This window comes from Notamacropus eugenii, chromosome 3 (assembly GCF_028372415.1).
Source record: "Notamacropus eugenii isolate mMacEug1 chromosome 3, mMacEug1.pri_v2, whole genome shotgun sequence".
In the NCBI taxonomy this organism is placed as follows: domain Eukaryota; kingdom Metazoa; phylum Chordata; class Mammalia; order Diprotodontia; family Macropodidae; genus Notamacropus; species Notamacropus eugenii.
This window is the reverse complement of record NC_092874.1, coordinates 265,286,695-265,358,783: the sequence shown is the minus strand read 5'-3', so window position 1 is coordinate 265,358,783 and position 72,089 is coordinate 265,286,695. Positions and strand designations below refer to the sequence as shown.

The window sequence follows — 72,089 nt, the reverse complement described above, 5'->3', positions numbered from 1 at the left end:
ACAACTACTTTGAGTTTTATCTGACCAGTGATTCCATTGGTAGAATAGATAACTTCCAGTGGTAGAAAGCCCCTCTATACACTCAAGTTGATAACTTCTCTACCACTTATTTTCCTAGATCATTACTGAGGCATTGAGAAGTTACTTCCTGTCAGACTCATGCAAGAAGTACCAATGACAGATATTATTCTTTTTGTCCCAATTCCATTGAATAAATCATATGTGATTAAGCTGTTCAGCTATTTGAGGGCACCAAGGACATTGGTAATAAGAATTTTCTTTTCTAGGTACTGAGTAGCTGGGTCTGAAGTATCTAGTGAGGGGGTTACTGAGTCTCACCTACTTAGGAGGACATTTACTTTGGGTCTGAGATGGGACTAAAGGTAATCAGTCATAACACAGGCATTTATTAAGTACTTCCTATGTACTAGGCACTCTGTTAATTGCTGGGGATATAAGAAATGTCAAAAATATTCTCTTCTCACAACGAGTTTGGGTTTTGAGGAAGTGACAGCATGTAAATAACTATGTAAATGCAGGCTACATGCAGAGTTAAAGGAAGATAAATGTGAGCTCAGAATATAGGGGGAGATTGTGCTGGGAAAGGCACTTTTAGATTTAAAACTTACAAAGACTTGTAGGAAAACCTATATAAATAAAATAAATAAAAATAGACAATTAAATTCAAGGTAGTTTGTGAGTAGTCAATATAAGTTGTATTACATGTGCTTGTGTGCCTCATAATTCCTGTCCCCCCCCAACCTATATTCCCTCATGTGGCTAAGAGAAAATCAAAGGAGACTAATGATGAATGTTGGAAGTGTCCTCCACACAATGGTACAATGGTTACATATTTATATGGATATGTGTTTCTGTGATAGGATAACATGGTCCATTGGAAATATCAATGAATTTAGATTCAAAATTTAGATTCCAGTCTTGCCCCAGTGTACCTATACCTTAATTTATACATTCTTGGGGTCTCAAACAAAATGTATGACTTAGAACATAACATGTGATCACTACTATGGAAAATTTAATTATTTTGATGTGAATCATTTGGAAATTTAAGAAAGTAAATAACTGAAGGCAGTGTCAACTTCTAAGAAGCTGTGTGTGTTCTGTCCAACCTAATAAACATGTATTCTATTTTCCCAAATTTTTATATTCTACCAATAATAATTTTCCCTTTCCCTTCCATAAAAATAAATGTGTTAACATAACATAGAGCAGATATTTGATTCCTTCTCATTTTATTTTATATTTACATATGAGAAAATACTTAAACAATTTATAAATTTTTTTCTTTTGCCTTAACAGAAGATGTACAGTACATTTCCACACAGTAACATGAACACGTAATGTCAATTTGGTTTAAATGAGGAAGTAGGGGGAAAACACCAACCACTTTTGCCTAGGTATGAAATAAAACTATAGCTGTGATGAATAGTAAAATTCATTTTAAGTGATAATCTTGGAAGCTTCCATAATCAACAGCATTCAGCACTTGTATGAATAATTTGTTGTTTCTTGTTCATGGCCGTGAATGTGTAATTAACAAAACAAGAGATTAACAGTCCTCAAATATCAAAGTTTCCATGGAATAAGTCTTTAATTTTGTAGCATGCATAGTATTATTTTTTACCATCCTAATTCATCTATAATGTTCTATAATATGAAATTTAGTAAAAATACTATATATCTTGATTCATCCATCCATCTATCTATACATCTGTCCATTTGTCTGTCTGTCTGTCTGTCCTATAGCTACCATATTTTTTTTTTTCAAGCATTATGGATCAGTTCCATGAATACTTTATTTTATAGGGGAAACAACAATGGAGTCCATTAGTTCCCACACTGGAATGCTTGGTAAACTATCTAAATTGTTTAAGTTCTCAATGGTTTTTAACAACCAAAATGAAGAGTCAAGATTCAAATTGGGCAGCATAGCTAAAGATGATGTTTTTTCATAGATTAAGTGAAGTGCATTTAGGAGAAAGAAACAGGAAAAATTAAAAATTTAGGGAGAGTGTTCATTAACACATCAATAACACTGACACTCTAGGTAAGCTATGCAGTATAGATTTGGAAGCTGAAAAACTGCACTAATTGTATTAACAGTTAATGAATTTTCACCTTACTTTTGCTAAAACATCATACAGTCAACTTGAATCTAGGCTATGTGTTTGCTTGTTTTTTTTTTTTTTGAAAATATTTTCACTTTAAAGGTTTATTATTTCATAAATGTGAGTAATCCCTCCAGCAGTAAAGATTACAACTTTTCTACACCTTCTAATATGTTCATCTGTGGTCTACAGCAATACACAAATTTTTTCTAGAGAGTCCACCTAATGTTCTGAGGACCTCCTTCTAAATCTCTTGCCATTACATGGATATCTATACCGCATGGACCTTCTATTGTTTTTTTTCTCACTTGTGCTATGTGACTGGACCACCCACTTTTTCAGTTTTTCTCAGTGTCTCTAATAACATCATTTATGCTGATTCTCTCACACAAATTTTTAGTGGTAATATGTCGCAGCCTACTTACTTTCAGCATGTGCATCTCCATTGAGCTTTGGGTGACCTGAAACTTTAATTCTTTGCAGACTGTGGGATTCCATGGCTCTCAGCCATTAGCAATAAAGGAACAATATTTATGTTAAAAATGGCCTTTGATTCAGGACAGAGCTTGGAATCATGAGCAACACTCTGTGAATTCCCAAAGATAATATAGCCAGCTATACCCATCCTGTGCAATTGTGAACCAAACCCATTGTCCAATTCTACCCAAAATAAATCACATTGATATATTAACTCTCTGAATTATCTGTCCAGTGGCATACCATAATCTAAACCAGAGGTTGAAAAGCTACAGTCAATGACCAGGTCCTTCCCAAATCTGTTTTGTATCACTGTGCCAGCACTAAGAATTACTTTCTGTATTTAAAATATAAAATATAAATAAATTCTTAACTCAAGAGGAGTACTAAAATAGACTATGGAGAGGCTTTGGTCATTGGGCTACACTTGGTACACCCTTGGTCTACAAAATAAGCATTCTGTATCCAAAAGATTTTCTCTTTTGTCTATTTATTTTTTTTTTATAGAGTTAGGCTTAGGATAGCTTTAGATTTAGGACAGGTTTAAGACAGCTAAGTGGCTCAGTATATCAGTGCTAGGCCTGGTGTCAGGAAGACATGAGTTTGAATCTGATTCTTACTAGCAGTGTGACTCTTGAAGACATTCAGACATTTACTAGCTGTGTGACTCTTGTCAAGTCACTTAACTGTATTTGCCTCAGTTTCCTTATCTATAAAATGAGCTAGAAAAAGAAATGACAAACTGCTTCAGTGGCTTTGCCAAGAAAGCCCCAAAAGGGTCATGAAGAGTCAGGCATGGTTGAAAACTATTAAATAACACCTAGAGTTACACTTAATTTCTCTGAGTGATCATGAGTCTCATTTGTGAGGAAGTGTAACATTTTATGGAAAAAAAGAGATAAATTTGTAATAATATTCAATAGAATCACTTCAATGTCATCTGAAAACAACATCATCTGGATTATCAATGAAGAATTGTCACATTATGAATCAATCAGTCAATCAAGGAACGTTTATTCTGTACCTATTTATATTTCAGATCTTGCAAAGGGCACTGAGAATACAATGGCAAAAGTACAACATTCCCAGCCCTCAAGGACCTCACATATCACTGAGGGAGAAGTTATATCCATATAGCTATACCTAGAATAAAGACAAAGTTGTTTTGGGAGGGAGGACACTAACAGACTGGATAAAGAAAAATTCATACAGAAAGCAAATCATGAACTAAGTTTTAAAGGAAGTAAAGGATTCTAGGCAGCAGAGGAAAAAGTAGAGGAGAATATGCTAAAGCCATAGGGGAGAACTGGTTCAAAGGCATGGAAATGGAAGATGAAACATCCAGTGCAGTAGAAAAAAGTCCAGTTTCATTGGATTATGGAGGGCAAAAAGAATAGTAATATATGATGATGTTGGAAAGATATGTTTGAGCCAATGTATGAAGCATTTTATAAGCCAGATAATTGTCCATTTTATCCTAGAGATAACAGGAGGCTACAAAATTTATGGAGTTCAAAAATGAAATGTGGATATGAGAGTAGAAACATTTGCGGCAGAGAAACCAATTAGGAGGCTACAGGAATTTATTTGATTTGTACTGTGCAGTGGATAACCTCTATGAGAGAGGCAAATGTTTCTTGAAAGTCATGTCGATAGAATTAACTTTATTCAATAACTATGATCATCAGTTTTGATCAAGGATATAACTAAAGGAATTTCTAAACCTACAATAAAATTCATTTCAGAGGTAAAGTAGCAGGTTCACGTATTGCTTAGGTGGATTGTATTACATTTTAATTCTCTCATTTGTCACCCTAGAAAGAGATAAGATATTTTAATTCTTGAGTTTAAAAACAAAAGTAGAATTATAGAAATCTTCTCGATAGTTACAAGCTTTGTGACCTTGGATGTCAATTAATCCACATAGATTACAGTTGTCCTCATCTGTAAAATGAGAAAGTTGGGCTAAATGACCTCTGAGAGACCTTTAAGTTCTAGATCGATACCGTGATTCTAGAAACATGGTACACTAAATTATATATATATATGTATATATGTAATTATATATATATACACATATATATACACACACACGCATACACACATATATACATATATACTTATTGCTACTAGTACAAAAGTCTGGAGAGTGATCCTGAATAAGTGCATCAGCTTTTAAAAACAATGTTGTCTGTTTGTCTGTGTTCGTCTTTCAATTTTGAAGTAGACCATGATATCAGAGAAATGATGACATGTATTGCATTTGACTTTGTTTTGAGTGAGGGAGGGCTGTGCAAGGTTACCAGCCTCACTTTCCCCTCCTGAGTCTGAAATTTTATTAAATAGAATGCAATGAGAAATTGCCCTGATTTTTAAGACAAACCAGATTAGCAGCTCTAGCTAGACTAGTAAATTGTCAGTTTACTAAAAAAAAAATAAGCAGACCATGTGTGAATATAGTCATAGTTTCAACAAGGTAAAATAGGCTAAAAAAATATACAATATATAGGCTTAAAAAATACAATCTGAAGTATGGTAAGTACTCTTTTCCGGGATAATGAGAATCAGCTGATATGTATGTTGTCTGGTATCATAAGAATAGAGAAAAAAAAAAAAACAACTATCCATTGTTTCTGTAAAGTAAAGGTTGCATTCTTGTGAACATGTCTGGGGATGGGTCAATGGAAAATTTCCCAAGGGTCTAAGCAAGAGTTTCCTAGAGATCTTCCAGGGTCTACAGCAGTATGTAACTGAAAGGTTTTGTACTTTGAGATGATGGATCAATCCCTTTAAGGGCTGCTGAGAAGTTAGAGCCTCTGACTCAGTGGATGAGTTCCCTGCCTTCTCTATTTCTTCCTGTACATATGTCTTATGAGGGGATATTTTAACTTCTCTTTCAGAAAATGGGTTAGAAGGTTGTTTGTTTCCCTAAAATATGAATGTCAGATTCCTAAGATCATAGAAACAGTGCTTTGTTCCATGCTTCTCTACCTCACGTTACGTGTGAGTATAGAAAGAAGATTGACTATTTATTTGAAGGAATTGGAGATATTAGAGCACACCTGATGTTTTCCATTCATATAAAATCACATTCAAAATTTGTGAATTCACATTGAGACCCAAATTGATAAGCTTCTCCCCCAGCAGATGAGAATTCCTGATGGATTAATGTTTACCATCATTTCCATCCACACCCCCTTTTTCTTTGGAGATTGTGGATGATGTTTTCCCTTAAACTCAAGAAAGCAGAGGGACTCATTTGGTTCAAACATATTGGGCAATTGAAAACACATTTTCATAAAAGAAACATTTTGCTTCCTATATGAAAGATATAAAAACATTTTGCTTTATTTACACCATTCATGATGCAAGTTTATATTTTGTCAAAGGGCAAATGGCATATGATTTTGCTTTTGGAATCAAAACTGCAACACATTCTTGGCTCCACCATGTGGTTTGGAAGCAACTCATTTGTGAAACATAAAATGCTTTATTAAAAATCCACTGATCTTTAGCAAGGTTAATGTCTATAAAAGCTTCCACTTGTCTCAAAGATTTTTATTCAGACATGTCTGAACTAATTCTGAGCTAGGGAAAATGATTCCATTATTATGAAGAATGTCAATTTGTTTACTTTGACACATCGACCTCTCCATCATTTTCTATTTTTTATTTAAACTATGGTACTAGAGTCCCTGCTGTGACTAACCTTGAGTTCCAGATGATTTTTGAGACCCATTCGAGATTTAAACAAAGATCGATGGTAAGAAAGTCTGTTGAAGAGCAGAGAGCAGATTAGAACCAGTGGATGTCTTGCCTATTGAAAATCATCTCCTTTTATGAAATTTATTAATTTTAACAGTTTTCACATTTTCCTTTGCTAGGACTTAAAAACAAAATCATATAACCTTATAATATTCCAAAGAAAAATATTTTTCTTTCTCTTGAAAAAGGAACTTTAAAAAATAAATATAAAAATCTATAAGGTTATATCAGCTTATTCTTATGACTAAAAGACATATTATTAAGATATGCTATCTCAATGGACAACAGGTGGCCCAGTGGACAATGTACCAGACTGGAGTCAGGAAGACCTTAGCTTATATATGACCTCAGACGTTTACTAGCTCTGTGACTCCAGGCAAGTCACTTAGCCCTGTTTGCCTCTGTTTTCTTTTTTGTAAAATAAGCTGGAGAAAAAAAAAAGGCAAGTCTCTCTAGTATCTCCGCTAAAAAATTCCATATGGGGTCCATGTGAAGAGTTAGGCATGACTGAAATGACTGAACAATAAAATTATGTTAAACTTCCAGAAGATTCAAACTTACCAGCACTTTTCTTGAATTAAAAATGGAACTGGTCTGAGTGGTATTATTGGCCTTCTCTATTGTGGGCCTGTATTCTAATTTACTTTTATGTTCTTCACTCATGAGCCTGTTTTCCCACTGCTGCTCACTTTCTTCTCCTTATCCTTTTAAATGCAGATGTTGAACAAAAATCATCCTGTGGAACAGTGAAAACAAAACCCAATTATTAGTGAAAACATCAAAATATCAAGGAAATTCCTCATCATGAATGTCCCAGAAAAATGTGGTACAGTTAAAAATTACACTCCCTGGAGTCAGAAAAGTTGTGCCTTGAATGTTATGATGTTCAACAAGTCACAATGCCACAGGTCCTCAGTTTCCTCTTTTGAAAAATTGATGGTGTTGGCCCAGATTGCCTCTGTCATCCTTTCTTGCTTTAAATCTATTATCTTGTGATTATCATTGTTATGCTGCATGTTATACTCCATCCAGTCATCTTTGGGCTTGGCAGAAAATCTTCTCATTGACCCATGTGAAATATTTGGCAATGAACTAGAGCTTCATTTCACTCTTGTCAAGCCAAAGAGATTAATGAATGGCCATTCATTGCAGGTCAGACCCTTTCAAACTCTCTTAAGGACTGCACCTTCCACAGGGAGAGTTCTTATGTCAAGCAATTTTTACCTCCCAATCCTGAGGAATATCCAATCCTGTAGTCATGAAAAAAAATAATATCTGAACATTTTCAGCCATGTGGTGCCTTGGAAAGATGGTTCTGGCATCAAAGGCCTGGGATAAAATCTCATCTATGATGATTACTGCCTGTGTGGCTTTGGATAAATCACTACTCAGGCCTCAGTTTCCTTTAATTGTAAATAAGATATGTTTGGACTAGGTTGCCACAAAATTCTTTTCCTAGTTCCAAATTTATCTAGAAAGTCAGAGGTATAAAGGACTAGGCAACTGTATACTATTATCATAGTGAGGGCAAAACATCCAGTAAAAAGAGGATATCCTGGACTCAGTCAAATTTATTGAGAAAAATGAGAATGGAATTAAAGGATAGAAAGTACAAAATAGTAAGAAAGTGAATTTTTCCAAGATTTTCTAATATAGGCCAACATAGAGAGGTGACTCCTCCCCTAAATGTCAGGAGACATTTATCTCCGATTGGCACATTCAAAGCTTCCAGAGTCACATTTCATCAAAGTCTTAAGCAAAAAACAAGAACTTTCCAGATTGAGAGCTAGTCTGGAGACAAGAGATTACCCATTGGACCAGCTGAAATGTGTACAAGTAGAGAGATCATAGGTTAAAAAAAAGATATATGGAGATAAAAAGCAAAATGCAACAAAAAACCACAAAAAATAATAAAAATAGTTTAGATTGTGATATAAAAGCACATTTTTTGTTAGAGAAGAAAATCCAGAATATTCATTTTTCATGATTGTTTTAGTTGTAGATAGCCTGAAATTTATTGAAATGATTTAGTGAAAATTTGTTGCAGGTTTAGAACTTTTACGAAACAAAAAACCAAAACCATATAAACAGCAAAACTTTCAATAAGCAGATTTTTTTCAGAAGTCATGTTTATGACATCAAAACTTAATAAGTTCATTTATCTTAAAAAAGCCTCATTGTGCAGAGCTGTGTTAAGTAGTAGAACTAAAATCTTTCTATTTCACATTCAAAAAGTATGAAGCAATAGATTTAATTAAACATGTTCATTTGATAAACGATGTACAATATATTCCTACATATGGTATATTATTGAAACTATTACTGAAAATGTACTACTTTAAAAGGCTATTAATAGGAATACAATACTAATATTGACAGAATATTTTTAAACAAAGAAAACTATATCTGAGAAGATTTTATTATACTCTGCTGTGACAAGGTTAAAATGATACCAGAATGAAATAAACATTTATGCAGACTAGTTAAGTATGTAACTCCTAGTAAAATTTGGACATATTCCTTATTTCACAGATAATAACTCATATTGAAAAATATTAATGTGGAACTACACATAGCTTTTTTCCTCATGTTACTAAAAGTATATTCATCTTTCAAAAAACCAACAATCTTTTAAAAGGAAATATCTTAACAAAACTGTGTGATGACTTGTTGGCAGAATTCGGGATACTTCTACATTACTAAATACACTAGGCACACTGGCTTTCTCATGTCAAAATGCTACAAAGGGTGTTTTAGCTAACAGAAGGAATCACAGTTTTCTAAGTATTAATTACAAAGATACATGTAATTCATTTTATGACATATGTTTCCTCCTCAGTCTTGCATATTGGATTTTGTTGAAAAAAAACTGAATATTTAGAAGAAATCAATTAAAAGTTCTCTAGTTTGCATTTTGTTCTCAAAAATGGAGTGATTAAATCATAAAAAGTTCATTTATTTAAATAAAATTTATAAAATTATTTTTATTTCTTTGCATTTTTATGAAAATGTGAATGTGTAACTTTCTTAAGCTAAAAATAGGATATCACTACCATTTTGAAAACCCAAGTTGATTAGGGAAATGTAACGATTGACTCCTTTGATAGCTATAGTGGGAGAGGGGAAGACCTTGCTGGGACAACTTTAGATTTAAAATGTAACAGTAAATTGCTTGCTGAAGAAATCTTTCCAGGAAAAAAAAAATGTTTACATGGAAAAGTTCCTGAGGTTTCTTGTCTGGTGAAACCTTCTAGGTTGGGAGGTTAAGGGAAATAGCACCATTACACTGTCCCTCTGGAGAATTCTCCTATTCAGGCCTAAACACAGGTGGCCCATTTAGCTCAGTTGGAACATCTCATTTTCCATGTGAACCCAAAAAGGAACTCCATTAGTTTTCTTAGGAAAAAAACAGCTTAAAAATCCATAAATGTATTGCAAGAGAATATTTTGGGAAAAATGATTTGGGGGCAGCTAAGATAAATGTGAGTTATTTATTTTAGGATGAATTGGGAAAGAATTGGATTAAGTAGAAAATATTTTTAAATCACATTTGTGCACATTGAGAATACTTTGGACTCCACACTAAAGAAACAATATCTATATTGCAGCATTTAAAATTATTGCAACACTACTGTCACTAATAACTAAAAAAATGATTTTGTACAAATTAATAATTTTCTTTCCAGTTTTCCCCCAATATAATATGCTTTAGTTGGACTATATGTATACACACACACACACACACGCACACACACATACATACATACATACATACACATAATGATGGTGAAAGGTTGATAGGAAATGTCAGTAAGCAGAAGTTGAGATTTAAAATTCAATAAGCTGCTGAGTTTTTCTATAACAACTGGAGTTAAATATTAAGTGTGAAGGACTCTGGATCCCACAGGAAATGGACCATTTTCATTATTGTATAATGAAAACAAGCAAGGGTGAGAGAAAAAAAGAAACAAATCAGAGTTTCATTTAAATTTATTCCTCTAGGAAAGCATGCTTCAAAAAATTACAAAAGATATATTTTTAAAGCTTAGAGGGGAAAAAAAAGAATTCCTCAGTCATGAACCCTTTTACTCATTCACTTCCCCCATGGGACCAAATGGTTAACTTTTAAAAACTGCATCATTTTGAGAATGGCTATAAGAAATTGGTAAAATAGGATCTTATGGTGCTGTTTCATGATGTGTACTTCCATTAGTTTAACTTAGAGATGAGTGATCAAAGTTACTTATCATTCTATTGACAATCATTAGGACAGACTAGGGAACAATAAATAAGATTAGTCATGAAGGAAAAAAAAAATGATGTTAAACCAAAGTTAGAAAGTTTTTAGAAGGGATATCTACACTTTTTTGAAGGGTGTAAACTTCAAATAAATTTAATACCTTTTTGTTTTGCTTTATTTTGTTTTGAAGATCCTACTAAATAGTCAAGTTATTCACAGTGCCATCTGGTTTTCCTCTTTTATTTTTAGGATGCCAAAACCTAAAACATATTGAGAAGTTTGAGGTAAAAAAAATAGGAGGGCAGATGAATTTACCATGAGTATGTATAGAACACAGCTGTGTTTGCTTTGCTGTGTATCTTAAAGCATCGGTTTGGTATTTTTTTTCTGTTACATGAAGGATACCAGAGTCTGCCAACAAAACATTTTGAGCACAGTTTCTTTAGAATAGTAGGAAAGTGTGCCCACACTGGCAAACTCTTTTCATTTCCCCTCATCCCAGTCCTTCTATTTGTGATCAAGTGCATATATTAAAAAACATATTCGCAACAAAATGGACTTTATGTCTTCATGTACGCATGGCAGCTATCTTTTTCTCTGATAATCTGAATCAGACATCTCATTGTTTCATAAATATTGTTTAAAACCTTAGGTAGAATCATGAGAGAACTGTATTTTTAATTATGTAGTGATAGATAAATTTTAATTCAGCATAATAAATATATCTAGGTTCAAAGCAATATGGCAGAGCAAATATGGAGGACTAACTTTGGACCCAAGAAGAACTGGGTTCAAGCACTGCCTGACAGAGCTACTTGTGTGGCCCTGGGGAAGTCACTTAATCTCTCAATATCTCAGATGACTAAATAAAAATATAGATTCCTGACCAGTTGTGAATTTTATGAGTTTACAAAGCCAGAACTGCCTATTTCAGTGCAACTTCAATTCTACAGGAACATGAAGTCATAAAATTAGAATCAAAAAGGACCTAAGAAGCCATAGCCCCTAAATTTTACAGAACTGAGGTACAGAGAGGTTAAGTACTTCGCGTGGCTTTGAGGAAGTTCTGGTTGACGTGAATTTGAAACAAGTTCCCCTTCCCTCTGAACAATTTTTAAAAATGTGAACTGGGATAACGAAAAAGAAATGAAATGTTGAAAGTAACAAAGAGATGTCTCAGGACTCTTTCTTTGCTTGAGTAGATATGATACAGGGCCACTGTACTAGAAAAAAAAGCAAAGAGATCTCTTGATATAAATTACTGTAGTTTATAAGCAACAGTGATCCAGATTGGAATTGAATGCATTGTGAATGATTCAATCCAGGTTGGGATTGAAAAAAAATGAAATTCCACCACATTAAAATAAAACAAAACACAACTTCAAGATAGTGAAATCTAAACATTTTAAAAATTTTGTTTCTGGTGTTAATTATTTTAAGTGTGTGTGTGTGTGTGTGTGTGTGTGTGTGTGTGTGTGTGTGTACAGAGAGAGAGAGAGAGATGTTTATCTCTCCTGTGTGTATATGAGAGACAGAGAGAGAGAGATAGAGACAGAGAGAGAGAGGGGTGAGAGAGAGACTTGCCATAATTGGTAGCTAAATATGGTATCAGAGTGATCTGGATTCAAGCCCTGCCTCTAATACACACTTGGTGTTATCATTTGGTAAATCATTTTATGCCTCTGTGCCTCAGAAAACTCTCTAAGAATATAAATTTGAGATCTACATTGATTGTAGGGACTGGGAGAACAATCCTGGATATAGTCCAAACTCTTTTCAATAGAGGAAGGGAGGGAATGAGCATTTATATAATGCTTACTATGGGTTAGGCAGGCACTGTGCAGAGTGCTCTACAAATATTCATTCACAACTCTGCAAGGTAGATGTTGTTATTATTCTTATTTTACAGTTAGAGAAAGTGAGGTCACTAGAGGTTAAGTAACTTGACTAAGATCACACAACTTGTGTGTGAGGTCACATTTGAACTTAGGCTTTACTGATTCCAGATCCAGTGCTCCTAGCTGCCTGACTCCCTAGGGGCCTCAGGCATTAGGAATTTTTCTTCTGTGTCCAGAAGTGTGACAAGTTAAAAAATGTTCTAATGATAATGTATGGTACTGTATATTTTGAATTGGGCTATTTGAATCATTTTTTTGGATAATTTTTAACATGTAGCAATGAGAATTTTTTTTCCTATTTGTTCAGATGAAGTGATTAAAGAAATTGAGAATTGAATTGTATTCAAGAATATTTTGAAAAATTCTGACATTTTCCCTGGAATTAAAAACCCATTTTTAAGCCAGCTACTTATCCAGTGATGTTATACTTCATGGATGAGAGGCAAGAAACATCACAGTCTCCAATGGATCGAAACTTTGGAGACTACCTCATATCAACAATGAGTGAGACCCATCATACACAAAAGAATGCAAATAACAAATGGGAAACCCAAGGGCTGCATTTGTATCCACATTCAATTCAATAAGCATGGGAAAAGCCCCACTGTGCAAGGAAAAGGAGGGAAAAAGACAATGGAAATTGATCCATTTTGTCAATATACTTACATTCTACTGGGAAAATATGGCATATAAACATAAACATACATATGAAAATTTCATTGAGTTTGGTAATGCTGAAAAACTGAGGAAGGCCTTTAATATGACATATAGATGTTGCATGACTGATTTAGAAAGAGATATGAATAAGCATCACACAGGATGATAAGGCTTGGAAGGGTTGTCATCTTTATGGATAGAGAAAGCACCCGTATAGTTGAGATCATAAAACCATTGCAGAATTGAGATATAACAATCTGACACTTGCATCTAAGTAGTTAAATAGATAAAGCATGGACCATGAAGTAAAACCAACCTAAATTTAAATTTTGATTCAAATTTACTGTGTAACTCTGGAAAAGTCATTTAACTTCTATCTGCCTAGGTTTTCTTATTTGTAAAATGGAGATAATCACAGTATCTACCTCCCAAGATTGCTGTAGGAATAAAAAGAGAAAGTAATTGTAAAAATGGAGGAAGGAAATGGGACTATATTTGCAAAAGTTCTTTATAAATCTTAAAACTATTATTCTTTTTCTTATTATATTACATTATTATTTTCACTTGAGTTGAAATGTTTAAACAATACAAGATGAATTCCTCAAGAGAATAAAAATTCCTTAAGATCAATGACATTTGTTCCATCTTCATTTCCCTAGACAGTGCCTAGCAGGTATTTTTAAAATGCTTATTAATTATGATTTATTAAGACACTGTAAAAAAGTTTTATCTTGAGAACAATTGTCTTAATAAATAACATCATTATTTTCCCCATAGATCCATACAACACTATGGATCTTTGGGACAATAACTGTTTATAGGCATATGAATACAAATGGAAAAATGGAGAAAGAAAAATAAGTGAAGCATGACAAGTCAGAAAAAATAGATGTCTTCATCGAAGCATGTTTACTTGAAGAATTTTAAAACGTTCTAAGAATAGAGGTCATAGAAACATAACACTTGAACACACAGACAAGCAAATAAAAGGACGAAAAAGAGAAGTTCAGACAACTGGAAATAAGGCATCAGAAATACTAAGGGATAAAACGAACCAGGGAGATAAATCTCTATTACATGTAAAGAAATGGAAAAAAAAAAAAAAAAGATCAAGGACCAATGATGGGGAAAATTGTAACTTGATTGTAATTGTTGAAGAAATGAGGACAGTGTTGGGAGAAGAATGTAATGAGCATTCATGTGAAACATGAAAGAGAAAACAAGAGAAACTGACATGCATGAGAAATACTGACAGTGGTCCATTTTCATAGGTTAAATTCTGACCTCAAATACACATGGTCAATTTCACTGGAGAACAAATTGGATTCATCCATCCCAGTCCTGAATTTCTCTTGGAGTCTTTCGTCATTTCTGTCTAATGAGCACCTGGAAACGCTTGCTGATAAATTGATAGAAATCAGAGTCAGTGGGAAATAAGAAAACTTGATCGATGTATTCAAATTGGATGGAAACGCAAAGCTCAGAAGAGAAATTGCAGACTAATTAGACTTCACTTCAAATTTCACATAGCCATTGAATATTTATAGAAATAAAACTCCAGGGTTTCGTAAGCTTATGAGTTATTAGTGTGAGTCTTTTCTTTGCAGATCTGTCATAAAACAATGACAGTTTTACCAACGGAAATGTGATAAAGATAAAAAAAAAATTCAAAGTGCAGAATCATGTTTCCTTTCAAAACCAATAGAGTTAAGTTAATTAAAATTGCTAATGTCTTCACTTCTCAAACAGAAACACCTGATTGTACAAAATTAGTTAATGGGCACACTCTCTTTTTATCTTCTGATTTTGACTTCAAGAGGAATGGGATATATACACTGAAGCACAGGGTATTTGGTTTCTTGAAGACACATTGCAAAAAACACATGTATCGAACTTAAAAGTATGCAAAACAATTACATATTATTTAACGATTCTTAGAATAGTGCTCTGATCCATGTTCTGTAGACACTTTGATCTCCTTTTTACAGACAAAGAAACTGAGGCTCAGAGTGGTTAAATGATTTGCCCATGATTACAAAGTTATTAGACTTTAGAGGTGGGATCTGAAGACAGGTCTTCCTGAATCAAAGACAATTAATTGCTTTATTCCCTGTCCGTGAGTGTGATGAAGCCACCTCTCAACAGCTAGTCAAGCCAATTGCTAAATTTTGAGAGTATTTACACATAGGAAGTTGGCAAACACTACAAATCAAGGCTTGATTTATTATTTTTAATCTCTTGAATAAAAAAATATTATGGAGAAAAGAACAAACATTTGTCATGTTTCTTTGAGAGAGAGCTGATTGTTAAACGTTTGCGAAGATAACACTACTTATATCTCACAGTTGTTCCCTGCAGGGTGATATACTTGGAAATGTCACACAAGAGGCAAGGAGATACATAGAACAATAAATTTAAGAAGAAACAGCATTTAAGAATCATCATGTGAGAGAAGAAACATTTTATATTTCTCTCAAAGTTTTAATGAGCTATGAATAAGGAACTAAAATTGTCAGGTTCATGTGAGCCAAAATGTAGAAGATTTAGGGTTTGCCCATCAATACTTTTCCTGCTGAAAACCCTTCCCAAATTAGTGTTCACAGAGGACAACACAAGACAGTTGAAGGTATCTACTTTTATTCCCTTTATTTGTTCTTATTATTCAACAATGATAGGTCAAGGTGGGATCTCTCTCTCTCTCTCTCTCTCTCTCTCTCTCTCTCTCTCTCTTTTTTTTTTTTTTAGAAAGTGAAGATAGTCTCCTGAGTCAAGCTTTCTATGGTGAATTTCATCACCTAATTATTATATTCATCCAAAATTTGAATAATCCCCTTCCAGAAAAACAAGGGAAGTTCACAATGTTCTACTGATATTTAGATCAATTCCCTATTTTGTGTCAAATGTTTACACTTTTCCTACTTAACTACAGCTGCCTTTTTCCCATGGCCTTTTAATGACAAAATACAATTGTAGGAATGTCCTGTCTGACCTTTTCAGTTTCTTTGGAGGGCATAGAAAGCTTCTGGTGAGGAAATCTCCCTCAACAATACACATCAATACCTGTTGTGTAGTTTAGATTTTGAGAATTGTCTAAGGTTCCAAGAGGTTAAGAAACTTGTCCAAGGTCAGACAGAAAGTGTGTGTCAGAGTCAAGACTTGAACCCAAATTTTCCTCACTTCAATTGCAACACTATGTGCACTACACCTCTTATCCTGAGTATTAATATGTTTATACAAAGATAAACATAGGTTAGAATATTAAAATAAACATTATTTCTTGACAAACTTAAACTACAAAGATATTACCAGAAATTCTAACACCCATTGAAAATGGAAGCCAAGAAAACATTTATTTGGGTGAAAGTTTGTAAGAGACTGAGAGGATGAAAAATTCAAGAACATGTCAGATTTAGAAAAAAAAAACGCTCTCTGATCAATGGAACTTGAAACAGAGACTGTGACTTCTATTAGGTAAACACTGATGGGGAAGCTACTGTTATGGTAGAAGGTGGAGTCAGAAATGAATGAGAATTGTGGTGTGGTATAGTGAAATTCCTTCAGGATTTGAGATCATAAAAATCTGCATTTGTATTCCAGCTCTTTGATGCACTGTATATGTGGCAAATCATTTCACCTCTACGGGCCTCAGTTTTGTCATATGTAAAATGAGAAGCCTGGATCCACTGACCTCTTTAGGTTCTTTCCAGCTCTAAATCTATAATTCAATGTTCTCTTGTACTATGAGGAAGCAAGAAAATTGATAGCTTCTTGTTTTATTTAATTATTACTACTAAGTACTAAACTCTGTCGTTTCTACCTGTGGATGGAGTACAAGTGATGTCAGAACCTTCTAAATTTGACCATCAAGGAGCAATACCCTAGTTGCTACACTCTAATTATACACTCTGCTAAGAGAGAAATGTGTGCTTAATGAAGCACAGAAAAGCTTTCACAAGGAAGACCTTTGAAAGGACTGTAATATTTGGGGGAGTTTTCTTTCCTATTTAAGCATTATTTGACATTTGTCAACATAAATGGGAATGAAAGGAGATTCTGCAAGAGGTTAAAAAAATTTTAATGAATAGAAAATGCATTATTAAGTCTCCAGTGAGAATCTTACCTATATACTCCTATAATGGACACATGTCAATTAAGCAGGTGTTGTCTTTTGGCATCACAGAATCTGAGAAAGGTAATGCACAGCAGATGAAAACCATAGCTCCTTTCAAGTTTTTAACAATTTTTACTTTTTTGCACTTGGAGTGAGATTTTTTTTTAGCTGAACAATACATTTGAAAAAAAAGCTTTTGCAGGCCCTTTGTTAAAATGGTAAACAAATACAGTAAACTTAAAATCACATTAAAAAACACCCTCAATCAATTTGAACTAAATTCATTAAATATAATGTGTCCAAAAATGTTTGGAATTAATTATTGGACAATCTAGTCATTCCTTTAAAGAGCCAATTATGTCCTGTTTAGTTGCATTAAAAAAGAAAAAAAAAGTGGAAATATGGTTTCCTTGGATTTTAAATACCTTAGACAGTTTTCCATGTTTAGTAAGCCAGGAAAGTAACAAGCAGGATCTCACGTTATCTGTGACCTTCTCATCATTACACATGGGTAATAAACTATCTTCCATTCTCAACTGCAAATGATTTATATAGCTGCCATGGTGGGAAATGGGGCTATCAGTTTCAAAGGACAGTTAGCTCCATCAGCGACAGACAGTATGGTACTAATGAGACCAGGTTAAATTGTGGAATTGTGAATTTTCCATTAAGAAAATCAGTTCTTTGACATCCTTAGTTTCAACCAACATTCTTGACCTTGTTCAAAATACAACTAAAATTGATGGTGGGTCAGTAATGTTGTCTTTGTTTACAAAATTCATCATTAATTTTAGGCTACTCAGTTATTGTCATGGGGAAAGAAAGAGGGATGGATGATATTGATTATATAAAGAGAGAGGGAAATAGCTCCCATTTTCAAGAACATATTTTAATAAATTTTTCTTCTCAGGTCAGATCTCTTTAAATTAGGTATCTAAAGAGAAATAAAAGGCATCTTTACATAGTGGAAGGATTCCTGGACTTGGAGTAAGGAAAAACTGGGTTTAATTATAAATAATTAGTAGTTGTATGATCAGTTCTAGGCAAATCACTTGACATATGTGCCTCAGGGAATTAGTGTCTCTCCACCAAATTAGTTCGTATATACTTTGTATTGACTCATTTCTATATCTGTGCCCATTTCTGAACTCTACTCTCTCCCTTTCCTCTTAACCATGAAAATAAGCTTCTTCATTGCAGGCAATCTATCCCTTTTGTTCCTATCCTCAGTCCACATAGTAGGAGCTAAATTTTTTTTAAACAAATGCATATGTGATGAATTCTGTTCTTTCCCCATACTTCCCATGGCATGTATCTTCAAAGCACAGTTTACTAAAGATAAACCATCTTAAATTAATTGATTTTAAATAAATAAGTAATAAAAATCAATCTTCTAGGTACAATTAGAGAGGTGAAATTTAATATCATCTTACGAAAGGCTTTCTAGGAATTTCCATGAAAACGTGGAATGGACCATCTTGAGAAATCATGGGTTCTTTCTTTCTCAAAGTCTAAGAAAAAAGCTGGATGATCAGCCATCATTTGTGCTGTAGAGGGGAGAAACCTAATATACAATAACCTTTAAAGAATAGAAAATGTATATCACAGAAAATGCAACGGAGAGGCACAGGGAAAATGTCAACAGGTTGTAATATGTAACTATTAAGAATAAGGGATATCTTTAGGGAAATGTTTGATAGCAAGAGAAGATGGGCTGTATGGAAAGAGCAAGAGATGATGTCAGGAAAAGGTCTTGAAGGCCTTGGAGACATTTAATAGACCCCCAGAGGTGAATTTATGGGATGACCTATGTGGCTGCACATGGAATGGTTGCTATCTGCATTTTTTTTGGAATGTCTAAATCATTGTTATTCTAAATTCATTGCCATATTGAGAAAGTCTTAAAGTGCTATAGAACTATGACTTCTTGTTATTCTGCTATGAAAGACTTCTTGTTCTAAGTCATAAACTGGTTACAATATTTTGAGCTTTGGAGATAGTTTCCATAACAAGACCAGAAGATCACATCTCCTTCATTTATTCACAAAACAAATACTTGTTTTATTTCATAAGTTAAAAAATAATTAAAACCTTCCAAATGCACCAGGTACGAGACTATTAAATTCTGTTCTCACTTAAAATGACATGAATATTTTTTCTTTATAATAGAATAATGAATGTTCAATCAATAAAAGAAAGCTTAAAGATCTTTAAATGTAAACTTCTCATTCAACAGATGAGGACATTCAGTCCAATGTGAGTTGATTACTTGTTTTATATCACTCTCAGGTCTTCTGAGTAAAAATTTAAATGTCTTTAAAAAATTTCAATCTCCCAAGTTAGATAACATGTGACTTACTTCCTGAGATAAGGACTAGTATACAAGAAATCACATCATTTTTTGAAATTTAAAATGAAAATACTTGGTATAGAATAGAATATTTGAAATGAAATTATTTAGATTTACCTCCTTAATAAGAGATGTTGGGAGGGAGTAACTTAGTAACTTTTAAACAACGAAGTCTCAAGGTGAGAGCCAGAGATAAAAATCCACTAAAGACTAATCAGGGATACCACTAAGAAAAATAATACCCTTAGAGACTCAAAAATGCTAAGAATCCATTACAAGAAAGGTTGGATCGACCAGTGACTACGTAATAAAATATAAGTTTCTCTATTTACATGCCATCAATTCAAGAACAAAGGAGTCATGACTCAACCATCTTGCTCAAGGAATAGAATAGCGCAAAATGTAATGGATGTTAGAACATAGTTTTGTTCATAGATGAAATTAATCCAGTTCAATTACCACTTGACCCCATGACTAGTAATCTTAATGGAGAAAATAGTTGACACCTGGGGTTATTATATGCTTTTAGAAATTGTTTTGATTCAGAATATAATGCATTTGGCATAAATCTAGATGTTGAGATAGAAGAGGTAAAAGAGCTTAAATGATGCAATATTATGTTCTCTAAGTCCCTGGATTGAAAAATGCTTTACAGTACAAAAATTACCTTCTTAGAAGTAAAGAATCTGCCAGAATGGAGGTCAAAGCATAATACCCTGAGCTAAAAGAAAAAGGATGTTTATTTCAGTGAAGAGACTTTTTAATTTTAAAAATTCTTCCACTTCCTTCCAGAGACAATATTTAAAAGCACCATGTCTACATATTCAGTCCCCAAATATTAACTAATCATATCTTTAAATCCATATCAAATATACTAATTTGGAAAGAGGGAATAAGTAATATAGAAACCTGAAATTCCTATTTGGATAAATTCTATATGAAATGCAATAGTTGATGAATGCTGCTGTGTTATAAAGATGTTCTTTTTTCTCATACTGTTTATGAAAGGCAAGTATTTCTACTTGTTTTATACATAGAGGAATTGGGTTATTTACAAGTGCTTTGTGCAATACTCTAGTCAAACCCTGCTTTTCCTGGCAGCAGGGCTGTAAATATTTATATGACTTTTATATACCCTTTGGGTCCACACCATTTGTATTAAGGTTTACAATGATCTTTTTGTAACATAAACCTACAAAGAAAGCCATACACATACAAATACAGTATTTATAAGCTCTTCTTAAATATTGCATATGACATTTCCTTGCTTATAGAAAGGTAAAGAAATGACTCAAAACTTCAAAGAATATGTTGCTTTCACATGTGAGAAATATACAAATATAGTGATTATTCCACCGATTCAATTTTTTATACAGCATTAATCTTTGAAATATCATCAGCCAGATTATACTCAGAGGTTGTCAACAGTTTCACTTTGGCTTTTGTTTTCTATTATAATGCTGGGGACAAATAGCAGACACTTATTAAGCACTTTTTGATCGATTTCTGCTATTTTCCAGATAATCAATAGTGGCTTTTATATTTGTTTTTGTAGACTGATTACTATTTGTATACAAATATTCATTTATGGGTATGGTCTACTCACATGTATATGTATTTAAGGTTAAGTACAAAATGAAATGAATGGCATATAGTGTTTTTCTGCATAATTCCATTATAAATTAACTTTACAGAAAGCTAGGAGTGACCTTGAATGATGCCATGTTTTGGAGGTTTTAACTTCTGAACACTGGATGGTTCACTTCACTAGAAATCCTTAAAAGGAGGCTAGATGGTCATTTTAAAGGAATTTTGTAAGGGTTAAATTAGGGGAACTCAAGTTCCCTTCTAGTTCTACTCTAACTTATGTCCTTGAGTTTAATTCATCTTTCTTCTCTGGCCACTTATCTTTCATTTTTATTCCAATGTTTGAGAGTCTAACAAATCATCATTAAGTCAGAAAGCATTTATTAAATGTTCTTCACCATAAGGACATCACGTATATCAAGGCAGACAACATATACATAAATAAACATGTATGGAATAAAAACAACTTTGTTCCCTCCTCCCCTCACTGCACTCCAAGGCAATAGTAGCTAGGGAAATTAGGAAAGGTTTTATGTACCAGGTGTCTCTTCAGCAAGAAAAGTTGAGAGGTAGAGGTAAGGTATGAGACCATTCTAGGCATGTTGACATCCTACTGTGAGGTTTAGAGATGAAAGTTGTGATCTATATAAAAGAAGTTGATCATGTAGTGTCTCCAATCTACCAATCATCTTGAGTTTATAGGGAATTGGAACTTTTGATTAAGAACCTTTGAAAGTCTCTACCTGTGTCATTTGAATACTAACTTGACCATTGACATTGTGAAGGGGGAAAAAGGATAAATTCAGTGGTTGCTGCATTCCTAGGATGAAATAATTGTTATCACAGTCTGGGGCCTCGAAACCACGTATGGTCCTCTAGGTATTCAAGTGTAGCCCTTTGACTTAATTCACACATCACAGGACAAATCATTTCATTAAGGGGCATGATCAGTTTCAGTGTCTTGCACTACATGCAAAGTGATTTGGTTCATTCTCACTCTTGGGAGTATCTATTGCCTTGCAGGGAATGTAAAAGTAATCTGACAGGTTTGATCAGCCCCTTAAAGTTCTTTCATTTTAGAGACATACAATGAGCAGCCGTTATCTATGGAGCAAGTTTTTTAAGTGGGATGAAGAGGAGAAGTCTGCTTAGTTACAAACTCTCCCCCTCACAAATCAGTGATGGCCTCTTTGGGAGGAGACACATATAGGTGCTACAGGTGCTCATCTATAGAGTCTGAAAGGGCAGTTAATGGACAAAGCTATTCCTCAACCTCTGCTCCCAAATTAAGGAAGGGAAAATTCCAAGTAAGTATGGTCATGTAATACAATCTTTAGCAAGAGAAGAGAGATTTCTTATGCACTGCAGCCCTTGGAGATTGCTTCAAGAGCCAAGATATGGGATTTTAGAGGAAAATGGGAGCTCCTCAGTACTCTGACTCTTGGGAAAATGAGGATTATTTGCATCACCTCCAATTATGTAGGTGTAGTAAGGAACTAAAATTATGTCATGGGTGAAATAGATGATGTTCACAATTCTCCCTTCTATTGCAGTGAATTATTTGAACAGTATAGGTCATAGGTAATAGAGATGACTTATATAACATTTCTACAATATACTTGCATTTCTAGAAAAGGCCTGACTTTAGTATGGGACCACATATCTCAAATATATAGCACCCTGTGAAAGAGAAAGATTCATCAGGAAGGCCAAGGTGTTGCTTTACTAGCTACAAACAGTAATTTTAGATATTTTTATACCATTGGATGTCACTCAAACAAAAGGATGATTCTTTCTCCCTTGGGGAAAGGCAGAACCCCTCTGAGATGGAGGAAGATTGTGCTTTTGATGATCTATGTAGGTTTTTTATGGGTTTTCTACATTTTAATGGACTCCTCTGGCTCCCTTGAATCTTTTGCATTTTCTTTGGAGTGAAATAAAAGTTTTCCTTTTACTCGTATCAATTTTTAATCTTGGATTCTCTTACAGGAACTCAGGACTAACTGTTTCATTTGTAGAAACTAAACGTAAGTAACACATATGTTATACTCAGAGATTCCCCAGAGTAAATTCTACATGAGGGCATGAAGAAGAAAAGAGACTGCCTTTGTGAGTCAATCTCTGATATAAGACTCAGTCTTTATGATCTTAGAATCAGAAGGGGTCCTTAAAACAAAATTTATGTGGGAAATAACAAGTAGACTAATTTGGCTAGAATTCCAATCTTATTGTAAGATAAGGCATTTTACATTCATGTACTGATTATATGATTCCTTGAATTTGAGAAGATCTTAATTAATTTCTATGGAAATGAATTGAACTGAATGACCATGAAACTAATTAAGGAGTAGGTAAATGATCTAACTTTTGAAAAGAAATGATTTTCAGGATTACAGAAGCTTAATATTAGCTTAGTGGCATGGTAGATAGAATGCTATAGATAGATAGATATAAGTCAAGATGACCTGAGTTCCAATCCTACCTGATACACTTTCTCTTGACTTAAGGAAAGCAATTTTACCTCTGTTTGTTGTGTTTCTACCTATTTTATATAGAGAAATAATAGCAGCTACCTCTTAGGGTTGTTGTGAGGGGAAAAAAGACAATAAAGAGCTTTACAAACCTTAAAGTATTGTAAAAATGCTACCTATTAAGAGTGAACTTTGATTTCAACTAGTATAATCAGTATACATATATGTAAAATTATCATCAACCCAAGTTCTCAAGGTGAAGAAACTGACTCAACGAGATGAAATAGGCATTCTAGAATTCTGACTGAAGTTCCCACTCATCAGATGCATAAATTGGATTAGAATTCAGATGTCCTAATTCTTGTTCCAGTCTCCTTTCTATTATGCCATATTGGTGGTATGGAATGAAGAATAATTAAAAGCAATGGAGAGTCAGAGGGGAAAAAGAAAGCTAAATATAAAACTGGGACAACTAGATGGCACAGTTGATAGAGAGCCAGACAGAGTCAGGAAGACCCAAGTTCAAATCTGGCTTCAGACACTTATTAACTGTGTGACACTGGGCAAGTCACTTAGACCTTTTTGCTTCAGTTTTCTTATCTGTAAGGAGAAGGAAATGGTAACCACTCTAGTATCTTTGCCAGTAAAATCCCAAATGGGATCTTGAAAAGTCAGACACAACTGAAAGGACTAAACAAAAACAACAAATATAAAACTAAACGAGTAGTTTTCTCCAGTTCACATATTACACACTAGGAATAGCTAATGAAACAAGCATCTAGGAATAGACTTCAGTTTTACAAAAAGGAAGCCCAGCCAAAAGAATGAATGTTTGAGCCAAGAGCTTGGATGATTTTGCCAGAATTTCTGTTCTTTTCCCTAAACATCCCCCACCTTGATAGAGACTATTCACAGTGAGTTTAATTTCCACCTCAGGGATATCGAATTTCTTAATCAATATAAGAAAATACCAGGGTCTCCAGCAAGGAAGAAAAAGTCAAGTTGTGAACTACCTTCTGAAAGATCCTTGGAGCATATGAACAAATTTAGAAACTTAGGATTCCCTTTTGATGTGAATTTACCAATTCTGATGTTACCAGGAACTACAATCACATACAGTTCTCTCCACCCTATCTCCTTTTGTATTTAATAGTTAGCATTTATGTGCAGAAAGAAAAGCATGGCCCAAATTTACAAATCTATGCCTTCTAAAGAGATTCATCATTCTTATTCAAACAAAGCTGAGGAGAGCTTATTTCCAGAAATGTTTCTCTATTTCAGTATGAAGGGACAGGAGATATTTCTTTTCATTTTATTGCTTCTGCCTCCATAAAGCCTTGACTAGTAAGAAACTAATTAACTCATTTGAAAGGCCCTTTGAAAATTACATAAACCCTTCTAAATTTAAGGCCTTTAAACCTAACTTTATCTCTAACTATTTTTCTACACCACATTTCCACTTCAGCCAGACCTCTATTCATTGTTGCTCAAAGAAACATTGTCTTTTTTCTGCTCCATCCTTGATTATATGAATGTCAAAGCAGAATAATAGGCATTCTAGAGTTCCTCTTTTTAAACAAAGACCTTATCATGTCTCCCATGCCTGGCATGTATTCCTTACTCAACTATCCCTCTTAGAATACCTTATTTCCTTCTTAGTTAATTTCAAAAACCAGCACTCATGGTAATGCCCTCACCACCTCCCAGATGCAAATGCCCCTCTTGAAGTTGTTTTTTTAATTTATTTTGCAATATTTTGGAATTAAACTTTATTGATTTTTTTTTATTCACCAATATTTCCTCAGTAACTTTTTTCATTCCATTCCAGGAGAGCCGTAACATATAACAAATACTATTTTTAAAGAAAAATAATTACCAAAACAAAAATCAGGAAAATTAATTAATGCCTTTTTGTATGTAGCTTACATATTTGCTCACCCAAAGTAAGTTCCTTTGGTGCTTGGAATGTTTCCCTTCCACCTCTATGTGCCCAGTATCTGACATTGCTCCAGGCTTATGGTAGGCATTTAATAAATACTTGCTGATTGATTGATCTTAATCATCTGGGCTCAAAATCTTAGAGTCATCCTTGAATCCTCATTCACCCTGCCCTTCATAAATTCAATCTTGGTTAAAAATAATTCTCTACTCCATTAACTTTCCATTATCACTGACACCAATTTAGTCTAGACCCTCATGAAGTCACACTTACATTATGTCCTTAGGATCCTAATTTACCACTTTATTTCTTGCCTTTCCATTTTACTGGAAATATGCCAGACTTAAAATCAGATGATCTGATTTTGAATTTGAGCTCTACTACTTCCTGAATGAGATCTTAGGGAAGTCAAGTAACTTATTTGGGCTTCAATTCCTTATCTCAGAAATGAAAGTTTAAATTAAAAGGCCTCTAATTTCCTTCACTGCCTTATATCTATGATCTTGTGATTTTCTCTGGACTTCAACAATAAAATGAAAGGGTTGTTTTAATTGTCCAATGATGCTCTTACAACTCTAAATTCATGCTGACCTATGATATCGCAATGCATTTTGAGAGTTTTGCAAGCAAGGTTAATCTGAAAATATTGCTTTAATTTTGTCGATCAACTCTAAAATTCACACCTGCTCAGCAAGACTTGCTCCTGGGACCTTTCTCTCCCTTTGATTGGAGAGGCTTGAGGCTGGATATTGGAAGGCTTGTACCAGATCCTCCACCATTTAAGGAGGACTCCCTGGGAATTCCCTTTATCATTTCCCAGCTGGCTGAGCTCTTGGATTTTGTGATTCCATTCATAATTGTGCAAGATGAAATCAACCCTATAACTCACACCTCCCTCAGATCATGTCACACCTTGGCTGCAAGCCTTCATCATGCCCTGTGATAGACACCTTTACACCAAATGTCAGTTTCTTTTTATGTGAGTTCCTTGAGTCAAGGGATTCTCTGTTTCCCCAGTGCTTAGTGTAGTGCCTGACAACATAGTAGGTACTTAATAAATATGTATCGACCCCTCTTTAACATATGTAACAAAATAATACAAACAAACAAACAAAAACTTCATTGGCTTCTCGAGATTAATTTTTAATTTAATCCTACTCCTTGACTAGGGATGTAAATATGTTCACAATATGGGTCTCGTACGTCTTAAAGTTCGACAGCAGAAATCCCTTGCAATCAGATAGGCATACTTACTGTTCTTTGAGCACATTGCACATTTCTCATAGGGATAAGGACTGACTCTCTTATTTTATTGATATGGAGCACTTCCCAATGGGAAAAAAATAACAAAACTTCCTCTATCAATTCAGTCAGGCAGGAACTTTGTAATTTAATTTTAGCAAGTTGCCTAGCTAAAACACTGAGAGACTGAGTTTCATATAGGACATAAAGACTAGACACCATGACTTTAAGATAGACTTTCTTGTCGTGCCTATTCTCCTAAGCATTTTTAAATTATTTTTTGTTGCATTTTTAAATTTCAAACTGTTTCCCTTCCCTTCCTTCTTTACCCTGAGCAACAGGTCACAATTTAAAATATACACACATGCACACACACCTTCCTTCCTTCCTTCCTTCCTTCCTTTCTCTTTCTGTTCTTGTAGTCATTGTGTGTATTGTGTTATTAATTTTGTTTAGTTTTCTCTGTAGCAATTTATATGCCTCCCCATGTATCTCTGAATTCTTCATATTCATCATTTCATCTGGCATCATAATATCCATTACATTAATATTCAGTTTTTGATCTTTTCCCCAAAAAGTGGTCATGTTTTTTTTTTCCATCAGTTCTTTTTTTTATTCAGAAAAGTACTATTATGAATATTTTGGTATATATGGAAACTCCTCTGTTTTTTCTAATTTGGTGATGATTACAGTGTGCCACCACATCACCTTATTTGGCTGACATCTCAGCACACATCTTCTCTCTAAATTCTACTTTCTCATTTTGTACATCCTTTGCTTTTTTTTTTTTTAAAGAGAAAAAGTCTTATTGGTGGTTCCTGCCCCCAGATATTGTTTCCTCAAATAACCTCTCTAGCCTGCCAACATAGACAGGTGGCTTTTTCCAGAAGAGTCTGTCCTTCCAGATTCCCAGCTAACCTGAACATCTTGTGGCCTGCTGATATCTGAGAACCATTCACTACCAAAAATCAGGGAGTAGCTCTAAATCAGCATTTTTTTAGAGTATCCCTACTCATCGGAAAAAAAGCAAGGCTCATATTTTGTCCGTTTAAGAAATTCTAAATAAAGATGACCAGGGAATTATTCAGTTGGACATGTTTTTCCTCATCCCTGCCTTTTTTTTTTTTTACATGACTCTCAGACCCAGTTGGTGTGTTATTTGGTTTTGCTGAATTGCTTTGGGGAATTTAATGAGAGAAGTATATGTAAATGAAATGGTGCTCACTGATGCCCATGGAGTATAATATAGAGAGGAGGGGATAAAAGGAGAGTAACATATAAAGGCACAATGAAGTCAGGAGGGATCTAGAGAAGAGATAGGAAAAGAGGCACTCCAGAGGCTCATGAGTCAGAATTGTGAAAGGATGTGACTCTTTCAAATTAGTTTGATTGAAGAAATGGAAAAGTGGTTGGCCCTCTTGCAATTTAGTCAGTTGTCAAAAATGTCTTCACAAGAGAAAAGAATTAGTACCTTAGTGATTACCTCCACACTTTAGCAACTGAGATGAATAGTAGCATTCTTGGGAATGGTCTCTCCTTTTAAACTGAAAGGCTATTAAAAATGGGGAAGGGGGCTTAAAGGAAGTGGTTATGAATTGAAAACACTATATGCTTGAAATTCTTACTTCAGTACTTTTAAAGCTATTTTCTCATTGTGATTCCTTGCTCATCATTTATATAGCACAATAATATTCCATCACAATCATATATGCCAATTTGTTCCACCATTTCTCAATTGATAGGCATCATCTCAATTTCCAATCCTTTGTTGTTTGACATATTTTTAAAAGAAATTTTTACAGGTGATATGTTCTTCATGTTTGAGATGAGGAGGCTGGAATAACTGACCATTGAAGTCCCTCCTAGTCCTATATTTAATTAAACTATGTGGCTGTGATTTCCTCATTGTAGGGAACTCCCTTTGTATTAATTTTCTCCACTCATTTGAGGGAAAATTGTTTTTGATTTAATTGATAAGTATACCTGAAATTTTGTTGTTCATATTTTTCAATTATGTCTGAATCTTAGTGACTCCATTTGGAGTTTCTTTTTTTTTCTCTTTTTTTATTTCATTTTTTTCAATTTTATTTTTCACTTTTAGCACAGTTTGTAACAGATAAAACAATTCAAACTTTTGGTCAGGTGATACTTCTTTTTAAAGCATTTGCAATATGGGCCACAAAAGAATTTTTCTTTGAACATTAGCCAACTGAGACACAAATAATATTTATGTTGCTAATTTCACAAGCTCTTGACCTAATTGTCTCCACAGTATTGCTAAGAATTAAAAGACCCTAACTTATTGTTGTTGGTCTAAATCCTATGCTTAATAGCTTAATTTTAGACTTAACCTCGGATGTTCCCCTATCAATAATCTATAATTTAATAGATCTGGTATTAAGCTTACAGTCTTTTTGACTATAGGAAATTGTTACCAAGAGTAGAGACATTGCAGGGATACAATATCTCCCCACGTCAATTCCAGGCAGGATTAGATTGTCCACTTGCATTCAGTCAGGCTTAAAGTCTGCCAGGTGTCAGTGGGAAAATTGACTCAGGAGAATCCTACCTCAGCCCAGGCTGAACAGCTGCTCTCCCACCCTTCCCATGAGATCACCTTTTGCAGTTCATACCAGCATGTTACCGGTTGTTGGGCATCATGGATTGGAGGCTCAGACATCCTTTCTTGCTACCCATACCTGGAGTTAGACTCAGAAGAACAGTCACTTAATAGTCCCATACCATCTAAAAATGGCAAGTTCCAATAACGAGGTTTCAAATATGATTATAATTTCACTTTGGCTAAGGAACATCTTATGAGGCAAGTCTTAAGTGGCTTACATGCCTTTCTATACATGTTCTAGTTCCTGATTAAATAGCAATCATAAAATCAAATTTGCCATTAAAACCTTAACTTTTCCATCAATGCCAAATTTTACCTGAGGTTAACTTCCTCTAGGAAATTTAGACTGAAATTCTTTTCCCCAAACTAAAGATATCAATGATTTATTCTCAGCAATTAATTCAATTGTTTTAATAGTAATTGCTTTTACCTCACTTTGTAACATGTCCAGTTCTTCTCCCCATCACTCCCCTCCCTCTGCTTCCTAATACCCTGCATTCTGATTACTTCTTCTCTCAATGTACCCTCCCTTCCTCTTCCCTTCCCCTTGTCCCCATCTTCTCTCTTTTCTTGTAGGGCAAGATACATTTCTATACCCCGTTCACTATAGTTCTTATTTCCCAATTACATGCAATAAAAATTCTCAACATTCGTGGCTAATACTTTGAATTCCAATTTCTCTCTCTCCCCCCTCCTTCCCCAGGCCCACTGAGAAGGCCATCAATTCAATACAGACTGAATATGTGTTGTTTTGCAAAAGACTTCCATAATAATCATGTTGTGTAATACTAATTATATTGCCCTCTGTCCTACTCTATTCCCCCCTTATGTTTTTCCCCCACAATTGACCTTATCCCTTCTAGAAAGTGTTTATTTCTAGTGACCCCCTTCTCCCATTTGCCCTACCTTCTAACATTCCCCTCACCCTATTTGTCACCTCCTCTCCTACTTTCCTGTGGTGTGATATAAATTTTCATATCAAAATTAGTAAGCATGTTATTCCCTCCTTCAGCCACACATGGGGAGAGTAGCTTCATTTTTCCTCTCTCCCCTTCTCCCTTTTCTCCTCCATTGAAAAAGATTTTTCTTGTCTCTTTCATGAGTTATAGCCTGCCCCATTCCATTTCTCCCTTTCTCTTCCTGGAATTTTCCTCCTTCACCCCTTAATTTTTATTTTATTTTTGCATGTGGATATCATCTCTTGTGATTCAACCTACCCTGTACTCTCTATCCATATGTGTGTATGTGTGTGTTTGTGTGTATGTACAATCTCTCCATCTACCCAAATACTGAGAAAAGATTCAAGAGTTAAAAATATTTTCTTTCCATGTAGTAATGTAAACAGTTCAACTTTAGAGAGTCTTTTATGATTTTTCTTTCCTGTTTACCTTTTCACGGTCCTCTTGATTCTTGTCTTGGGAAGTCAAATTTTCTGTACAGATCTGGTCTTTCCCTCAATATAAATGACTGAAAATCCTCTATATCATTGCATGACCATTTATTCCCCTGAAGTGTTATACTCAGATTTGCTGGGTAGGTGATTCTTGGTTTCAATCCCAGTTCCTTTGACCTCTGAAGCCCTTCGATTCTAAGCCCTTTGATCCCTTAGTGTTGAAACTGTCAGATCCTGTGTTATCCTGATTATATTTCCACAATACTCAAATTGTTTCTTTCTAGGTGCTTGCATTATTTCCTCCTTGATCTGAATTCTGAAATTTGGCCACAATATTCCTAGGAGTTTCTCTGTTCAGGTCTATTTCAGGAGGTGATTAGTGGATTCATTCAATATTGATTTTCCCCGGGGGGGTGGGGGAGGAGCCAAGATGGCGGAGTAGAAAGACACACATATGCTAGCTCTGAAACCCACAGCCCATAAAATACCTGTAAAGAAGAACTCCCAACAAATTCTGGAGCAGCAGAAGCCATAGAACAATGGAGTAGAGGAAGTTTCTGTTCCAGAGAGCCCTGAAAAACCAACATGAAAGGTCCGTCGCGCACCAGACCCAGAGCAGAGCTCAGCCCTGTCTTGACCATGCAGCACCTAGAGGAACAGATCCGAGCAGGCTTCAGGGACAGAATTTCCAGCAGCCTTGTGGGCCTCTCCACCCACAGATGGCAATGGTCAGTGAGAGGGTCTTTTTGGCTCCTGGAGAGGGGAGTAGGATGTCTTCATAACTCAGGCTCCCTCGGGAGGCAGCAGCAGAGGCAGCAGCAGACAAGGGCTCCCAAAGCAGGCAGGAGCTTGGATCCATTGTTGAAGGTCTCTATATAAAACCCCTGAGGGAACCGAGCCCATGAGTCTTCCCTGCCCTGACCTGAGCACCTGAACTTAATCTCACACTGAATAGTAGCCCCTCCCCTGCCAAAAGCCCTGAGGCTGGGAAGCAGCATTTGAATCTCAGGCCCCCAAGCTCTGGATGGGTGGATCTGGAGGCGAGATGGATGTGGAGAGGACACTCAGAAGTCAAGTCACTGGCTGGGAAAATGCCCAGAAAAGGGAAAAAAAACATAAGACTATAGAAGGTTACTTTCTTGGTGAACAGATATCTCCTCCCATCCTTTTGATGAGGAAGAACAATGCTTACCATCAGGGAAAGACACATAACTCAAGGCTTCTGTATCCCAAACATCCAGAATAAATATTCAATGGGCTCAGACCATGGAAAAGCTCAAAAAGGATTTTGAAAATCAAGTTGGAGAGGTGGAGGAAAAACTGGCAAGAGAAATGAGAGAGATGCAAGAAAAGCATGAAAAGCAGGTCGACATCCTGCTAAAGGAGACCCAAAAAAAAGGCTGAAGAAAATAACCCCTTGAAAAATAGGCTAACTCAATTGGCAAAAGAGGTTCAAGAAGCCAATGAGGAGAAGAATGGTTTCAAAAGCAGAATTAGCCAAATGGAAAAGGAAGTTCAAAAACTCACTGAAGAAAACAGTTCTTTAAAAATTAGAATGGAACAGATAGAGGCTAATGACTTTATGAGAAACCAAGAAATCACAAAACAAAATCAAAAGAATGAAAAAATGGAACATAATGTGAAATATCTCATGGGAAAAACAACTGACCTGGAAAATAGATCCAGGAGAGACAATTTAAAAATTATGAGACTACCTGAAAGTCATGACCAAAAAAAGAACCCAGACATCATCTTTCATGAAATTATCAAGCAAAACTTCCCTGATATTCTAGAACCAGAGGGCAAAATAAATATTCAAGGAATCCACAGATCACTGCCTGAAAAGAGAAACTCCTAGGAACATTGTGGCCAAATTCCAGAGTTCCCTGGTCAAGAAGAAAATATTGCAAGCAGCTAGAAAAAACAATTCAAGTATTGTGGGAATACAATCAGGATAACACAAGATCTAGCAGCTTCGACATTTAGGGATCAAAGGGCCTGGAATATGATATTCCAGAAGTCAAAGGAACTAGGACTAAAACCAAGAATCACCTACCCAGCAAAACTGAATATAATACTTCAGGGGAAAAATTGGTCTTTCAATGAAATAGAGGACTTTCAAGCATTCTTGATGAAAAGACCAGAGCTGAAAAGAAAATTTGACTTTCAAACACAAGAATGAAGAGAAGCATGAAAAGGTAAACAGCAAAGAGAAGTCATAAGGGACTTACTAAAGTTGAACTGTTTACATTCCTACATGGAAAGACAATATTTGTAACTCTTGAAACTTTTCAGTATCTGGGTAGTTGCTGGGATTACACACACATACACACACACACACACGCGTACATGCACACAGAGAGACAAAGAGCACAGAGTGAATTGAAGAGGATGGGATCATATCTTAAAAAAATGAAATTAAGTGGTGAGAGAGAAATATATTGGGAGGAGAAAGGGAGAAATGGAATGGGGCAAATTATCTCTCATAAAGAGATAAGCAAAAGACTTTTTAGTGGAGGGAAAAAGAGGGGAAGTGAGAGAAAAACACGGTTTACTCTCATCACATTCCACTAAAGGAATTCACTCATTTTAGTATGAAAACCTATCTTACAATGCAGGAAAGTGGGAGTGAAGGCAACAAGCAGGGTGGGGGGGATGATGGAAGGGAGGGCAATGGGAAGAGGTAACAATGTGAAGTCAACACTCTTGGAGAGGGACAGGATCAAAAGACAGAATAGAAGCAATGGGGGGTAGGATAGGATGGAGGGAAATATAGTTAGTCTTACACAACATGACTATTATGGAAGTCATTTGCAAAACCTACGCAGATATGGCCTATATTGAATTGCTTGCCTTTCCAAAGGGAATGGGTGGGGAGGGAGGGAGGAAGAGAAGTTGGAACTCAAAGTTTTAGGAACAACTGTTGAGTACTGTTCTTGCTACTAGGGAACAAGAAATACAGGTAATGGGGTATAGAAAGTTATCTGGCCCTACAGGACAAAACAGAAGATAGGGACAAGGGAAGGGAGGGATGATAGAAGAGAGGGCAGATTGGTGATAGGGGAAATTAGAATGCTTGGTGTTTTGGGGTGGGAGGAGGGGACAAATGGGGAGAAAATTTGGAACCCAAAATTTTGTGAATATCAATGTTAAAAGTTAAATAAATAAATTTTAAAAAGAAAAAAAATTATTTTCCCCTCTGATTCTAGAACATCAGGGTAGCTTTTCTTGATAATTTCATGGAACATAATGTCTATGCTCTTTTTCTGATCATGGCTTTCAGGTAGTCCATTAATTTTTATGTTGGTTCTCCTGGGTCTATTTTCCAGGTCAGTTGTTTTTCCAATGAGATGTCTCACATTACCTTCTATTTTTTTCAAATTTTAGGTTTTGTTTACTAACTGCTTGGTTTAACTCATAGTCATTCATTTCCCTGGACTCAATTCTCTCTTTCAATGAATTATTTTGTTCAATGAGCTTTTGATCCTTCTTCTCCATTTGGCTAATTCTGCTTTTTAAAACCTCCTTCTTATCATTGGATTTTTGGACCTCTTTTTCCAGTTGAGTTAGCCTCTTTTTAAAGCTGTTGTTTTCCTCATCATTTCTTTGATTCTCCTTTAGTAAGTGCTAACTTGTTTTTTAAGGTCTTCTATTGCCCGAGCCTAGTTTAAGTTACCTTTGGAGGCCCTGGAGGCAGAGGACTTGACTTCCCATGACTTTCCTCCTTTGAAAGGATGGGGGGAGACACCTGTTCTCCAAGAAAGTAAGCTTCTATGGTCTTATTTTTTTTTTCCATTTTTGGGGCATTTTCCCAGCCAGCTACTTGACTTCTGAGTTTCCTCTCCACACCCACCTCACCTCCAGTTCTGCCAAGCCAGCAGTGGGGGCTGAGATTCAGATGAGCTGCTCCAAAGCCTCAGGGGCTTTAGATGGGGGGGGCAAGGCCACTATTCAGTGTGAGATTAAGATCAGCTGCTCAGGAGGGGTCAGGGCAGCCACATAGGGCTCAGTTCCCTCAGAGGCTTTCTGATGAAACCTTCAACAATGAATGTGGGCTACTGCCTGCTTTGGGAACTAGTCTGCTGCTGCATCTACTGCTGCCACCTGAAGAGGCCTGAGTTATGGGGACACCCTGCACCCTTCTTGGCCAGCCAAAAAGACCCTCCCACTGACCTTTGGTGCCTGTGGGTTGAGGGATCTATGCTACTGCTGGAGATTCTGTCCTTGAAAACTGCTCAGATATGCTCTTCTTGGCGCTGTGTCCCCAAGGCTGGGCTGGGCTATGCTTTGTGTGTGGTGCAACAGACCTTTCCCTTCCTCTTTCAGGTTACTCTGGGCTAGAAATCTTCTCCACTCTATTGTTCTGTGGCTTCTGCTGCTCTAGAATTTGTTGAGAGTTCTTCTTTACAGGCATTTTATGGGCTGTGGGGTAAGAGCTAGTGTATATTCATCTTTCTACTCTGCCATCTGGGCTCTACCCTCCCCATTTGAAGTTTCTTAACAAAGGTACTGGAGTGCTTTACCATTTCCTTCTCCAGTTCATTTTATAGAAAAAAAAATCTAAAGCAAACACTTAATACTGTTTACCCACTTTCTTGCATAGGGTCTTACAACTAGTCATTGTCTGTGACTGGATTTAAACTCAAGTCTTCCTACCTCCTGACCTGGCACTCTATCCACTGCATCACCTGTGTGCCCTATACCTAAGTTACAAGGCGCTAAATAATTTGCCCAAGAAAATATCAATATAGACCATATTTAATTCATATTCCTAACTCCATTATGCAACACTGTCTTTCAATAAATCATAAATGTTCTTATAAAACCATGATAGCTATAGTTCTTCTAAATTAATTTTGTAATTCAAGCCTTGGAGAGGTGAGTCAATCAACAGTTAAAGGGTTTTTCCCTTTTATTTTTAAGTCAACAGGTTTTTAGTTCCATTGTCTGAGAAGTTCCATTGTTCCAGTGGTTCTTTGCAAAATGGAAAACAGCGTTACCTTTCCTTTTATCAAATATATATTTATATCTCTTAGAAGTAAAAGTATTCTATTCACATGGCCAGAGTTTATTGTTTTATGTTCTGCACGCAAAGTTTTTTCCTTAATAATCAGAAACAGGCACATAAACACCACAGTGATGGTGATGGGTCATGCATGCCTCAATTGGTTATAAAGGAAACCAAGCAAGGCTAAACTTTTTAATTCCATAGCACTTCTCTATGATTGATGTCTTCTAAAAGGAGGGGTTAGACTCTGCTCTGAGAATTAACAGATGCTAAAGGGAAACTATTCCAGTATACATTTGCTCAGCAGCTGGGTTTTACACCACCAGTGATTACAATAGGGAATCAATGTTTCCATGACAAGGAAACTGACAGAACTTATACATTGCAAAACTGGAGTAAAATAATGGGAAATATTAGTACAGTTCCCTCAAATGCAATCAATCACAGGTGGTAGACTCTGTGCATTTCTGTGTTTTGTGGCCTGCATAAAGTTCAGGAAATGTGTCTGCATCAAATGTGAACTTTTCTAAGGTAATTGACCTAAAACTTGTTGTCTGGAATAATGGAAAGGGAGATGTGCTCGGAGTCAGTGGAGTCAGAAGAATGCAGTTGAAATTCCAGTTCTGTCACCTATTGCCTTTGTGATGCCCAGGAATTCACTTCACTTCTCTGGTCCTAAGCTTCTCATTTTCCAAAATGGGGTAGTTTTATTTTATTTTTTTTTCTATCTGCCTCCCCACTGCCTAGAAATGCTTCTGGCATGTAGTAAGTACTCAATCACTTAGCTGGCAGTTAACAAACATTAATTAAGTGTTGATTATATGCTAGACATTATTCTAGGTCCTGGGAACACAAAGGAAAGGAAAATCACAATCGTTGCCCTCAAGGACCTCACATTCTAATAACTGTTTGTTGATTGATTGATTACCACTGAGCTCTTTCCCAACTCTCAGTCTATAACCCCATGAGCCCATGTGAAGCAGGATCCAAATTTTGAAACCTTATTTGCATTCAGTAGAGCTACAGGACTCTTCTGGGGTTTGAGCTCAGGATTTGGAGTTAGAGATTTCAGTTTCAACCAGAGTTCTTCCATGTGTTCCTAAGGGCAAGACAGCCCTAGCCTTCCAATTCATCTTCTGTAAAATAAGGGGATAGGGTGACCTTCAGAAGCCCCTCCAAGATCCAGTATTATAAAGACTGATGAAATCACTCTCTTCTGGCAGTTTTAATTGACAGCCAATGACTCTGAGTCTACTTTATTCTGTTAAGATAAAATTTTGTAACAAAAATTAATCAGGTTCATTCTTATTTCTAATACATGTTTTAGTACAGTACATTTTTTTCTTCTTCCACTTCCTGAAAGATCTTTGATTTAGAGTTGAAAAAAATCATATATATATATATATATATATATATGTATATATATATATGTTTGTAAAGCAGTTAGTACAGTAGCCGACACATAGTACTAGCAGAATTCTTCCTTCCTTCCTTCCTTCCTTCCTTCCTTCCTTCCTTCCTTCCTTCCTTCCTTCCTTCCTTCCTTCCTTCCTTCCTTCCTTCTTTCCTTCACATTGTTTCTGTGAGAATCAAATGAGATAACAAAAGAAAAAGAACACTCTGATCTATCTATCCACATCTGTCTATGTATGTATGTGTCTATGCATGGATTTCTACATTTTGTGGCAGTTGTTAAGAGTATTTGAGGCCCATGGTTTCACCAGGAAAATTCCAATATGAAAACTTCCAATGAGGGTTCAAATTCTGCTTCTCCATGGATGAAGGTTGGTACGTCACCTGCAACATAATCTCGGAGAGTTGCCTTTTACAAAGTTGTCATTTAATAAATGTTTATTCAGTTTAGCTGATAGGAACTCAGCATCTATTATTTGGAAAACACTGTGTGAAGCTTTGTGGATGCAAACATGAAAATAGTTCTTGCCCTCAAGGAATATGTGTTCTCCTGGGAAGAACAAATATGTATACGGATAAGTGTATACACACATACATATTTATGCTTATATGCACATATGTACATATGTGTGTATATGCATGTGTGTATGCCTATATATGCACATATGCATATACATATATGTATAATATGTGTGTATATTCAAATCAATACAAATAAATTGGAGAAGGAGAAGCACTGGTAATTGGTAGGATCAACAAATTTTTTCTTTAGGTGGTGCTTCTTGAACTGAGGGGCAGCTAGATGATTCAGTGGATCAAGCACTCAGTTCAGAGACATGAAGATCTGAGTTTAAATCTGGCCTCAGACAATTACTATCTATGTGATCCTGGGCAAGTCACTTAACCTCAGTTTGCCTTAATGCACTGGAAGAGGAAATGGCAAACCACTCCCGCATCCTTGCCAAGAAAATTCAGTGGATAGTAGGCTCCATGAGGTCATGAAGAGTTGAGCATGACTAAACAATTGAACCACAACATCTACCACAATACTTAAGGAACTGAAGATTTCATGAGACTGGGATGACTAGGGGGAATATTCCAGAAATCAGGGACAGATTTTGCAAAGCTATAAATAAAGGTGATTAGAAGTCACTCATATGGAATTTCAAGTAAGTCACTTGGCTCAAACCTAGAGTAGGTACTCTAATACTCTACCTAAAACAGACGGGAACATAGACCATCAATTAAAATGTATTTTTCTACTCCAATGAGTGTGAAGGTAAGTAATGTGAATTGTATTTGGAAAGATATATTGGACCCAGAATATAAGTGATTTTAATTGGTAAGCAGAAAAGGAAAAAAAAAAAGTTGGCACTTTGAAAAAAGAGCTTAACACTGTGTATCACATATAATAGGCACTATTTAAATGCTTGTTTTCTTCTTTCCCTTTTCCTGGAGGTAATAAACAACTGCTAAAACTTTCTGAGCAAGGGAGTGCCAAGGTTCTGCTCATGCTTTAGGAATATCAGTTTGGCAGCTCTGCAGTAGATAGATTGGTCTGGGTTGAGACTAGAGGCAAGAAGTCGTTATAATAAAGACTACTATAATAGTCCAGGTGACAAACAGTGGACTGAGCAAAATGTGAAAGCTTTGTAAGCAGAGAAAAGGCGAAGACGGAAGATGTGGAAAAATCCACAGGTCCTGGATCTGAGTAAGGGACAGGGAAATATTTAGGGTGATTTTGAGACTGTGAAATTTGATGATCAGAAAGATGGTGCTATTTGTAACAGAAACAAGAAAGAGGAAAATGAATTGGGGGAAAGAAAATTAATTACATTTTTAGCATGTTGTGTCTTATATGTCTTTGGACATCCACAAAGAGATGTGGCAGTTGCTGAATTGACTTGCTCCTGTTGTTCCCTGATCCTCTTCCATTTGGGGAAAATTAAATACAAATTCTAAAGAAAATTGAAACTAAATTCATTGTCCTTTCTGAGTTAGAGGCATTGGAACAGTTACATGCATGTAACTCTGACGCATAACTTCAGAATGTACATTTTACAAGAGATTCCCATGGTGAATAGTTGCTTCATAAATTTATTTTTAATGTTTAAAAATGTTTTCTCAAATGGTATATTTAATAAGGTCAAATTGTATCTTTGAATAAATGAGATAAAAGAAATACTATATATTTGAATACTAAATCTAACCCTGGAGTATCCCAGCAAGTACAGAAATGTGTTTTGCCTACTGTCATCCTGGACATATGGTGAAAATGAAAATGATACTTCCAGTTATGTTTCTGCTTCTGGTTTAGTTAAGTTAGAACATTCCAAAGAAGACCACAGATTTACTATGACCGCAAGAGACCTGGGAATCAATCAATTACTAAAACAAAATACATGTATTGTCTAATGGAGTGAACACCCACAGAGCAGAATGCCAATAAAAGGGAACACTCAATTTGTGAAGGGAAAGGCCACATGTCAAATGCATAAAGCATGTGCAGGGCTATAAGCCAAAACATTTGCTTTGTGGAACATGAATTCTTAGATATAAAATAATCTAATGAGAAAATATTAAATTTTAGAAGCTACTCATATATAAAAAGTTAAAGCTTTCATCTGTCATTCAACAACATAGATTGAATAGGGTATAATTTCACTAATGATAAAATATTGTTGCTACTTCTAATTGGTTCACAGGAACCTGTATTTTGGACTATAAAGGATTTCAGAAGACAGCTAATCCAAGCCATACATGACATATGAGAGGTAAACAAGGCCCAGAGAGAGTAAAGTCACATACATCATAGGCATTGAAGTTGGGATTTAATTCAGGTTTTCTGACTCCATAGATAATAGTTTATCCATTGTGTCACCTAACAACATAATATTAATTTATTCACTCATTTTTTATTAATTTCTTTTTGCAAGTATATTGCCCCTGGAGTCAGGTAATTCTATTTAGGGGCATGACAGTATTTTCAAAAATTACTTAGCACAGTGTCTACCTAGCACAAGGTGGGCACTATATAAATGCTTATATCTTCCCTGTTATCTTCCTTTCTCCCCAATCCATATCATTATTGTTGTTCAGTTGTGTCCAACTCTTCATGACCCCATTTGGGATAAATTTTGGCAAAGACATGTCCTTCTTAACCTCATTTTACAGAAGGGGAAACTGAGGCAAACAGAATTAAATGACTTGCCCAGGGTCATACAATTAGTAAATACATAAGGCAAGATTTGAACATAGGGAGATTAGTCTTCCTGTCTCCAGACAAGAGAACTCTATCCCTTGTTCCATCTTGCTACCCTCAATATAATTGTGATTGGATGCAAATGAGTTTCAAAATCATGAAATTAAATTAATGCTACCTACTATGAATTTATCAGGCTGACACTGGAATTTTCAAATACATTTCTTTGTTGCCTACCACCAATCCTCTGACTGACTCTTTCAAATGTTTTTGTTCTCATCAAGTCTTCAATTGCAAGTCCCAAACTTATTCTTTTTTTTTTTTGCACTGAAAATTGATTTTTAATGATAAATTACAACTTGGACACAGGGCAGATAATGGGATAAGAGCTTGATTGTCTGTGGGCTTACATTGTGTTGACGGTCTGCTCAGGAGCTGAGGCTCCATGTCCAATGCCAAGTCTTGCCAAGAGGCTCCCAGTCTTGGGTACTAGCGATCTGGAGGGCAGCAGGGCCTTTTTGTTGCAGGGGAAGTGGTAAGGTGACTCCTTTAAACATAATGTCTCTGTTGCTGCTACTTAATCTTGGTGGTTGCGTTGCTGGCCAGGTCCTTGGCCTTCTAGGTAGCTGCAAAAGCAAATTCTTTCACTGTCTCAGTCGCTTCCTTAGCTGTTTCAACAAGTGCTTTAGAAGGAGCTTCACCCTGCAGTTTGGCCAAGGTGTACTCCAAACCTTTGATGGTCTTGGTCACATTACTTTTGAATCAAGCTAAGCCAAACTCCTGTACAGCTCTGGAGATCACAAACAAACTGGAGGAGACTTAGGCCTCCCATTGGATTTCAGCCCAGTCACTTTTTTCAGGGTTCAAACAGTTAACATATCTTTCCTCCACCATCATCCAGGCATGGTTGATGTTCCAGGTGAAAGTGGTCATGGTCTGGTTCTGTAGGTCCATGATGGAGTCCTTGAGGATGTACACCAAGTGGCCTACATTAGCAAGAAAGAAGTGCTTCACCCAGCAGGGCATTCTGTTGGTCTTTGTTAGAATCTACCTGGACAGCAGCTTCTGAGTCACATCCTGGTGCAGTGTCCTCTGTCAGCACATGCTTGCTACATGGGAAATACACAACACTGGAGATCACCATGGAGAGCTACATGATGAAATTAGGTGCTTGTAGGGGTTGTGGTAAAGCCAGAGGGAAACAAACAGTTGGTCCCAGGAGCTCTGGAGCATGCTCTGCCCCAGGAAATACTTTACCCTAGTCCTGGCAGGGGTTGGGGTATGGGCAGTGTCAGGGAGCCCACAGTATCAAGGGGTGGGAGAAAGATGGGTTGCTGGGCTTGTGCTCCTCATCATCTTCCCAAAACAGCTGTCACCAATGCCTCCATGAAGGGGTGTCCAGTCGCTGGGTTCCAAACCTTATTCTTACAGTAGATGATCTATCCCCTTATTTCACTGAAAAGATGATTAGAGAAAGGTTTCTTTAAGTGTCCCTCAATATTGCAGTCTACTGTTTTGATTTCATTCCCTTCTTTAAATGTCTTTCTTTCTTGTATCTCCAGTATCTCTCTTAATATTGACTTGTTGCTACTCAGCTAAGTTATCTCAGATCTCTTCAATCCTTGGAAAATGCTATGTATAATATCATGCTTTGATCTGCATTCAGATTCCATAGTTCTTTCTCTGAATGTGGATAGTATTTTCTGTCATGAGTCTTTTGGAATTGGCCTAGATCATCGTATTGCTAAGAGGAGCTAAGTCTATCATAATTGATCATTGCACAATGTTGCTGTTACTGTGCAAAATGTTCTCCTGGTTCTCACTTCACTCAACATCAATTCATCTTTCCAGGTTTTTCTGATATCTGCCTGTTCATCATTCGTTATACTATGGTAGTATTCCATTACATTCATGTATGACAACTTGTTTAGTTGCTCCCCAAATGATGAGTATCCCTTTAATTTCCAACATTTTGCCAAAATGAAAATAAAAGCTGTTATAAATATCTTGCACATGTAGGTCCTTTACCCTTTTTTATGATCTCTTTGGTGTGACTGGATAAATGGGCATGTAGAGTTTTATAGCCCTTTGGGCATAGTACCAAATTGCTCTCCAGAATGGTTTGATCAGTTCACAACTTCAGCAACAATGCATTAGTGTTTCAATTTTCCCACTTATCCTCCAACATTTGCCATTTTCCTTTTCTGTCATCTTAGTCAACCTGATAAATGTGAGGTGGTGCCTCAAATTTTAATTTCCATTTCTCTAATCAATAGTGATCTAGAGATTTTTTTTATATGAGTATAGAAAACTTTAATTTTTTTCATCTGAAAACCGCCTGTTGATATCCTTTGAACAACTGGGGAATTACTTGTAGTCTTACAAAGTTGACTCAGTTCTCTCTATATGTTAGAAATAAGACATTTATCAGAAACACTGGTTGCAAAAAGTATTTCTCACCTTTCTGCTATCCTAATCTTAGTTGCCTTGGTTTTGTTTGTGCAAAAACTTTTTAATTCAATGTAATCAAAATTATTCAATTTGTATTTTATAATATTCAATATCTCTTGTTTGATTATAAACTCTTCTCCATAGATCTGACAGGTAAACTATTCCTTGCTCTCCTAATTTACTTTTGGATCACTTTTTATGTCAAAATCATACACCCATTTTGGCCTTATCTTGATATGGAATGTGAAGTGTTGGTTTAGACCTAGTTTCTGCTATGCTATTTTCCAGTTTTCCCAGCAATTTTTGTCAAATAGTGAGTTCTCATCCAAGAAGATAGTCTTTGGGTTTATCAAATAGTAGATTACTATAGTCATTTACTACTATGTCTTGTGTACCTAACCTATTCCACTGATCTACCACTTTATTTCTTGGCTAGTAACAAATAGTTTTGATAATTGTTGTTTTATAATATACTTTTAGATCTGCTATAGCCAGGCCACTTTCCTTTGATTTTTTTTTTTATAAATTCACTTGATATCCTTAACCTTTTTTTCTTCTAGATGAATTTTTTTGTTATTATTTTTTCTGTCTCTATAAAATTATTTTTGGTAGCTTGATTGGTATGACACTGAATAAGTAAGTTAATTTGGGTAATATCGTCATTTTTAGTCTATCAGTTTGGCCTTACCTGGAGCAATTGATATTTTTCTAATTGTTTGGATCTGATCTTATTTGCACAAAAACTATTTTGTAATTGTGTTCATATAATTCCTGGGTTTGTCTTGCCAAATATTTCATATTGTTGTGGTACCAATGTGATATTCATAGCAGCCACAAGTGTGCTGTCACAATTCTGAATTGTGAAATACAACAGACTCTCCACATGGAAGACAGAAACAAAATATTTCTTCAAACACCAGAAAGCCAAATCCCAACACCAGAAAGTCAAATCCATCATAGCAGCAAAGAAATTTATACACAATAACAATGAAGTGGACAACAGCATCCTTAAGCCTTTCCCCTGCCAGATCTTTCTCACAAAGGAAAACTCACAGCCAGCTGTCTGCTTTTTCTCTCTCCCTCAGTTCTGACTAGTCTGACTAATTTCCCCTCACCTCTGCTGCACCTGTTCAGTGACAACAACAGACTCATATAATTCAGGCTTCCATGTGACTCAAGCAGGTCACATAGGCTTATTAATGGATGGGAAAGCTCTTCACATTAAGAAGCAAAAATACATTAACAATAAACAACAATACATTAACAATACAATTATCCACAGCAACATAAAATGAAATTTCTTTTTCTGTCTTTCACTGCTGGGCTTTGTTGGTAGTGCATTGAAATGCTAATGATCTATGTGGATTTATTTAATATCCTGCAACTTTGTTAATGTTATTAATTATTCAAGTAGTTTTTAAATTGATTCTCTAGGATTCTCTAAGCATACCATCATATCATCTGCAAAGAGTGATATTTCTCTTTCCTCATTGCCCATTTTAATTTTCAGTTTCTTTTTTTGTTTTTGTTTTTTGCTAACACTAACATTTCTAGTACAATATTGAATAATAGTGTTGAAAATTGGCATCCCTGCTTCATCCCTGATCTTATTGGTAATGCTTCTAACTTATCCCCATTATATATAACGATTGCTAATGGTCTGTGTAGTTGCTACTTATCTTTTTAAGGAAAACTACATTTATTCCTATTCTCTCTAGTGTTTTTAATAGGAATGGCTGTATTTTTTTTTGTCAAAAGCTTTTTCTGTATGTATTGAGATTATCATATGATTTCTGCTTATTTTTTTATTGATGTGGTCTATGGTGCTGATATTTTTCTTAATATTGATCCAGCCCTGAATCCCTGGTTCAAATCTCACATGGTCATAGTGTATTATCCTTACGATAAATTGATGTAATCCCTTTGCTAATACTTTATTTAAATTTTTTCCATCAATATTCACTAGAGAAATTAGTTCATAATTTTCCTTGTTTTGGCCCTTCTGGTTTAAGTCTTAGCACCATATTTATGTCTTAAAAGGAATTTGGTTGGACTTCTTCCTTGCCTATTTTTTTTTCAAATAGTGTATATAGTATTAGAATTAGTTGTTCTTAAAATGTTTTGTACAATTCATTTGTAAATCCATCTAGCCCTAGAGATTTTTGGGGGGGAGTTCATTAATGGTTTGCTCAATTTATGTATTTATTTATTTATTTTAGTTTGATCCACATATTTTTTATTTTAGTAAATAAAGCATATTCATAGTTTGGGTTTTTGAATCACAGATATAACTGAGGAAAGCCTCTAAGCCCAGATTGTTAATAGGGATAATACTATTCATGCTAGAGTGAATGCGTGTTCCTTATGCATATAAAAGTAACCTATAGGAATAAATTACAAAGAGGTTATGATATACCTCACATACACAGCTCACTCCAATCTAAGGCAGATTATAGAAGGATTCTCAGTGAAAACCGTGCAACTGATAAGTATTCCCCTTGTCCCTACAATGTAGAGATCAGAACTTAGTTACTTCTAGATGAACTAGGTCACTTCTAGACTGTTTAAGTCCATAAATCCTCTCCTAAAGTTAACATTTAGGCTAATGGCATTCTACATAAAGGTTACTCCACTGAAGAACATAGGACATTATCAGAGCATCAGAAAAGAGGAACATTGATAGTTGTTTCTTCAATTTTAGACACACATTACTCATCAATACAGCAGACGGAATGGATCCCACCTCATCAGAGGCTTAGTCCAAAAATTTCCTGTTGGCGTTAGCACCAAACAAGGCCCCATGGACTTCTGGCATCATGTGTTGGGCTATAAGATCCAGTCTACCTTCTAAGGTATTACAAACTTTTATTTTATGATCCCCATTATAAATCTCAACACCTCCAACTATTTTCTCTGGCAAGGATGCCTCCTGATCAACTTGGACATCAACATCTTTTGTAGTAGCAATGTTGTACACAGGGATTGCTTTTTGCACTGCAGCCTTGACTAAAGGAGATCTTTTTTGCAATGGAAAATCATTTGTGGCTCCAGCAATTGCTATAAACCATGAAGGACCAGACCATCCAAAAGCACCTGATACCTGGTTGTATCTTTCACTTCCTTGGAGAGTCTCTACTTTGCTTCATTTAATAAGTCTGAGATAAGGTCATCTCTGGTTCTGAGGACTTTCAATCTTGCCTGATTCATCAAGTTGGACATCTGAATTTTCTTCTTCTGCTCAATTTGTTTCTCCTTCTTCTCATAATATTCCATTATCTTCAGTGTCTGTGTTTGCACAACACAACCTTTCTCAATGCTGAATTCTTCTTCTGCCTTTGCATCTATTTCTTCAGGCTTCTATTTGCTTCCTGTTTGATGAAAGTCATCATGTGTTTGATCTGCTTTTGGATGTTAGCATCCCTGAGAGCCATGGTGACGGCAGCTACTCCAACATTGAGTTGTCAGCTTCCAAGCATAGCAGATGAAACCTTCAATTTATTTTTTTAAGATGAGATGATTTAAGTATTTTGTTTCCTCTTCTGCTAATCTGGACAATTAACATTTTTGTAAATATACATCCATTTCATTTAGATTGTCAGATTTATTGGCATACAATTGGGTAAAATGGTTCCTAAGTGTGTTTTTCAATTTTGTTTTCATTGGTGGGGAACTCATCCTTTTCATATTTGATATTGGTAATTTGGTTTTCTTCTTTTATTTTTTAATTTGATTAAAATTATCTATTTTATTGTTTTCCCCATAAAATAAGATCTTAATTTTATTAGTTTAATATCTTCATTATTTTCAATTTGATTAATCTCACCTTTGATTTTCAGAATTTTTAATTTAGTATTTAATTTGGGCTTTTTAGTTTGTTCTTTGTCTAGCTTTTTAAATTGCATGCCCATTTCATGTATCTGCTTTTTCTCTGTTTTATTCATTTAAGCATCTAGAGAGATATAACTTCCTTTAATTATGACTTTGGTTAGATTCTATAAATTTTGGTCTTTTGTCTCATTATTGCCATTCTCTTTGGAGAAATCATTGATTGTTTCCATGATTTGATATTTGACCTCCTTTTTTAAGGATTAGATTATTTAGTTTCCAATCAATTTTAATCTATTTTTCATGACTCTTTTTATTATAACATGATCTGAAAAGGATGCATTTAATATTTCCGCCTTTCTGCATTTGGTTGTGAGATTTTTATGTTCTAAAACATGGCCAATTTTTGTGTAGGTGTCATATACTGAGAAAAAAGTATATTCCTTTCTATACCCGTTCAATTTTCTTTTTCTTTTCCCTGTTGCCATAATATCTTTCTATGGTAAGAACTCTTTCCTGTTTTTGCTCATTTTTTAGCCTATTTCTTGACTTTTAAGGTTGTGCTCTGCTCCTGGGGCACAGGAGGCACTGCCCCAAGCTTCTTTTACTAGGGGCCAGGCCTGATAGATGATTTTTCTGCTCCAGGGCCAAAGGTGTGCCTACCCTAGTTGAACTTGTTGCTTTGGGTGTTCCAGGGCTAGATGTTTGCCTTCTATGCTGGAACTGGAGGCCTCACAGTTGCCTCACTGTACCATTAATCTGCTAAGGCAGGACCAAATGATGTTGGTTGCTTACCTGTGCTGTGCCTAAGAGCCTCCCACTGGCTTACCTGGATACTTTCTACACTGTGCTCTCCTCCACTTTTAGCACAGTGAGACACACCTTTCCTGAAGTCCTTCTAAGTTATCTTAAGCTGTAAAATTGTTTCACGTTGTCTTTGTGTAAATTCTGTCTCTTCAGAATTCAAGTTTAGAGGCTTGATTTAATGTTGTTTTCAAGGGAACCTGGGAGAACTGAAGTAACTTCCTGACTTTTCTCCAACATCTTGGCACTGCCTAGCCTTTGTAATACTTATTAAGAGACCTTGCAAATTTTATGGTCTTTGAGGACTACGGCTACTCTTGGGTTTCCTTCCTGTATCCCCAAAGCCCAGCTCAACATCTGGCACATAGTACTAATGCTAGTATTTTTTTTTTTTAAGTAATGATGCTGAGGAGCAAGAAGGTCAGAAGTAGACACAAAGAGGAAGAGGGGAGTGTAGTGTTCTGATCTGGGAAACTGGAGTTTCTCTTTAGTTGGTTTGGATGCAAGTTAGTCCAAAGGGTCCCTGGATTCTTCTTGTCCTCTCTTTAGCATTTGACAATGCTGATCTTTGTCTCCTCCTAGATATTATGTCCTTCACGGTTTACAAGATACTCCCTTCTTCTAGACTTTCAAGTATCTGTTCTACTGTTGCTCAGTTTCTTTGGATGACTTTTTAAATTCGTATCATGACTAGTAAATATGTATTTTCCCAAAGATTCTATCCTGATCTGTTGTCTCTCCTCCCTCTGAGAAAAAGTAATATATATTATCTTACTTGCTAATTCCTTTAGCTCCCATGGAATCAATGATAATCTCTATGAAAATAATTTTCAGAGAGCCCAGTCCACCTTCTGGGCATAAGTCAAATATCATCAGTTGTTTTTTGTACATCACAATCTGAATGTCCCATAGAATTCACAATCTGGATGTCTCATAGGAATGAATCTTAAACTGAACAAGTCCAGCTCACAGTTTTCCTCTCCAACCTCCTCTACTCATTTGTCCACTGTTCCGTAACTTTCCTATTACTATGGTTTCATCATCCCTCCCAGTCACCAAGGCCTGCATGTATCTTCCTATTACCATTACTAATCCAATACCAACAATCTATTACAAAATTTTATCTTTTCTCCCATTAAAAAATCTCGTATATGGCCATGTCCTTCTCTCAACTCACACCCAACTATCCTGGTTCAGAACATTATCACCTCATACTTGCAGTATTGTGATAACCTTCTCATGAGTCCTCCTGATTCAAGTTTCTTACCACTCCAATCCATTTAGCTACTAAAGTGATTTTGTTTTCCTTAAGCATACATCTGTTCATATCATCAACCCCAAGCCACTTACATTCAGTAAGCTACAATGGCCCTCTATTATCTTGAGGATCAAGCATACTTGGTTCTGTTTGTGATTTAAAGCTCTTCATAGCCTGACAAGGAGATGGAAGGAGGCAGATTGTCCTGTTTAGGGTTTCAAGGGAGGTAACTCTACAGCACCATGAGTCCTAGGGTTAATGTATTCCCAGGTATTCTGAAACTCTGAGGCAGCCATAACAAAAACACATTCCCTTTTTCATGATTTTTCCAATCCCTCCCCACACTCCTTTGTCTAAGCTTTTCTTATTTCCAGAGGTACAAGGAAGGGGTTTAGTGCATTTCTAAATTTAGTGAGACAGTGATTTTGGATTCTTACAGGCAATCTATGTTTTATATATTTTTTTCTTTTTGTTATTGTTCAGTTATGTCTGACTCTTCATGACCCGATTTATGGTTTTCTTGGCAAAGGTATTGGAATCGTTTGCTATTTTCTTTTCTCACTCATTTTGTAGATGAGGAACTGAGGCAAATGGGAATAAATAACTTGTCCTGGTTCACATAGCCACAGAGTTAGTAAGTGTTTGAGGCTAGATTTGAATCCAGAAAGATGAGTCTTCTTGGTTCTGAGCCCAGTGCTCTATCTATTGCACCACCTAGTATGTTTATGTGTGTTTGTGTGACACAATATTACGTATGTGCATGTGTATGTGTGTATACACATACTTACAAATGCATATATATACATATATGTACAAATATATACATATATATGATAGATCTGTATCTATTTATGATATATTTATATCTTGGGGTATCTTAGATGGACAATACCAACAGAGACAGTCCATAGTCATCCATCAGCACACTTATTCTTTCACTACCCTCAGAAGAATTGAATACAAGGCTTCTCTATCTGTAGATATTTCTTATACCTCATAACCAGATCAAAGACCGGGGGCAAAAAGGGAAGAAAAGTTTCAACTTTTTTTTTGCATTTGAAATCCTGGGACAAGTATGACATCAGTGAACAATGGTTCTCAAGTCAGAGAAAATGAATTCAAATTTCTGTTGATACTTATCTGTGTAACTTTGGGGAGGTCATTTAAACTCTGGGCCTTAATTTACTTCTATGTAAGATGAGAGGTGTGGGACAGAAAAGTAAGGATTCAATGACCTCCCATTTCCTTTCCTGTCTTAGATTTGTTTCCTGTGGCTACCCTGATTGAATATAGACCTGTTCTTTTTCTCAGTTCCCATATCTTACACTTCCTTGTCTAAGCACTTTGTCCCTTTCCTTCTCCCTAAATTGCTCTTCTTTCTTTCCCAAGATTCTAAATATGACAGACTAGAGAACATTTCCTAACCTTAGTCTTTTCTACTTTATACCCACATTATTGTGTTTTGTTTTATTTGATTGTAAAGTCCATAAACAACATTCTTAATCAATTTTTTTTTTGGCACTTGGGGACAATGCCATCCAGTACATACTGGCACAGAGAGCAAGGAACAACTGACTGTTTTTCTAATGGATTCAGGCAAGGGAAAACAGACAGCATAGGATTAACCTGGTGAAATGTAATCAAGGGAAGCAGATAAGACTTCAGCTCTATTTGATGAGGGCCCAAGAGTGCATGGAACTCCAGCTGTTTGAATCCTTTAAAAAAATTATGTGAAAGGCAGTGTGTGTGAGTGATACATGGCTTCAGGGGGAACTATTTATAAGGCAAGTAAGTATATGTAATGAGATAAATCACAGTAGGAGGCAAGCAAAACATGATTTCAAAATCTTGGGTTGTAAAAATAATAATAATTTACCATTTATATCTAGGGATCATGTAAAAACAAGAATAATACACACATACATAGACAGATATATATTATTAGTCACCAGATATTTTTTAAATGCTTCTGACACAAGTACCACCCTGGTATGGACCCTGATCACTTCACAACTGACCTACTGGAATAACTTGCCAGTTGGCCTCCCTTCCTCAACTCTCTCCTTATCCCAGTCCATTCTCCAATTTAATTCGACAATTCAGTTCACTCCATCCAATCTGACATAGCTGTCAAGCTGATGATTTTAAAGTCCAGGTATAACCACATTATTCAGTCAACCCCAGTAGCTTCCTTTTACCTTCAATATCAAATATAAAATTGGAAGTTTGACTTTTTAAGCCCTTTAGAGGGTTATTTTTGTCCTTCAATTTTGAAGAATATCATGACACCAGGGAAATGATGACATGACTTGCAGTTTGACTTTGATTTGAGTAAGGGAGGGCTGTGCAAGGTCACCAGCCTCACTTTCTCCTCCAAAGACATCTTGGTCCAACCATGAGATATTCATCTGCAAGTAGTCAAAAAGAAATGATGCAAATATCATGGAGCCACAGTCAGGAAAACACATGATTTAGCAGCTTCTGTATTAAAGGATCTGAGGAATTGGAATATGATATTACAGAGGGCAGAAGAGCTAGGATTACACCAAGAATCACCTGCCCAGAAAAACTGAGTATAATCCTTCAGGAAGGAAATGGATGTTCAATGAAATAGTTCCAGATGAAAAGACCAGACCTGAATCAAAAATCTGATTTTCAAAAAAAAGATACAAAAGAAGCATAAAAAGGTAAACAGGAAAGAGACATTATAACCAGTTCTGTAAAGTTAAACTGTTTATAATCCTACCTGAGAAAATGATACTTATAACTGGCAAAACTTTCTCCTTTTTAGGGCAATTAGAAGGAGTATACAAAGACAGAAAATAGAGGTATGAGTTGAATGTGGTAGTATGATTATCTAAAAAAATTACATAAAATTAAAGAATGGGAAAGAAGAATCTGACATAAAAGAGATCTGAAAAGGATTTTATAGTTGAATAGTAAATGAGGAAAGTGGAGAGGGGAGCACAAGAACCTTACACTCATTAGTATTGGCTCAAAGAGAAAATAACATACACACTTAGTTGGGTATAGAAATCTATCTTATCATAGAGGAAAGTAGGAAGGGAAGAGGATAAAAGAAGTGAGGGGGAGAGCTGATAGAAGAAAGGGAAGTTTGGAGTGGGTAAGAGTCAGAAGCAAAACACTTCTGAGAATGGACAGGGTAAAAGGAGAGAATGTGATAAACAGAGGAAATAGAATGGAGGGAAATACATAATTGGTAGTCATCAATATGAAAAATAATTACACTGAATTTCTCTGATAAAGACTTAGTTTCTCAAGCGTATAGAAAATCTACTCAAACTTATAGAAATAAGGACCATATCTCAATTGAAAAATGGTCAAAGCATATGAACCGTCAGTTTTCAGACGAAATAATCAAAGTTACTTATATTCATATAAAAAATATACTCTGTCACTATTGATGATAAAAATGCAAATTAAACTAACTCTGAACTTTGTCCCTGTCAAATTGGCTACTATGACAGAAAAGGAAAATGAAAAATATTGGAGAAGTGGGAAAAATGAACACTAACGCAATATTATTGAGATTGTATGCCAATTCAACCATTCTGCAGAACATTTTGAAATTATGCCCAAAGTGCTTCAAAATCATGCATACCCTTTGACAAAGCAATATCACTACTAGGTCTGTATCCCAAAGAGAATTTTAAAAAAGGGAAAGGAACTATGTGTATATAAATATTTATAGCACCTCTGTTAGTGATGTCCATCAAATGGGGAACATCTAAAGAAGTTGTGGTATATAATTGTGATGGAACATTATTGTGCTTTAAAAATGATGAGCAAGATGCTCTCAGAAAAAAAAAAGTATGGAAAGACTTATGTGAACTGATGCAAAGCAAAATGTGCAGAACCACAACAAGGTACACAATAACAACAATACTGTATGATGATCTACTATGAATAATGTAGCCATTATCAGCAATGTGATGATCCTGTAGGAATTATGCTGAAGGATGCTGTCTGTCTCCAGTGAAATAACTTGTAGAGCCTGAATGTAGAGGAAAGATACTTTTTCTTTATTTTTTTTTGAGTTTTTTGTCTGTTTTTTTCTTTCACAGAATGACTTAAATGGAAATGTGTTTTGCATGAGTACACATGTATAACCTATGTCAAATTACTTTCCTTTTCAGTGAAGGGGGAGGGGGGAAAGGGAGAGAATTTGGAACTCAATATTTGAAAAAAAGAATGTTAAAATTGTTTTTACATGCAATTGGGAAAAAGCATTATATTAGGAAAAGGGAACTCCTAGTCTATTTGTTAGACTAGATATAAGAAACCTGTTTTCAGATGCCTAGATTTTTAAAGTTCTTACTGTCATTTCAGGGAGTCTCATGGTCTTCTGTAGATTTAGTTCAAGGGAAGGCAGTCAGATTTCTGATGGAAAATATAAGGCCAGGCTTACTTCTGCTCCCAAACAATGAAGATCCTTTGTCAGATGAAAAAGAAAAGAAAGGGTAGGGTGAGGGAGTAAAGCAGGAGGTGACTGGAGGGAGAGAAGGAAAGAGTCCTTGTATTTGTTTAGTGTGGAGGTTTTTAAAGTGTTATTTCATAATCACAATTTAATGGTTCTTGTCCAATAAAACACCAACTAAACTTTAAACCAAAGGAAAAGAAAAGAAAGAAAAACATATATGCAGCATAGCTGAATATGACTATTATACAGTGAACACATGGGGTTTCTTTTCTGCTAATCAATTTTCAGAATATATAATACTTATTTCCTTATTTTGGGGAGGCAATCAAGGCATCAAACTACTAAGTCTCTTATCTCAGATTTGAATGTAGGTCCTCCTGACTCCAGGAGGAGGCTCTTGTACCCCCTATCTGCCCTAGAATATACAGGATTGGTAAAAAAGGCCACATGGCATATTGAGTACAGCTCCAGTCCTGGGGTCTGGAGGGACTGGCTGTGGGTCCTCACCCTGACAGGTACTGGTTGTGTGAGGATGGGAAAATAGCTTCTTGCCTCACTGTCCCAGGCAACTGTCTATGATTTTAAATTAGAAAAAAAAAATGAATGTTTGCATTAGCAGAGAGACTTAACATGCTAGGGAATTTATATACTAATACCTCAGATCCAGACCCCTCCCAACTTAAGTAGATAGATAGAGAAAAAGATAGATATACACTGTCTGTCTATAGAAAGATAATAGATACTGCATTATGAAGTAGGCCATCTTTAAGATAGTCTTCTTAGCAGTAACTTCCTTTAGCTTTCTCTAAATTAAGAGATAGTTAGCTTTATGCAGAACATCTTCACTATCTATGAATTTTCCATCAGATTGTTGCCTGAGATATTAGACCATTAATATATAATTATCATATCTGATATTTTCTTGCTGCTTAATCTTTTGTTTTATGCCCAAATTTTCCATAAGTACATATTTTAATTGAAATAAATGATAAAATAGGGTATTTTAGAAGGAATCCTTCTATAACGTGACCCCTTCCTGCCTTTTCAGTCTTCTTAAATATGACTCCTCCCAATGAACTCTGTGGCCCAAAGACACTAGGCACCTTTATATTCCTTGAACATGACACTTCATCTCTCAACTGTATGCATTTTAAAGGTATGTCCCCTATACTTGGATTCTTTCCCTCATCTTTGTTTCCTGGCTTCCATGGTTTCCTTCAAGTTTTACCTAAAGCCCTAACTTTTGCAAGAACCACTTCCCAATACTAATTAATCTTAGTGCCTTCCTTCTGAGATTCCCCTAATATAACTTCTGTCTATGTATGCATATGTATATCTGTGCATATATACATATGTATGATTATATGTATGTATAAATGTGTATATACATATGCATGCATATATGTATTTGTAGATTGTACATCTATCAATAAAATCTTGTTTGCACATAATTGCTTGCATGTTATCTCTGCTATTAGACTGAGATCTTGAAGGACAGGTCTTTTTATTTTTTTTAATTTTATTTTTTTTAGTGGAAAAATTTATTAAAATTTTTATCTTATAACACTTCTGTATTATCTTTGCAGTTTCTGGGTTTTTGAAAAGTACTGCTTAAGAAGTTAGGAAGTTACATGTGCAAAGGTCTACATTCATGTAAGTATATTTATGAGACAGAGAGATATGGCAATGCTGGATGAATGAGAGAGATTCAAAAATCCAAATTTCTTTTCCAATCATAGTCCTTAAATTTTATCCTCTGTCTTATCCCCTCTTAACCTTATTCTTTGTCAGTCATTATGTTGAACAAGCATTTATTGATGACTTAATATGTGTCAATCACTGACATCGATCTATCCTTCCACTCTTCCCCGTTTTTCTACTCTGACATCCTTGATCTGGTTTATTTCATCTCTTCATGGTCCTGAGTCTTTGATTGGTCAGTTAAACTAGACACTATTAGTGACTCTTCAATCTCTCACTCCTTTGTCCTTTCTCTGCTCTTGCCTTGACAAACATCATGGATTATCTCCATTACCATCCTTTCTTCCTACTCACACATTGCCGAATACTACTGAAGGAAAGTCCTCAAACCATTTTAACTGTTCACTACAAAGATTTCTTAACTAATCTCAACTGGACTTTTGTTGCTTCACAAATTCTTTCCTTGTTACTTAATTGATTCTCTACTACATTCTCCTATTACTCTCTTCTCTCTATTACATTTGGAGTCTATTCCAAACTTTCTCCTCAAACCTCCTGTACTATCTCTTCTGCATTCCTTCTCAACAGGTCTTTATTTCCTACTTTACTGAATAAATTGGAGTGATTTATCATGAGCGCTTTCTTCTTCCCTATTTTACACCTCAAAATCCCTCTTGACAACTCTTTTTTTCTTCTCCTCTCCTCCAATCTAGGGTAAAGAGTTAGCCTTTCTCACTTCCAAGTCCTCTATCTCTACCTGTGTTCTTGGTCCCATCCCCTGCCATCTCCTTCCTGAGATTATTCCTTGAGGCAGTTTCTTTCTCTTATTTTCAATGTCTTTTTACCTACTGGTTCTATTTCTTTGCATGCAAATATTTGCATCTATCCTATCCTTTATAACCTCTCACTTGGCTTTGCTATCCTCTCAAAATCTCTCTCTTGACTTTCACATTCAAACTTCTAGAAAGGTTCTTGTACAACCCTCATATCTGCTTCCTTACCCACCACTCACTTTTAAAACCCTTACAGTCTGGTTTCTGACTCCACCATTTGATTGAAATGGCTCTTTTCATGGTTAAATATATTCTCATAACTGTTCTATCTGATGGCCTTTTTTGAGGGACCTCATTCTATTTGACCGCTCTGCAGCTTTTGATGCTGTTGGCTTTACCTTTCTCCTGGACATTCTTTTTACTTTTTGGTTCTACGATGTTTCTCTTTCCTCTTCCTCCTCCTCCTACCTGTCTGATCAATCCTCAATGTCTTATCAAATGTGACAATATTTATCTAGCATGTACTACAGTGCCTGGTACATAGCAGGCATTTAATAAATACTTGCTTCCTCTCCCTGTGCTTCCTTTGCTGGACCATTATTATTTCTCCTGACTTCACTGGACATGTCCTGAGGCCCCTCTCATGGACCCTCTCATCTTCTTTCTCTCTCCTCTCTTACTTGAAAATTATTCACTCTCATGGATGATATTATCACAGACCATTTCCCCAAAAGTTACTTTATATTGACTTGGCATATATTTTGTGTTTCACAAACTATAGTGTTTGTCTAACAGTACAGAAATCTTGACACTGCCCTGTAAATGGAAAGTAAGTTGGACTTATAATTAAATAGGAGGGTTGAGTGTCTTTGGAAAATAGCAATTCCTTTTATGTCCCTAAACTTCTGCTTGAAACAAAGACTCAACTTTTTAAATACAAATATTTTATTGCTGGCATTGTATGACTACAAGTCATGGAACTCTAGTCTCAGACAAATTAAAAATAAATATTTTTCAGAAGATACTGGAGAGGTGTATAAAAGATAAGAGCAAGTTATTCTATGTTACAAACTGGAAATTGTGGAGAAGGGGTGTAAAGAATGTCATCAGAGAAATGTATCATTAGAAAGCAAGATAGACTTACCACAAAGTGAGATAGAAATTACGAACACACGAGATCCCTCGCATGGTGAGCGATAGCTGAAGGACATCCCAAGTACTTCGCTAATACCCTCCTGATGTTGGGAGAAGATGTAGGCAGAAGACCCCCCTCCCAGCATGTGATGTGGAGCCCTTTTCATGCTTCCCTTGATTCTTGGGTTGGAAAGTCAAATTTTCTATATGGTTCTGGTCTTTTCCTCAATATGAGTGCTTCAAAATCCTCTATATCATTGAATGATATTCCCTTGAAGTATTATACTCAGTTTTGCTGGATAAGTGATTCTTTGTTTTAATCCCAGTTCCTTTGACTTCTGGAATATCCCATTCCAAGCCCTTCGATCCCTTAATGTTGAAGCTTCAGATCCTGATTGTATTTCCACAGTACTCAAATTGTTTCTTTCTAGCTGCTTGCAGTATTTTCTCCTTGATCTGGGAACTCTGAAATTTGGCCACAATATTCCTAGGAGTTTCTTTCTTCGGGTCTCTTTCAGGAGGTAATTGGTGGATTCTTTCAATATTTATTCTGCCCTCTGGTTCTAGAACATCAGGGCAATTTTCCTTGATAATTTCATGGAAGATATTGTCTAGACTCTTTTTTGATCATGGTTTTCAGATAGTCCCACAATTTTTAAATTGTTTCTCCTGGATCTATTTTCCAGTTCAGTTGTTTTTCCAATGAGATGTTTCACATTACCTTCTATTTTTTCAAACTTTTGGTTTTGTTTTTTAACTGCTTGGTTTATCTCAGAGTCATTCATTTCCCTGAACTCAATTCTCTCTTTCAATGAATTATTTTGTTCAGTGAATTTTTGAACCTTCTCCTCCACTTGGCTAATTCTGCTTTTTAAAACCTCCTTCTCCTCATTGGCTTTTTGGACCTCTTTTTCCAATTGAATTAGCCTCTTTTTAAAGCTGTTATTTCCCTCGCATTTTTTTTCGTTCTCTTTTAGTAAGCTGCTAACTTGTTTTTTAAGGTCTTCCATTGCCTGGGCCCAATTTAAGTTCCCTTTGGAGGCCCTGGAGGCAGAGGCCTTGACTTCCTCTGACAGTATGCCTTGTTCTTCCTTATCTGAAAGGATGGGAGGAGATACCTGTTCTACAAGAAAGTAACCTTCTGTGGTCTTATTATTTTTTTCCCTTTTTTGGGCATTTTTCCAGCCAGTTACTTGACTTCTGAGTTTCCTCTCCACCATCACCTCACTTCCAGTTCTGCCAAGCCAGCACTAGGGGCTGAGATTCAGACGAGCTGCTCCAAAGCCTCAGGGGCTTTAGGTGGGGTCAGGGTCACTATTAAGTGTGAAATTAAGATCAGCTGCTCAGGTGGGGGCAGAGCTGCCACACAGGGCTCCATTCCCTCAATGCCTTTATGATGAGGCCTTCAATAATGGATGTGGGCTGCTGCCTGCCTTGGGAGCCCCTGTTGGCTACTGCCTCTGCTGCTGCCACCTGAGGAGGCGTGAGTTATAGGGACACCCTGCTCCCTTCTCTGCCAGCCAAAATACCCTCTCACTGACCTTTAGTGCCTATGGGTTGAGGGATCTGTGCTGTTGGAGATTCTGTCCCTGAAGCTTTCTCAGTCCTACTCCTCCTGGCGCCAAGCCTGGGCTGGACTCTGCTCAGTGTCCAGTGCCACAGATCTTTCCTATCAGTCTTTCAGGTCACTCTAGGCTAGAAATCTCCTCCTGTCCATCATTCTGTGGCTTCTGCTGCTCTAGAATTTGTTGAGAGTCTTTCTTTACAGGTATTTCATGGACTGTGGGGGAAGAGCTAGTGTCAGGTCTTTTTATTTTTAACCTGTCTTTGTAATCTCAGTGTTTATCACAGTATTTGGCTCATAGTAAATGCTTAATAATTGATTATTGACTTGACTGTGCTAAACTCTGTGGATTCAAAAAAATCTACATATCTTTAAATGTACCTAATTAACTTTGCTGCAATTTATATTTTGATACAACACTAAATTATCCATTGAAATGTCATAGTTTCAGGATCATATCATGGAGTGAATTAACTTCTGACATTTAAAAAAAATTGAAGCACCATTTTTTAAAACTGATGACTGATAACAAACAGGCACTCATCAGCCAGTCAATCTTCATTCATTTATTAATACTTCTGACCTTGCTACCTCCCTTATCCTTTCACACCCAGACCATTGAAAGTCAGCTAATCAGGATCAAGAGGTAAATTTTCTTAGAGACAAAAAAAAAATCTGTGGGAATAATGTCTATTAAAATCAAAGCTAATCATTGTTCATTCAAAAAAGTATTTCAAGACATAAAGTAGCCATCCCTTTAACCTCTGTGTTTTAGGATCCAACTGGTTGAAATGCAGACCTGTGGTATTTCAGTTGATTTTAACCTCATTTCCAAGGTTAGAATCTGGCTTTCATTGTAACACACAGATGTGAAGCAATAAAGACCATTTTAAAAAGAGGGTTTCTAGACTTTCTTATTTAATTTAATGTTGTTTTAGCATCAATCTTATTTGATAGAATTGTAAACATGCAAATGGAATCTAAAGTCCAACATAAGGACCACACTGAAAAAATATAATTTGTGAATATTTGACAGGATCATCAGCTTGATTTGGAAACATTTATAGCCAACACCAAGCAACCAATAATTACTCATTCCTGTGGCGAAGTGTGATAAGTAACTATTATATTTTTAAATAAAATACAGTTAAAAGACATTTTTGTTGGAAATACTTTGAAATGTGCTTCATAAACTTGTATAGTATAGTGGTTAAAGTGCTGGATTTTGAACCAGCAATCAAAATTTTCCCGACAAGATCCATTGCTATCAAATTCTGTCTCCCATGCTTATAAACTACGTGACTCTACTAAAGTCACTCATCCTGGAGTCTGTTTCCTCATCTATAAAATGGGGAACATAATACCTAAACTATCTACTTCATAACATAATGCATAAAAAATGTTGTACATGGTAAGGTGCCAAATGTAAAAGCGGGAGATCAGACTGAATGGATTATCCAATCAACCCATCCCACTTAAAATAAAGACTTTAATGAAAAACGTAAGTGCAATCAAATTGAAGTACAGCACTTCAAACCTCTGGAAAGAATAAAATGATATTACATAGGAAATGTATTGGGGTTGATTGAAGTGATTTGGTGATGACTTTTGTGACTTGTATAAAATAGCAAGGAAACTTGGTGGCACAATGAATAACGTGCTGGTTCTGGAATCAGGAAGGTTTGAGTTCAAATATGGCCTTGTATACTTCCTAGCTGTGTGACCCTGGGCAAGTCACTTAACCCTATTTGTCTCACTTTCCTCATCTATAAAATAACCTTTAAAAAGAAATAGCAAGCCATTCAAATATCTTTGCCAAGAAAATTCCAAATATTGTCATGAAGAGTTAGACATGACTGAAAAATAACTAAACCATAATGTAAAATAGCAAGTCCAGAGGTTCAGATTTTAGTGGCTGACTATTCCAGGAAAGAGAGCAAATCTATCTAAATCTCCCAGAAGTATTTGATTGTGGTGCTGTGTAACTGGGAGGGATTTCTCCTACTATTGCCCAAGAGAGAATGACTTTGAGAATTCTGACACATTCAAGAGTTTTACTTTCCAAAAACTGAGCTTGCTATTCATATTATAAATGTTTGACTAAAGCAATAAACAACAACCTTCTATGTTGCATTTGAAATCAGGACAGTCTTGGGTCCAAATTTTGCCTCACATTTATTAATCACAAGCAGAAATTGGGTTGGTCTTGACATAATATGACTCCATCCCATAGTTGATTGCTCATAATTTTTCAACTCAACTTTTGTATCTTCTATATCATGACATCTTTCCTGACAATGTCTATGTCAATTTACAAATTCATGGAATTCAAGAACAGGAAAGGAAGTCTAATTTTATCCATGATGTCTTCCTGCAGGATCTACCATGTTGGTAAAAAATGACCATCCATCTTCCTTTGTGAACAAATTTAATGAGGAGAAACTCATTATCTCACAAGAAATTCTATTTCATTTTATGACAACTTAATTTTCTTTTTGGAAATTTTCCTTTACTTTGACCCAAAATTTATCCCCCACTAACTTTTATTGATTGATCCTAATTCGCAGCTTATGAAGGAAACATGGTGAATTTATCAGTTCATTTGATTTTGCATGATTAGAGGATTATATTTTAAAGGTAGAAGCAACTTCAGTGACTATCTAGTTCAACACCCCTACAAACTTTTTACAGGTAAGTGAACTAAGGCTTAGAGAGGTTTAGTGTCTTGACTAAAGGTCACACAGTTAATAAACTAAAAGGTGAAATTTGAACTCATGTCCTGTGACTTCAAATTCAGTGCTTCAGAAATATTTATAAAGTGCCTAATACATGCAAAGTACCATGTTAGGCATCAAAAGATGTAAAATACAGTGCTTATTCTAAAGTATCTTATAGTACTATAGAGCAGGCAGAATTTATACAAGTATATCTTAGGTAAAATATACAAGTGAGGGGGAATAGTGTCAAGGTAAATTGGAAATACTGGTTAACACTAGATAACAGAAAATTCTAAATGTAAGCTTATAAGTTTATACTTTGTCCATTAGAACAGGATTTCTTAAATTTTCTTCCTATCTTAGACACCTTTGGCAATCTAGTGAAACCTATGTAATCTTTAGAGTCATATTTTTAAATGTGATAATATAGGTGGGAGGATTATAAAGGAAAACAAGTACATGGAAATAAAATAATGAAAATGTTCTAAAACAAGTAGATTAATAACTCCTTATCCTAGAAATTGGTGAGCCACTGAAGATTTGTTTTTGAGACAAATGGTGATATCATCAGAGCAATGTGTTAGAAAGATTATTTTTGGTGGTTGTGTAAAGGACAACTTGAAGAGGAGAGAAATTTTATACTGGGGGAGCAAAGGGGATCCTTTTTATTGTTTTTTTTCCACAGCACTAATACATACATGCATACTTTGACTAAAGAGGACACCAATCTCATTTGACAAGGTCTCTCATGCAGTAGTTCATCATAATTCAATTTCCTAATAATGAGATCTGTCCCCAAATTCAATGGATTGCTTCAGGTGCTAGTGAATTTTATATCAATGAATGTGTGCAAGCTTAGGTTAAGTGATCAGTTATTGGAGATATTTACAATATCTCACAATATCTTATTATATTTACAATATCTTACACTATCTCTATTACAATATTGCAATACTCCAGTAGAATGATCTACTTTCACAGATTGTAAATCCCCTGTGATGATGACATACAAGTAGATTTTGGGTGATCACTTGTTGAGTGGTGTTGCAGATGGGACTTAGTGATTGAAATTAATTACCTCTGAGTTCTCCAGTTCCAGAACTGTAAGATTATATCTTAGTCATCATTATGCCATTTATTCTCTTTTCCCCAAAAGAAAGATTCGAATTTTCATCTCTCCAAGATTCATGAAACCCATTGTCTTTCTTCCTCACCTAGAATTAAGGATTTTCCTCAATTTTACTAACAAGGAGGACAATGAAGAAAAGTTCTCTTCCTTTATATGGCACACCATGGCTGGAGTAGAATGTTTTTAAAAAATTCTTAAATTTAAGGTTCCAACTTCCATCTATTTCTCTTAATTTTTGCTTCCAGTTTGGGTCAGTATTATTAGAATGATGAATATAGGCTAATTAGTAACAACAAAAGTAACAATAATAAATGATTGATGATGATGATGATGATGATGATGATGATGGTGATGGTGGTGATGGTGGTGGTGATGGTGGTGATGATGGAGGTGATGGCAAATAAAATTTTATAATATTTTAAGGTTACCAAAGTGGCAGTGACCTCATCTGAGCCTCATAATACCCCTGCTTCTAAATTTAAGCAGGGCAAACAAATCAAATCCTTTATCCATGTGAGTCATTCAGGTGCATTAGGGCAATTATCCCATTCCCCAACTTTTCCCACAATTTAAATCTCCCTAGTTTTCAATACAATTTCAAAGGCTATGTGCTTAAGGTCCTGCAGAATACTTTTATGGATGCACTCCAACTTATCAATGTCCTTCTTAAATCATGGTATCTTTAACTGAACACAATACTGTAGCTGTGGTATGATCTGGAAAGAATGCCATGGAACAATGGAGAAATTACACCTCTCTCACCTCTCTTGAGGAAGGATGCATTGTTTTTTTTGTTTTTGTTTTTTTTATTTTCTAGACAAGAGTTGAATTCACCAATATATGGCTTTCTTAATGAGGAAACTTCCTCTACTAATTTCAACTAGATTTTTTTTCTGTCACTTACAGTATCAGGGAGTTGCCTATGGCACTGAGAAATTAGGTGGTTTGCCTGATGGTCATACACTTAGTATGTATTAGAGTTATAACTTGAGTACAGGTAGTCTGAGAAATCTGACAGATGTTTGTAAAATTGATTCTTCTGGAATCTGACTTCCCATTTTTCCCTAGTGAGTTTCATCTTGATTTCTTTATGACTGTTTCTAGATAAAGGACCTATGGGAAGTTCTAACAACAGACTGGTGTCATATTGCATGGAACATTGGATATAGATGGAGTCAAGAAGACCTGAATTCATAAATTTGTCTCAGACATTTACTAATTGTATGGTCTTAGGTAAATCACTCATTTTTGAACCTCATCTTCCTTATCTGTAAAATGGAGCATTTGGATTTGATACTCTCTAAATCTATGACCCTCGTTAGGCAATTTAAAATGACCTTATGATAATAGAGCAGAATATTGATTCCAATGTTGTAATGATATATAAATTTGCTTCATTTCAGAAGTATATAGTCTAGCTTAAAAATAAAATAAAAGCTACTTTCAAAAATTTTTGATTAGAAATTAATTCAACTATTCATCACATTTATCAATATGTGAACAATTCAAAATATTATTTTTTTTTGTCTTCTCTCTCTCAGATCAAATTTTTATGTATGACACATGTGAAATATATATTCTTTGGATGCACAGGATACAAAGAAACCTGAGAAGCTTGAGAATAGCTCCATTCCTGTGTACCCTAACCAATCTTTAGGCCCAGATCAGAAGGGGAATAGTTTGCATAAAATTCCTGGCTGAGCAGTAGTACCAAAAACAAAAATGCAAAACCACAGCCTGTTCCCACTCTAGGGCTTTCAGCACGACCTAAGTTAAGCATGATGCAAAGGTTCCTGATGAGTGTCCCTATTAACAGAAACTGTAGCAGCTGCTACTTTGATGCCGCCAAATGTTCAGAAAAACCCTCACTGGATCAGAAAACAAGGAAATGCTTTGGCCCTTCTGGAGTGTACAATTGAAAGTGTGTCAGCTAAAATCAATGGCTTGGGCAAGTCCATGACAACCACTGAAACATGACGAAATATTTGGAAAATGATCTTGTGAAACTTTGAGAAAAAGCATCTGGAAAGGAAGGCATTTACCCAACTGGCTCACATAGAGAAACATTAGTTTTGACTAACAAAGGAGGAAAATTTGAAGGATCAGTTTTGTTTTGTTTTTTAATAACTTCTGGTGCTTTAAAGGTTTCTTTGGGTGAAAAATCCATGTGGTATGAAGGGAGAAGTCTGTACTGTTCTTTCCATTCAGCTGGAAATTCTGCCTGTTTTGAAGATGCTTTTGAATTTCTTCTGGTGACTTTCATATGAAAGAATATATTTTTTTCTACTTTGCCCCCTTGGGCCAAATTAGGAGAAATGGATGGAAGGTACATGGATACAGATTTAAGTCTGATGCCTAGAAAAAAACAAAAAAACCCAACCAAACAAAGAAAACTTCCTAACAATTAGAACTATGTATACTGAAGTGGAGCAAGCTGCCTTGAGAAGTGGTTGACTCCTCTGTTTAAAGCCTTTAGCAAATCCTGTTGGTGAGGCCGTAGAAGGGACTTTTGTTCAGTCATGGGGTGTTCTGTTATTCAGTTAGCAAAGCTTCACCATTAAAATATTCTTTTTTTAAACAGTAGACTAAATCTGGAAGCTAAGCTCTGGGAAAATACAATTTCAAAATTAAGGTTTTCAATGTTTTAAGTAACATTGAGAAAAAGCCTACTTATTATGCTGTTTTATGGGTTAATTTGGAATACACATTGCCTTTTTCTTTTCTTTTTCTTGCAGATCAAGCACATAACCAGAGCAGAGATTTGTCCCTAGGGTTATGCTTAGCGGCAGGTGACCTCCTGGTACTGAATAAAGAAGAATTGTTTTGTCCAAACAGTCTCTAAGAAGAACTAGCACACTTTAGAGCCCTCTTGGGACTCATTTTATTTTAAGTAAGGCACTTAATAAAATGTAAAGTACCACAGAGTGTTATAGTCAGGGGGAAGTTTACAAAAATTGATTTGTTTTACATCTTTCTTGATTGTAGTCAAGAAATTAAAGAAGACTTCTGTAGACCTCATTGCATTATGGTCTGGATAAATATTGTATGGCTATTTATTTTCCCCAAATCTTTGAAACCTTTGGAACTCATGAAATTGACCTTATATATAATTCTTTCCTTGTTTTTGATGGCCAGTGCCTTTGTAGAATCCTGAAGCTGCCTTTCGTTGGTGTGTTTACTTTGTCCTTGATATCTCTCTTACTTTCCAATGCAGAAGCTTCCATCAGTCATTGATGTTAATGACACACTGCTACCAACATCAGTGGAATTCCAGATCTTTTAACCTTCCTTAAAAATTTCAGTGTCAAAGGATGGGGAGCAGAAACTCAATTGTCTGAATGTCCTTCCATGTAGAATTATTCCCTTGACCCCCATTTACCTCTTGACTACTGAAATATCTGATTTTGACTGGTTTATTATAATATAAATAGCCTCAGATTTGTGTCTAATTTTTCAATGAATATTAATATATTTTCAACTTGGCATGAGACAATATTATCAAATAATCAAATTTTCTCACTCCTGAGTTCAAATTAGGCCTCAGATACTTGGTAGCTGTATGGATTTTTGCAAGTCACATGACCTCTCTGTATTTTAGTTTAATCGCTTAAAGAACAGGGAATCATACCAGTATCTACTTTACAACATTGTTCTAAAGATCAAGTGAGATGATATTTTAAATTACTTGGCACATTTCTTGTCAAATCCCAGAAACATAAATAAATACTTATTCCCTTTCTCTAACAGAGATTAATGATTTCTTCATACCTAACATACTTTTGATTAACTGATTCATTTGGGAAATCTGGGTCTTCTGCGATTAATTAGCCTCGGTGGATGACTACCCTTTCAAGAGAAAGACTACAAAAAGACTAATAACATTCTTAAATGTGTAAAGAAAATGAGAAGGGAATTGAGAAAACATCAGCAAATATGGAGTCATAGGTTGTTTCACTTCTGTAATATATATGAGAGTAGTTACACCTGCTTTGAAGTTATCCTTGATTGAAATTTGAAAAAAGGAGAAAATAGGCTTTTACAAATGATTTTCTATACCAAAGTACAATTTCACAGTCACACAGGTGACTCAGAGGTTTAAGAATGACATCCTTCCGTGTATATTGTTTGTTGAATTCAAACAAACATTTAACTTAGTAGTCTGAAAGTCTCTACTCTAACAAGTTGTTTGCTGTGCATATATTAAAATTATACAAGATTCTCCAACAGATGCCACCATGGAGATTGCTTTTTCAATGAACTTCTGAGAATTAGCATTAAGCAAAGTATAAAGTGAAGAGACTTGCTCAGCTGAATCATTCTTCTGTGTCATGAGGAATGCCCTAATTCTTATAGAAGAAGGATTTCTTGTTGATTACAATGATGTACAAATATTTCTGTTCTTAAATGATATTGTGTATATTGCATCAAGGGCCAGAAGGTTACGGGATATTCTCAGAACTTATATACACATACATACAAACATACACATACGTACATTTTATATATGCAAATATGTGTGTATACACACAGAGTTACGCAACTTTATTAGTACAGTGTATTCTGAGTTAGACAATTTTCTCTACCAATAAAGATCAGCAATAATTCTGCAACTTATATTCTTAGAAAGTCTGTGCAGATGCTGAAAGATTGTTATTGGAGGGGGGGCAGAGTCAAGATGGTGGAGGAGAAGGATGGACCTGCTCTAGCTCTCCCCACACAGCCCATAAAATACCTGTAAAAAATGACTAGACAAATTTTAGAGCAGCAGAAGCCACAAAATGACAGAGTGAAACAGATTTTCATCCCAAGACAGTCTGGAAGGCCAACAGGAAAGATCTATCTCACCGGGCTTGGAGCAGAGTGCAGCCCAGCATGGCATGGACAGGACTGGAGCAGGCTTCAGGGCATGGAATCATGGGTAGCTGCTGCACTTCCCAGATTTCTCAATCCCAAAATGCCAAAGACAGCTTCAAAGTCAGTAAGAATGCTCCTTCACCTAGGTGAGAGGGGAACTTGGTTGAGCCCCAGCCCTAGGCCCAGTCCGAGGGCTGCTACAGCCACTACCATAGCTGCTGCTTCTGGAGTTCTAAGTCTACAGATCATGGGGAAATTGAGCAGCTGATCTCTGTCTCATTCCTGAGTGGCAGTCATGGGAGGAGGAGTGCTTGCATGGCAGAGCTGGTGGCAGCTGTGGAGAGGGAACCCTACTCTCAGTTCCAGGACAGAAAAGATTGCTTGTGGTTGCTCACAGACCATAGCGCAGGCCAGGACAGAAGGAAACTCCTCTCCCTTGATTGTGCACCCTGGAGGAACTGAGAACTTAAAGATCCTTAGAGATATCTCAGAGAACAGCTGCACAAAACCTCTAAAGCCTAAGGTAGTATATCCTCCACTTGAGAAAGGATTCAAAAGTCAAGTAATTGGCTGGGAAAATGCCCCAAAAGGGGAAAAAATAAGACTATAGAAGATTACTTTCTTGGTGAAAAGCTATTTTCTTCCATCCTTTTGGATGAGGAAGAGCAAAACATACCATCAGAGGAAAACAATAAGGTCAAGGCCAAAGCCTTCAAAAACTATGCAATCGTCCCAGAGCAAGGAAGAGCTCAAAAAAAGGATTTTGAAAATCAAGTATGAAAGGTGGAGGAAAAATTGACAAGAGAAATGATAGCCATATAATAAAATCATGAAAAGTGAGTCAACAGTATACCAAAGGAGACTCAGAAAAATGCTGGAGGAAAATAACATCTTTAAAAATAGATTAATGTAAATGGAAAAAGAGTTCCAAAAATCCAATGAGGAGAAGAATGTTTTAAAAAGCAGAATTAGCCAAATGGAAAAGGAGGTTCAAAAGCTCACTGATGAAAATAGTTCTTTAAAAATTAGCATGGAGTGGATGGAACCCAATGACTTTATGAAAAATCAAGAAATTATGAAAGAAAACCAAAAGAATGAAAAAAATAGAAGACAATGTGAAATATCTCATTGGAAAAAAAACAACTAATCTAGAAAAGAGAACCAGGAGAGATAATTTAAAAAATATTGGTGTACCTGAAAACCATGATCATAAAAACAGCCTAGACATCATCTTTCAAGAAATTATCAAGGAAAATATCCTAATATTCTAGATCCAGAGGGTGAAATAGAAATGGAAAGAATTCACCAATGATCTCCCAAAAGAGATCCCAAAAGGAAAACTCCTAAGAATATTGTAGCCAAATTCCAGAGTTTCCAGGTTAAGGAGAATATATTATAAGCAGTCAGAAAGAAACAGTTCAAGTATTGTTGAAATACAGTCAAGATAACACAAGATTTAGCATCTTCTACACTAAGAGATTGAAGGGCTAGGAATGTGATATTCCAGAGGTCAAAAAAGATAAGAGTAAAACCAAGAATGACCTACCCAGCAAAGCTGAGTATAATACTTCTGGGGAAAAAATGGAATTTCAATGAAATAGAGGATTTGTAAGTATTCTTGTTGAAAAGACCAGAGCTGAATAGAAAATTTTACTTTCAAATATTAGAATTAAGAGAAACATGAAAAGGTAAACAGGAAAGAGAAGCCTTAAGGAACTCATTGAAGTTTAACTGTTTACATTCTTACATGGAAAGATGTTATTTGTAACTCATGAGACTTTTTTCTGTATTAGGGTAGTTAGAGGGAATGTATGTATGCACACACACATATATATGTATGTATGTATATACACACAGAGACACATATATATGTGTATATGTATAGGAAGGTGTGTATGGGTATGTAAGTATGTGTATATTATGTGTGTGGATATGTATATGTACATTGGTATACGTGTACATATAGAGAGATATAGGTATACCTATACACACATAGAAAGAAGGCCGAGGGTAGGCTGAATATGAAGGGAGAATACCTAAAAAATAAGATATACTGTTGAGGGAAATGTATAGTAGTAAGAGAATACAGCAAATCATCTCACACAAAAGAGACAAGAAAAAGTTTTTATAGTGGAGGGGAAGAGGAAGGAGATGAAAGGAAATAATTAAGCCTTACTCTGATAGGATTTTGCTCAAGGTGGGAATAACACACACTCAGTTGAATAAGGAAATCTATTTTACCCTGCAGAAAAGCAAAGGGTAAGGAGATAGGAGAGGGAAGATACTAGAAGGGACAGCAAATTGGGAAAAGGGATAATCAGAAGCAAACAGTATTGTGGGAAGACACGTCAAGGGAGAGAATGGAATACATGGAGGGAAGGACAGGACAGAGGGAAATGTGGTTAGTCTTTTGCAGCATAGGTACTATGGAAGTGCTATGCATTGTTACACATATGTGACCTATACTGAATTTCTTGTTTTCTCTGTGAGGGTGGGTGAGGAGGGTAGAAGAGATAGAATATGAAACTCAGAGCTTTAAAAATGAATGCTAAAAATTGTTTTAGCATGCAATTGGAAAATAAGATATATAGGCAATGGGGTATAGAAATCTATTTTGCCCTACAGGAAAATAGAGGGGAAGGGGATGGAAGAAGGGAGGGTAATAGAAGGGAGAACAATGGGTGCTTGCTGTCCTGGGATGGGGGGTGGAGAGAGATGGGGATAAAATTTTAATTCAAATTCTTGTGGAAGTGAATGTTGAGAACTGAAAAATAAATAAATTACATATTGAAAGATTGTTACTTATCCATAATCTCAAGCTAGTCTATGTAAGGGGAGGGTTTGAATCCATATATTCCTAATTCCATGACCAGCCTTCTATGTATGTACATAAATTGTCTCTTAGAAAGGACAATTCATATTTATATAATATTTTAAAGTTTGAGAAGTCTTTTTGTCTTTATCCATTACCTTCTGAGAATCTTATAATAGTTCTTTGCTGTAGTTGCTATTACCATGCATAATTTATAGGTGTATTAATTTAGGGTCATTCGTTAAGTGATCTGAGCAAGTCCACAAAGCTATTATCTGGGGCAGTAGTTGAATCCATATTTTTCTAGCTTGGCAGCATGCTAAAAAGCAAGGTCTTTGCCACTTAAGGTCTATTTAGTCAAAACTGTGTTTTTTTTTTTTTTTTCCAGTAGCAATGTATGGTTGTGAGAATTGAATTAAAAAGAAAACTGAGGGCCACTTTTGAATTCTGATGCTGGAGAAGACTTTTGAGAGTCCATCAGACAGCAAGGACATCAAATCAATCAATTCTTAGTGACATTAATTTAAACCATTCACTGTTGAGCTTTAAAATATTTTGACCACATAATGAGATGATGAGACTCATTTTAAAAGACTCTGATATTGAGAAAGATTGAAGGCAAAATGTATCAGTATCTTTGTACTATGTGAAATATACGCACATATTTTAATAACATTGTTTTATTTGTTTTAAAACCTAAAGTGTTACTTCTATCCATCCACATTGCTGGATATCTCTAAAGGGCTAATTAAAAGACTGTCAAGCCAAATAAACATAGGATATAATCTGGGAAACTTTGCACTCTCAATAATAATGCTGACGTTTAGAATTATGTGTTTCTAATGACTATAAAAATTTTAAGGGCACCTTACATAGAGGATATAATATGATCTAGAAAGCTGTAGTTGTTATTGAATTATTGAGTCTTATCTGACTCTTCATGATCTCATAGACAATAACATGTGAGGCTCTTCTGTCTCCTACTTTCTCTTGACATCTATCCGAGTTCATGTTCATTGTTTCCATGACACTATCCATCTCATCCTCTGTCATCCTCTTTTCCTTTTGTCTTCAGTCCTTCTCAACATCTGGGTCTTTTATAAGGAGTCTCATCTAAAATACTTCAGATACTTCAGGGTTATTTCCATGCATACCTTAGTGTTACCAGGTTGTAGGTAATGATTTGAATAACATCATTTTTTTTTTTTACTTTCTCATTCCGGTTGTGAAATTGGAGAGATGAGGAGAAATAGCACTCTAGGTTTTAAATCTGTTTTAGATAGATAAGGGAAGAGAATGAACATTTATATAGCACCTACTGTGTACCAGATAGTGTAATAAGTGCTTTACAGGTATTATCTAATTTGATCTTCACAAAACCCTTGAGGTAGGTACTGTTATTGTCCTCATTTCACAATTGGGGAAACTGAGCAAAACCAGCAGTCAGTTAGGGTCTGAGGCCAGATGTGAACTCAGGTATTCCTGACTCCAGAAAAAATAAAAAAGGAAAACAACTTGATAGTTCAACAGATAGAACCCTGGGTCTTGAATCGGGAAGACTTGAGTTCAAATTCAGTCTCTAATTACTACTTACTCACTAGCCTTGTGACCCTTGACTAGTCACTTAACCTCTCTTTGCCTTAATCTACAGAGAAGGAAATGGCAAACTACTCTTGTATGTTTTCAAAACAAGCAAACAACAACTGAGAAAATGCATTGGTAATATTGGTGAGCTATGGATTGGGTTATGAACAGTTGGACTCAATTGAATAGCAAATTATTTACTCCACACCCAGCCCTCTCTTCGCTGTTCTACTTAGCTGTCTCATATATAGAAAGATACATAGCAAGAGAGTAAGATACATACATAAACATATAGATCCAACCTGGGATATACTAGAGTCAGTTTATACTGGTTTACAAGAGTCATTTAAAAAAAATGCCATTGTGACTACTTGCAACTCAGAAATTGGTAAATATTATGTCAAGGTTTGATTTATTCTCCTATTGCTAATTTAGACAAGAAAATGTTGGAGAAAATGTTAATAAAATGTTAATAATGCAGATTAAGCTCAAAAGTGTGTCATGAATTTTCAGAGAACTGGCTGTTCAATAATGACC

At 35.7% G+C, this 72,089-nt stretch overlaps 2 pseudogenes; both read right to left on the bottom strand.

The window, feature by feature from the left end:
* Positions 1 to 41,054: 41,054 nt before the first annotated feature.
* LOC140532040 (PRELI domain-containing protein 1, mitochondrial-like) lies at positions 41,055 to 44,843 on the bottom strand (annotated as a pseudogene).
* An 839-nt stretch (positions 44,844 to 45,682) lies between these two features.
* Positions 45,683 to 46,387, bottom strand: LOC140531520 (V-type proton ATPase subunit E 1-like; annotated as a pseudogene).
* Positions 46,388 to 72,089: the final 25,702 nt, after the last annotated feature.